Source organism: Somniosus microcephalus, chromosome 29 (assembly GCF_052327205.1).
Source record: "Somniosus microcephalus isolate GS21.2 chromosome 29, FLI_Smic_1.0, whole genome shotgun sequence".
NCBI lineage: Eukaryota > Metazoa > Chordata > Chondrichthyes > Squaliformes > Somniosidae > Somniosus > Somniosus microcephalus.
In genome coordinates, this window is record NC_141015.1 from 6,055,541 (window position 1) to 6,127,629 (window position 72,089).

The following is a 72,089-nucleotide window of genomic DNA, read 5'->3' on the forward strand; positions in this document are numbered from 1 at the left end:
ATCATATTAAAGAAACTGACAGATATATAAGACTGTAGTGATTCGTGTGCATCGCCACTAAATAATCGAGTTCAACTTCGACGAACTACAAACAAGTTGTTTATTTACAGGAACAGGTTAAATACAACAGGTAAGGTAGCAGGTAAGATGGCTGACTGTAGGAGCACTGTGGTGTAGGTCTTTCCCCAGCAGGGACGACACGAGGACTAACTAGAAGTTTCCTAGCTCAACTGCCAGCAGGTTCCAAGCTCTACTGTTGTAAGGTTCCGAGCTATGACGTCATGACGCAGAGTACAGGAGAGAAGCCTGACTAAAGTAACAGACACATACAGTAAAGTAAGTTAAAGGGAATTATGTATCTCAATGTAAGAGACAAGCAATGGTACCGCCACATAGGCCCCCCCAGAATTCGCTTTAACGAAAGTCCAAGGATGAGATGGTCTGACGAGCTGGTGGTCACGGCGGTCGTGCTGTCTCAACTTGGTAGGCGAGCTCTGAAGATGATGCTCATGAGCGGATCCTTATGCGCGTTGTGGCGAATAAAGTGTATCCGTCAGGCGAAGGACCGTGGAGACGTGCGAAACAGCAGGCCTTGTCAGAGTGACGGGCAGGTCAGGCGGACGCAGGCGATGACTCTGTTGATGTTGGAACAAGTCCTTGATCTGACAAGATCTGCAGGAATGCCAAACGAGCGATCCAAAGGACTTGACAGGTGAGGTGAGTGAGCTCGCCGACAGGTGAGTGAAACCTTCAGGAGGCTGGAACACGCGGAACGGTGCATGCCATAGTGCTACGAAGTTAACACAACAGAGGGTGAAGAATTACTGCATTGACCAGTGATCGGTGAGGCCAGCAACTTTCACGTGGCTGATCGCGGCCGCAGGATGCCCGTTGGACCCATCCTCGATGTGTGCAGCTTCAGTAGACGTTTGCTTTTGTTAAAGGGAAAACTAGAGAAAGGGCGGCTATGTTGTTGCTTTCGGGAGGGGTAAACTCTCCCTGGAGGGCGGCAACACTTTTAGTTATTGCAGATTTAGGAGAAAACAGCCGTGAGGGCGGCAACGCTTTTCGTTCACGCTGAAATGTGTCATAGGTAACACAACCAGCAGGCTGACGAGCTGGTGCATCGTCGGTGGGGAACGAGTCTTCGTGTTTCACGAGGGCAGGGTCCTCGTGGTTTGCGAGGGATGGGTCCTCATGGTACGCAAGGGATGGGTCGTCGTGGTTCATGGGGGTGAGTCCTCGTGGTATCCCCGCAGGGCGTGCTCCGATTTTGTGGGCCCGAACATGCTGTACCCCGCGGTTGGAGAGATGTATACTTGCTGTTGCTTTGGATGTAGAGGCGGACGATCCATGTGGCGGTAGGAAAGACGAGTACGGGGACCGTAAGCAAGTGCGTGGTCGGCGCCGCATCGATGTTCTCGTCGAACGGGGCTTTTACCTTTATAAAGCACGAGGGAGACTGTGGCTCCCTGGATTGCGGTAGCGACAGCAAACCGGCTGGTGCTTCCATGGCGTGCTTCTTTTGTGAAAATTGCTCACGAAAAAATGGGGTCCGGTTGAGTTTTGTCCGTGTCAAATGGGATCTGCTCCAGAATGCGCTTATCTTGTGAATACATTCGCAAAGACGGGGTCGCCTTTGGAGAATTCGGTGTTAGGCGGTTGCTGCTCCGTGGTTGTTCGTCGGTTGTACGTCAGTCGTCTTGTGGGAAGACGAGGTTCAGGCACGCGTTGCTACCGTGAAAGTCGTTCACGGATACGGGTTCACCAATTGTAGTGTTGGAATTGATGAGCTCCCGTTCTCACGTCGTTGGGTCACCAATGTAGTGATTCGCGTTCATCGCCACTAAATAATCGAGTTCGACTTCGACGAACTATAAATAAGTTGTTTATTTACAGGAACAGGTTAAATACAACAGGTAAGGTAGCAGGTAAGATGGCTGACTGTAGGCGCACCGTGGTGTAGGTCTTTCCCCAGCGGGGACACCAGAAGGACTAACTAGAAGTTTCCCAGCTCAACTGCCAGCAGGTTCCGAGCGCTACTGTTGGAAGGTTCCGAGCTCTGACGTCATGACGCAGAGTACAGGAAAGAAGCCTGAGTATAGTAACAGACACATACAGTAAGCTAAGTTAAAGGGAATTATGTATCTCAATATAAGGGACAACCGGTGGTACCGCCACAATACCACACAATCACACATACCAGAAAACACAGGTACAAAATAAAGCCCATATTTACATACCATACTCTGACTGGTACAAAGGAAAACCCACACTCACATCCCAGAGACAATGAGGTAAAGAATAAAACACACACACTCGTTGCAGAAACTTAATAGTACAGTCAAAAACCCACACTCACATGCGAGAGATATAAAAATTAGAAGCAGGAGGAGGCCATACAGCTCCTCGAACCTCACAGATACATAATAAAGCCACTCTCACACACCAGAGACTGTCAGGCACAGAATGACCACGCACGCTTCCATGCCAGAAACTGACAGGTAAAGATTAAAACCTGGCACTCTGAAGCAGAAAGTGACAGGTATAGATTAAAACTCACACACACACACACCAAAGACTAACATATACAGAGTAAAAACTGCACACACATCCCAGAGTATGACAGATACAGAGTAAAACCCCCACATACATCCCAGATTATGGCATTTACAGAGTAAAACCCCCACACACATCCCAGAGTATAACATTTACAGAGTAAAACCCACACTCACATCCCAGAGACAGACAGATACAGAATAAAGTGCTCACTCATACACCAAAGACTGACATACAAAGTAGGTCCCACATTCACATACCAGAGACTAACAGATACAGAGTAAAACTCACACTCACATCCCAGAAACTAACAGGTACTGATTGAAATCCACACATACAACAAAAACTAAAAAGTACATAATAGAACCCACTGGCACATACAAGAAACCAAAATGTACAGAATAAATCTGATCCTCACGAACCAGACACTGACAGATACAAAGAAAAACACACACTCTGCTACCAGAAACTGACAGAGACAGAATAATCTCACACTCACTTACCTGTGACTGACTGTTACAGAAGAAACCCACACTCACATACCAGAAGCTGAGAGGTAAATAAAAAAACACAGCTTTGCATAACAGAAAAAGAAGATAGTGAAAAAGACACTCAGATAGCAGAGACTGACAGATAAAGATGAAAACCCACACTCATGAACCAGAAACTGACTGGCACTGAATAAAACCAGTACTAGCATACTAGATATCGATGGGTACAGATTATAACCCACACTCACATATCAGAGACTGACATGTAGAGTAAAACCTAAAATTCACACAGCAGAAACTGACAGGCACAGGGTAAAACCCACACTCACGTACCAGGGACTGACAGGTATAGGTTGATTCAAACACTGACACAAAGTATCGGAGGATGACAGAATCAGAATGAATCCCACACACACATGCAGAACCAGAAAGTGATAGAGACACAATGAATCCCTCACTGACACCGATTATTAAAGACTGATTGCTACAGAATTATTCTCACTCTCACACACAGTACTAGAGACTGAAAGACACAGAATTAAACTAATTCCAAGACAGACCACAAGAGACTAACATATATAGCATAAATCCCACTCATACATACAGTGTCAGAGAATGACACATACATAGAATCATAGAAATTTACAGCACGGAAGGAGGCCACTTTGGCCCATTGTGTCCGCGCTGGCCAACAAAGAGCTATCCAGCCTAATCCCACGTCCCAGCTCTTGGTCCGTAGCCCTGCAGGTTAGAGTATCCCAATTGCGCATCCAAGTACTTTTTAAATGTGGTTAGGATTCCTGCCTCTACCACCATTTCAGGCAGTGAGTTCCAGACCACAATAACCCTCTGGGTGAAGAAATTTCCACTCAAATCCCGTCTAAACCTTCCCCTAAATACTTTAAATCCGTGCCCCTGGTTTTTGACCCCACTGATAAGGGAAATTGGTCCTTTCTATCCACTTTATCTATGTACCTCATAATTTTACACACCTCAATAAGGACTCCCCTCAATGTCCTCTGTTCCAAGGAAAACAGACCAAGCCTATTCAGTCTATCCACATAGCTAAGATGCTCTACTCCTGGCAAGATCCTTGTAAATCTCCTCTGTACCCTCTCTAGTGCAATCACATCTTTCCTGTAATGTGGTGACCAGAATTGCACGCAGTACTCTAGCTGAGGCCTAACTAGTGTTTTATACAGTTGAAGCATAACCCCCCTGCTCTTGTGTTCTATGCCACGGCTAATAAAGGCAAACATTTCTTATGCCTTCTTAACCACCTTATATACTTGGCCTGCTACCTTCAGGGATCTGCAGACATGCATTCCAAGGTCCCTTTGCTTCTCTGCACTGCTCAGTGTCCTACCATTTAACGTGTATTCCCTTTCCTTTTTACCCATCCCTAAATGCATTACCTCACACTTCTCCTGATTGAATTCCATTTGCCACTGTTCTGCCCACCTGACCAATTTATTGATGTCTTCCTGCAGTCTACAGCTTCTTTCTTCAGTATCAACCACACAGCCGATTTTAGTATCAACTGCATACTTCTTAATCATACCCCCTATATTCAAGACAAGATCGTTGATATATACCACAAAAAGCAAGGGACCTAGTGCTGAGCCCTGCAGTATGACTCCCACACAGTACCAGAGACTGACAGATACAGAATTAATTTAACTCTCACACACAGTATCAGGGACTGACATATACAAAATAAATCCCACACTTTCATACAACACCAGAGACTGACAGATACTGAATTAATCTAACTCTCGCATAGAGAATCATAGACTGACAAAGAGAAAATGAATCACACACTAACTCAGAGAGTCAGAGACAGACAGGCACATAATGAATCCCACACTCTTATACAGTACCAGAAAATGATAGGGACAAAATGAATCCCAATCTGATACAGAGTATTAAAGACTGACTGATACAGAATGAATCTCACTCTCAAACATAATACGAGAGACTGACAGACACAGAATGTACCTCACTGTCACATAGAATATTTGACACTGAGTAATACAGAATCAATCCACACTGACACAGATTATCAGGGACTGACAGGTACAGATAAATCTCACGCTCCCATACTGTATCAGAGACGGTCAGATACACAGAAATAATCTCACACTCACTTACATTGCCAGATAGTGAGAGACAGAATTAAACTGACACTCACATGCAGTATCAGAGATGACCGATACACAGAATGAATCTCACACTCTGAAACAGTACCAAAAATTGAGAGAGACAACATTAATCTAATTCACATACAGTATAAGAGACTGAAAGGTACAGAATAAATCCTAAACTCACATGCAATAGCAGGAACTAACAGATATAGAATAAATCTCAGTCTCACATACAGTATTAGAGATTGTCAGAGAAAGAGAATTAATCTCACACTGACACAGCGTATCAGACGGTGACAGACCCAGGATTAATACACACTCGTACAGTACCAGTAAATGAGACACAGTTAACCCCACATTAAATACTGATTGGTGCAGAATGAATCTCACAGTAACACAGTGCATCAGAGGGCCTGGCAGATACAGAATGAGTACACAATCACAGGCAGTACAATTAATTTGCAGAGAGGTTCATTCCCACACTCACATACAGTACAAGATACTAGCAGAGATTGAAAGAATCTCAAACTAACATCAAGTACCAGAGACCGATAGATGCAGTACGAATCCTACTTTCATAAACCGAGTGAGTAGCATATTCATGCGGAAACCTTCGCTGAAATACAGTACGAGAGACAGACTGATTCAGAGCTAATTCGACACTAATGTACATTACCAGAGACTAACAGTTACAGAATGAATCTCAGACTCGCACACCGTCCCAGTGACTGACAGATACAGAATGAAACACAGACTCGCACGTCTCAATGACTAAAAGATGCAGAATGAATCTCAGACTCGCACATCCCAGTGACAGACAGATACAGAATTAATATCACACACACGTACACTACCAGAGAATGAAAGATTCCGAATGAATCCCAACACTGACACATGTAACAGAGACTGAGATTGAGAATGATTCCAACAGTTACATAAATAACCAGAGACTGATACAGAACTATTCACACACACACACACAGTACTAGGGACTGGCATTACTGAACCCGCAGACCACCCCGCAAGGCTTGAATATAGAGCATTTAAATTGCAGACCCGTGCAGCAGAAGTGCTTGGGACCTCTTTAATGGTCTGGGAAATGGAGAATGGGAAGATGATAATTCCTCTGCGCTTGCAATGACCTTTCTGACTGCAGGAGGCGTGCTTGTGACAGAGGTTTAATCTGATTGGATACATAAAGCAGCCAATCAGAGAAATGCAGAACAATGGAAAATAACATCATTCAGCAGCCAATCACAACCATTGCCTTCACCCATCCCTATTAAAGCCGGGCACGGAGCGGGATTGCGTTATTTTGTGTCTGAAATCGAGTTTGAGAATGGTTGATGAAAAGAAAACAGTGGCCAAGAAGGGTGCCAAAAAAACGGTCACTAAACCGGCAGCGAAGGGCGGCAAGAAGCACAGAAAGTCGAGGAAGGAGAGTTACTCCATCTACATCTACAAAGTGATGAAGCAGGTTCACCCCGACACCGGCATCTCTTCCAAGGCCATGAGCATCATGAACTCGTTTGTGAACGATATTTTCGAGCGCATCGCGGGTGAGGCTTCCCGCCTGGCCCATTACAACAAGCGGCGCACCATCAGTTCCCGGGAGATCCAGACCGCCGTGCGCCTGCTGCTGCCCGGGGAGCTGGCCAAGCACGCCGTGTCGGAAGGGACAAAGGCGGTGACCAAATACACCAGCTACAAGTAAAACTCCACGCTGTCCTGAAAGAACAAAACCAAAACACAACGGCTCTTTTAAGAGCCACCCACAATCTCTCTGAAAGAGCTACACAATCGCGAGTCCCTTACGACGCAATTTGCTGTGTTTATTCTCAGTTTACTTGTAATATTTTATTTCCTAATCAAGTGTTTTTGAGAACATTTTTTAGTTCCAGCTGCAGATTTAGTTTGGAATTCTAAGAAGCAGTTTAAGTCCGTATCGACCTGAATGTCGCTGTTGAATTTCTCTTCCAGTAAAATACAAACACGGTCCCTGTTCGCTCTTTTCCTTTGCTCTCAGACCGGATGAATTAAAAGCTTGTTTTAGGGATGAGACTCGGATTTCAGTCACCTCGTTCTCTCGAGACCTTTTCAAAAAAAAATTATATAGCCAGTTGGGAGTCAATCCGTTTGTTAACCCGAGACTTCCTGCAGTGTAGCAGCCCAGAATGATAGTTCGAAGTATATACATCCTGAACCATACAAACATTTCCCCTTTTAATTGGCAGACAGGATCGAACCAGAATTACAACTCTGGTTAATTTTTAAATATTCCAAATAGTAACTAAAACCAACTCTTCATGCGGGGACAGGTGGGAACTTTAAAGGTGAGACTCAGACTTCAGGCACCTCGTTCTCTCTCTCGGATCTATCCCGGTATGTGGAGTTGGATCAATTTAATATCAGAACTCCCACTTAGTTTCCGACTCACACTGAGCGAGTTTATTCAATCTCCTGGCAGCTCACTCACATTTCAACCTAAATTAGAAACGCACCCTCAAATATTCACTGTCCACACTTTATAAACTCCCAGTTACATTAACAGTGCGTGCAGGGACCAATTTGCCTTGCGCCGATCGCAGCTCTTTCCTTTGCTGATTTGGTGGCTCTTAAAAGAGCCGTTGTTGTATTTGGTGTTAAAGTCTGGAGCCGGGCAGGGTGAGTTTAGGCGCGCTCCCCGCGGATGCGGCGGGCCAGCTGGATGTCTGGGCATGATGGTGACTCGCTTGGCGTGGATGGCGCACAGATTGGTGTCCTCAAAGAGCCCCACCAGGTAAGCCTCGCTGGCCTCCTGCAGGGCCATGACGGCCGAACTCTGGAAGCGCAGGTCGGTCTTGAAGTCCTGAGCGATCTCCCGCACCAGGCGCTGCAAGGGCAGTTTGCGGATCAGCAGCTCGGTGGATTTCTGGTAGCGGCGGATCTCCCGCAGAGCCACAGTGCCGGGTCTGTAGCGATGGGGTTTCTTCACTCCGCCCGTGGCTGGAGCGCTCTTCCGGGCCGCTTTGGTTGCCAGCTGTTTGCGAGGAGCTTCCCTCCGGTCGATTTGCGCGCAGTCTGCTTGGTCCTGGCCATTTTCTGAACAGATCACAGCAGACTCTGGAACACAGGAACTGTTAATGCGGAACTTACTGTGTGTCCGCCTTGTTATACTCAGCGAGGGACCGCCCCGAGCACTGATTGGCTGGAGACCGGCGCCCAGCTACTTTAAACCCAACTCTTACCAATCAATGAAACGCTGGAAAGCCAGGCCCCGATTGGCTGAGCTGGGATTAATCGCACATTTCAAAAAGCCGTTTTTTGAAACAAATCGATTTTATTCTGCACGTATTGAAAGGACCATTGCGAGAATCATTTAATGTTTTAAATGTAACTTCCTGGGCTTGGTGCTTTAGGGCCCTTCCCATTGCCCGCAGTCTGGGCAGTTGATGCTGACAGGAGCGGGGAAAGGGACCCGCGCCAATCTCCCGCTCTTCCACTCGATTCCTCTCACCTCTCCTCTCCAGCCCATTCAGAATTTCCCTCCCCCGTCCCATTGTGACGATAGCCGCCGCTTTCAGGGGAGAGGATCAGAATTCAGTCGCTTCTCTCTGTCCCCGTGGAGCCTGTGCGAATCTGTCATTCGGGAACTGTGCAGTGAGCGATCTGATACTCGGCACATTTTAGATTGCTGAATGGAGACTTATTGTCGCCGGTTACAGATAAGAGGCTGACAAATTAAACCTGTCCGTAGAACAGCGCCAGGAATTACTGACGGTGAACGCAGAATAACAGAACAAAAGGACCGAGATTTTAAAATCGTTCCCTTGAAATTAGACTTTAGATTAATTCGCTTCTTTCCGGCACTGGAATTGGCGGGCTTTTTCTAAAACAAAAAAATTCAAACTATTCGGCTGGTCGACAATATCAACCAATGACGTGCTTACTTTCTAATCTGTGGCTCTGTGATTGGTTAAGAAATGGGATTGTGGAGCGGAACCCCAATCAGAAATAAGGTCGGGTTAGAGCGGCTCAAACTGCGGGAATTTCAGGTCCCCGAATGACTGAACTGAAATTTCACAATTTCACAAACCCTGTCAGTATCAGTGCCGGACACCACCGTCTGGCTGCAAATAATTCACAAGTTGGACTCTTTTCAGTAACCCATTCAACGGCTTGTGCCCGACCAGCCGGCTAATTATTCAAATTAGAATCATTACAGTATAACTGCACAAGGAACAAATGTGTAGACGCGATGTGGCTTTACACCGAGTGGGAATGTTCTGTCTGAGGAAATAACTCTCTCCATAAACCTGGTGCAACCGAAAGCGAAATTCAAAGATTACAGAACACATCACATATCTGTTAATAATATTTCTGACCCCAATCTATTTTTGAGAACAATCTACCCCAGCTCCCGTTCCCAGGTCACTGCTCTCTCTGTGAGGTGGTGGGGGGCTCTGAAAAGAGCCTTTGTGTTGTGTTTGGTTGAAAGAGTGGAGTTGTTCAGCCGCCGAATCCATAGAGAGTGCGGCCCTGCCGTTTCAGAGCGTACACCACATCCATGGCAGTGACCGTCTTGCGCTTGGCGTGCTCAGTGTAGGTGACCGCATCCCTGATCACATTCTCCAGGAAAACCTTCAGCAACCCGCGGGTCTCCTCGTAGATCAGACCCGAGATCCGCTTGACACCGCCACGGCGAGCCAGGCGGCGGATGGCTGGTTTGGTGATGCCCTGGATGTTGTCACGGAGCACTTTACGGTGGCGCTTGGCTCCGCCTTTGCCAAGTCCTTTGCCACCTTTACCTCGTCCAGTCATGATGATTGTTCAGTCAAAGTTTCTGCTGAATGAAAAACAAACTGCTTCTTGCTGCTCTTATATACAGCCGACTCCGATCTGACTGAGAAAGCGCAGAGTAAGAGAGGAGGGGAGGGGAGGAGACAGAGTGAGAGATTAAACCGAGAGAGCGGGAGGGTAGGAGACAATTTCAAGAGTGACAGACAGAGCAGAGAGCGGCCTCTGATCTTCCAGCTCCACCTCCAGCTTCCTGCAATCGCCATATTCAAACCGTTTATCGACAGTAGAACCGAAACACAGCGCTCCGCACAAACCCTTACAGACTTGGACTTCATATTCAAGGGTTCCCTGAAACCAGAATCTTTTATATAAGGTCCTGTTACAATTAACAATCAGTAATATTCCCGCCTATATACAGTCCCTTCGATCACAAGTCGACCCGTCTCCTTCCATGTCAATCTCAGACCTTATTCCTTCTCCCCACACAGACGGGTTCAGCAGTTTACAAACACCTTATTCCAGGTGATTTGGAGAATCTCATGTGTTTGGGTTCGAGTTGTGACGCGGGGTATCTCTGCCAGTGTCTCCGTCTCACAGAGACTCTCACCCTGAACCTGTGAACTGAAAATGACCATGAACTGAGCCTGGAGCCGAACACCCCCCCCAGTTAGAGTGAGGCGGGCCCGGGACATCCCATTCTCTGTGTTTTATTGCAGACACTGGGGGAGGGGTGGGTGCAGCGAATGTCAGCGAGTCACCAGGGAGCCGGGGTTCATTTGAAAAAATTCCAATCGGGAATCTGAGCGCGGCCTCGGGATATGGATCATTTGATTCCGTGATCAGCTCTTTTTGGAAAGACGTGGGTGGCTCTGAAAAGAGCCTTTGGTTTCAGATGTTTACAAGTTGTCCTTTTTACTTTCTTTTGCTCGCTGCTTTCTGAGACTTTGCTGATTTGGGCTTGGCCTTCGGTTTTTCCACCTTCTTGGCTGCCTTCACCTTTCCGCCTGTGGCCTTCTTGGGGCTCTTGGGCTTCTTCACCGGCGCCTTTTTCCCAGACGCCGCTATCGCTGTCTTTTTTGACTTTGATGCCTTCTTGATGATCGTTTTCTTGGCTTCTGGTTTCTTGGCTGGAGATTTCTTGGCTGCTGGTTTCTTGGCTGGAGATTTCTTGGCTGCTGGTTTCTTGGCTGGAGATTTCTTGGCTGCTGGTTTCTTGGCTGGAGATTTCTTGGCTGCCGGTTTCTTCACCTTATTTCCCTCTTTGCGCTGCGATTCCTTCTTAGCGAGCCTGAAGGAACCCGCGGCGCCCGTGCCCTTTGTCTGCTCCAGGGAGCCGTTTCCCACTTGCCTCTTGATACTTAACCTGATCTGGGAACTTAACTTCAGCACATCCACGCCGTTGGCAGCCAGAGCCTTCTTTATCGCGGCCAGCGATATCCCCTTGCGATCGCTGCAACTCGCCACAACCTTGAGGATCTGCTCGCCCAACGTGGGTCCGGCTGGCTTGGAGCGGGGAGCCGCCTTCTTCTTCTTCCTGGGAGACTGGGTTTGAACAACGGCGGCAGGTGGAGCCGTTTCGGCGGCTGCAGTCTCAGTCATGTCCGCGACTCTGTAGAAAATCTCTCTGACAGTCAGAGCTGGGTCAGAAATGAAACGAGAGGCGGCGGCACAGAGCAACTTAAAGGCAGCGAGCGGACGGGGCGGAGACATCCTGCTGTCAGCTCCCGGCCCCTCCAGCCTCCCTGTGTTTCTATCTCCTAATAACTCTCCGATTCCAATTAAACTCGGGCACTCCACATTCCCAGACTGGTCTCTTTCTGTCTCGAAGACCGGGCTGTTTGCTGTTGAGAAAGTTTCATCAGAATTCAAGGCAGCAATTTCGATTTAAAGCCGTTTCATTGCTGCACTGACCGCGCTCTCTCACCCGATCGCCGACATGTTCTCTGTTTTTTGATTGAAATTTGAAATCAACTCAAACTTCACGTTTAATTCACACTCCAGGGCTGAGCAGGGGGGCAGGGCGATCCTATGACAGGGAAATCTTTGAATTTTACACAAGAGGGTCTCTGAAATCCGGCGATGAGTGCGGACACACAGACACAGTGACATTAGTCTAACCCGCCCGCCCATTTAACACACTCTCGCTGACACAGTGTTCACTCTGCTCATTCACAGCACAATCTGCTCCCAGATTTACAGTTCACAGGACAGGTTTTCCTCTCCGCTCGGCCTGTGCTGCCGATTCTCGGGATTAGTTGGAGTTTCCCAGCTCAGTCAATGTTAAACACTCTGAGGCCGACGCTCCTCACAGTGTCTGTTCCCCAGATTCAGGGGCAGGAGCCAATCACAGCTCTGGCTGTGTTCACCCATATCTGGATTGAAGGTATTAAATTGTTCGCAGGCAGGAATATGTTTGATTTATGATCTCACCAACCATCTAGCCTCTGTCCATCTCTCTCTCCGAAACTGAGGAACAGAACTGAGGAGCTGGTGTCCGATTAATTCCATTCTCAACACCCAGAGACAGCAACCAGAGAGAGAGACAGAGAGAGAGACTGTATCAGTCTGAATGTTCGTACTCTGAGCCAGGCGGCCCACGCACTCACTGTTACCTAGATTTAGGGGCAGGAACGTGTCACACTTTGGCTGTGTGGATCCTAGCCTGCTTTTAGATGATAGCATTTTTCACAGAAATAGTGAGACGTTCTGTTCACCACACATGCCTTGAACTCGGTTTCAATAGACCGAAAACTGAGAGGTTCAGCATCGTTCCAGGTATAACAGGCAGTGCTGGGGGATAGTGGGACTGGGGATTGATCCTGTACACAAGGCACAGAGACAGACACAGGGCGTGACAGTCACACAGGCCCGGGATCTTGTCTCGTATCTGTCGGCGACTCACCCAGCGGAGACAGGCAGAGACTGATTAAACTCCCCACTCACCAGCAGTTCAGTGTCAGAGATTGACAGAGCCTGTTCCTCTCCATTGTTCCATACAGAATTGGGGAGACAAATCGCTTAAGGGACAGGATTGGAGAGTGTCTCACACTCACTGGCAGCAACTGACGTGTGTCCAGAGTCGCGTTCTCCTCTCCTAATATCTCCTTGTCAGTCTCGATGTCAATGTTTCTTTGATAAGGCTCATGAGAAGCTCATTGGGATTATTTATTCCGTTTAATGCGCTATATATATTCAAGTTGTTGTTGTTGTTGCTATATTTAATTTCAGTGTCAGGAAGACAGGTCTGAGCATGCGTGATAAACACTTGCATGCTCCTCCCCCCTCTCCCCGCACCGTGTTTAAAGCGACAGGAAGGGCCCATGCGAGCTCTCCTCCCCCAGCTCTGCCAGCGGGGGCCGTTTCCTCTGTGCTCGGCTGATGATCGCTGAACACATCAGGGAGCGGAGATATCACGGGCCCGAGTAAGGGAGCAAACAGCAGCCTCCTCACAGCAGCACATCGCATTGGGACTGTGTCCGCAGATGGGCTTTGAGTCGGGGTATGTTCAGCGGCAGTCGGGGACATTTTGTACGAGACAGCGTGGAGCAGCAACTCGCTCCGGAACGTGGAGTGAGTGGGGGAAGGGAGAGGCCATTCTCGGGCTGTGTGTGTACAGTGTAAGGTAACATAGAAAGTAAATCACCTCGCACTTTCAAATCATTGCTGCTTTCTTCCCCCAAAGCAGGAGTGGATATTCCTGATTCAGATCCAGTCACACGGTGTCTGCTGTTATTGAACAGTGAACATTGGATCGGAGCCTGAGAGTGAGGATGTGAGGAGCTTCACAAAGTGCATCTATTGCAGGCACCAGGTGAGAAGTGGGAAAGAACACATTTCAAAAATCGGTGATTTTGTTTCGGTGCGTTGAGTTCTCCAAAACCGTGTTGCTGGTGATTGGGAGATACATAGTCGCTACATCAGGTACATCAGGATCCGTGCTCTGAGACATTCTGTTAATTACACAGGCCCTCAACTCGGTTTCAATGGAATGATAGAGCCATAATCATAGAGTCATAACGGCACAGAAGGAAGCCATCGAGTCTCTGCCATCTCTCTGCAGAGCAATCCAGTCAGTCCCATTCCCCCGCTCTATCCCCGTAGCCCTGCAAGCTTATTTCCCTCAAGTGCCTATCCAGTCTCCCCTTGAAAAAATTAAGTGTGTCTGCTCCACCACTTCCGTCGGCAGCGAGTTCCAGGTCCTCAACACCCGCCCTCCCCCCCCGCCCCATCTCTTGCCCAAAACCTCAAATCTGTGTCCCCTAGTCCTGGTACCGTCAACCAGTGGGAACAGCCTTTCCCCGTCTAGCCGATCCAAACCTGTCATAATCTTGTACACCTCTATCAAATCACCCCTCAACCTCCTTTGCTCTAATGAAAAAAATCCAGCATCTCCAACCTTTGCTTGTAGCTAAGATCCCCAATCCGCAGAACTTTTTGATAAATCTCCTCTGCACCCTCTCAAGGGCTTCACATCCTTCCTAAAGTGTGGTGACCAGAACTGGACGCAATTCTCCAGTTGTGGCCTAACCAGCGCTTTATAATGATTCTCTACATTTGTACTCAATACCTCTATTTATGAAACCCAAGATCCCATATCCTTTGCTAACCACTATCTCAATATGTCCTGCCACCTTCAGGGACCTATGCCCATTAACTCCCAGGTCCCTCTGTCCCTGCACACTCTTTACAATTGTGCCAATACGTGTATATTGCCTCTCCCTGTTTCCTCTGCCAAAATGCATCACCTCACACTTCTCTGTTTAAATTCCATCTGCCACTTGTCTGTCAATTCTGCCAATCTTTCTATGTCCTCTTGCAGTCGATTGCTATCATCCTCACTCTATGGCACATCCCCAAATGATGTGTCAATTGCAAATTTGGAAATTCTACTTTGTATTCCAATTTCCAGGTCATTAATAAATATAAAGAATGCAGTGGCCCAAGCACTGACAGTTGGTGAACACTGCTGTCTACCAACCTTCTCTATGAATAACTGCCATTTACCACAACTCGCTGTTTTCTGTCCATAGACTGAAAACAATTGCTTGTACAGACCAGGTACCTGTGGTTATATTTCAGGAAGCCTTGCGGAATTTGATAGGTAGTCCAATGGGACTGGGAGATATAAACCTGGACTGTGGCAATAGGGTCGTCCCATTCATGGTCCAATGCTGGGGTTGGTTTGTGTCTGGATGCTGTGGAGAATCTGGGACCTGATGTATTGCAGTGAGATCAGACCACGACACAATTTGTATCGCAGTTTCCTCTCCCCAGATACTTTACTTTGTTATTATAAACAAACACATTAATTATTCATTTATTTTTATATTCTACCCACAACTGTCCACGTTGTATAACTAATTCTGTTCTCATATTATAACTCTCGGAGCAAAATACTTCACTGAGCCAGAATAAATGTGATCTTTCCTCCACACGGAACAGGAGGAGCAGTGCAGGCAGCTCCTTCTCACACACAGTAAGTACATTATCACTCACAGAATGACAGATTGAGATTGAATCACAATCACTTACTGTAACTGAGATTGACTGACAGATACAGATGAAGGCCTACACTCAAATACCAGAGATAGACAGTTACTGAGTAAAATCCACACTCCGATACTAGGCACAGACAAATAGTCAGAAACTGAAGCTCACATAGCAGATACAGACAGGTAGAGAGTGAAATCCACAGTCATTCTCCAGAAACTGACAGGTACAGGTAACATCCAATGAGAAGCTGACGGCTACAGGACAAAATTCCACTCACATACCAGAAACTGACTGGTACTGGTCAAAAACCCCCTCACATAACAATAACTGACAAGTACAGGACAAATTACCCCTCACACACCAGAAACTGACAGGTACTGGACAAAAACCCCCTCATAACAAAAACTGACAGGTACAGGACAAAATCCCCCTCACATAACAAAAACTGACAGGTACAGTGGAAAATTCACTCACATACCAGAAACTGACCGGTACTGGTCAAAAACCCATGCACATACCAGAAACTGACAGACACAGGACAAATCCCCCTCACATAACAAAAACTGACAGGTACAGTGGAAAATTCACTCACTAACCAGAAACTGACAGGTACTGGACAAAAACCCATGCACATACCAGAAACTGACTGGTACAGGAAAAAACCCCACTCACATATCAGAAATGGACAGGTATAGTACAAAATCCCACTCAGATACAAGATAATGGCAGCTACATTACTAAATCTCACCCACATATCAGAAACTGTCAGATACAGAACAAAACCCCAATCATATATCAGAAACTGATATTTACAGGACAAATCCTCCCTCACATTTCAAAATCTGGCAGGTACAGGACAAAACCACACTCGCATATCAGAGGTTGTCAGGAACAGGTCAAAACCACACTCACAGATGAGAAACTGACAGGAAGAGGTCAAAACCACACTCACATATCAGAAACTGCCATATACAGGACAAAACATCACTCACATACCGGAAACTGACAGGTACAGGACAATATCCCACTCACAGATCAGAAACTGACAGCTACAGGAAAAAAGAACAATAACATAAAGAAACTGCCATATACAGGACAAAACCCCACTCACGTACCAGAAGCTTACAGGTACAGGACAAAACCCACTCACATACCAGAAACTGACAGGTACTGGACAAAAACCCACTCACATACCAGAACCTGACAGGTACAGGGCCAATTCAGACGCACATATCAGATACTGACAGGTACAGGACAGAATCCCACACACATTGCAGAAACTGAGAGGCACAGGACAACAACCACACTCACATATCAGAAACTGAGAGATACAGCACAAAACCCACTCACAAACCTGAAACTGACTGGCACAGTACAAAACCCCACTCTCAAACCTGAAAGACAGGTACAGGACAAAACCCGACTCACATGTCAGATACTGACATTTACAGGACAAAGACCGACTCACATGTCAGAAACTGAGAGGTACAGGATATAACCCCACTCGCATAACCGAAACTGACAATACATGAGAAAACCCAATTCATATACCAGAAACTGACAGGAACAGGAAAAAACCTAATTCACATAACTGAAACTGACAGGCAAATGCATATCCACACTCATGTAACAGAAACTGACACATACAGGACAAAACCCCACTCACAGATCAGAAAATGACAGCTATAGTACAAAACCCCACTCACATGACAGAAGTTGACAAGTACAGGGTAAAATTCCTCTCACATACCTGAAGCTAAGAGGTACAGGACAAAACCCCACACACAGATGAGAAAATGACAGCTATAGCACAAAACCCCACTCACATGACAGAAGCTGACTGGTACAGGATAACATTCCTCTCACATACCTGAAGCTGAGAGGTAAAGGAAAAAACACCACTCACATACCAGAAACTGACAGGTACAGGGAAAAAACACACTTACTTACCAGAAACTAACAGAAAGGAAGCATTAACAGGACATTTGGATAAGCATAATTTAATCGGACCGAGTCAGCATGGTTTTATGAAGGGGAAGTCATGTTTGACAAATTTGCTCGAATTCTTTGAGGACGTAACAAACAGGATGGATAAAGGGGAACCAGTGGATGTAGTGTATTTGGACTTCCAAAAGGCATTTGACAAGATGCCACACAAAAGGTTACTGCACAAGATATAAAATCACGGGATTGCGGGTAACATACTGGCATGGGTGGAAGATTGGCTATCTAACAGAAAACAGAGAGTGCGGATAAATGGTTCATTCTCGGGTTGGCAATCAGTAACTAGTGGTGTTCCGCAGGGGTCAGTGCTGGGACCCCAACTCTTTACAATCTATATTAACGATTTGGAGGAGGGGACCAAGTGCAACGTATCCAAGTTTGCTGACGATACAAAGATTGGAGGGAAAGCAGTGAGTGAGGAGGACATAAAAAACCTGCAAAGGGACATAGACAGGCTAAGTGAGTGGGCAGAAATTTGGCAGATGGAATATAATGTTGGAAAGTGTGAGGTTATGAACTTTGGCAGAAAAAATCAAAGAGCAAGTTATTATCTAAATGGAAAGAAACTGCAAAGAGCTACAGTACAAAGGGATCTGGGGGTCCTGGTGCATGAAACACAGAAGGTACAGCAGGTGATCAGGAAGGCCAATGGAATTTTGGCTTTTATTGCAAGGGGGATGGAGTATAATAACAGGGAAGCCTTGCTTCATTTATACAGGGTACTGGTGAGGCCACACCTGGACTGCATACAGTTTTGGTTTCCATATTTAAGAAAAGATATACTTGCTCTCGAGGCAGTTCAGAGAAGGTTCACTCGGTTGATTCTGGAGATGAGGGGGTTGACGTATGAGGAAAGGTTGAGTAGGTTGGGCCTCTACTCATTGGAATTCAGAAGAATGAGAGGCGATCTTATCGAAACATATAAGATTGTGAGGGGGCTTGATCGGGTGGATGCGGGGAAGATGTTTCCACTGATGGATGAGACTAGAACTAGGGGGCATAATCTTAGAATAATGGGCTGCTGTTTCAAAACTGAGATGAGGAGAAACTTCTTCACTCAGAAGGTAGTAAATCTGTGGAATTTGCTACCTCAGAGAGCTGTGGAAACTGCGACATTAAATAAATTTAAAACGGAGATAGACAGTTTCCTAGCTGATAAGGGAATTAGGGGTTACGGGGAGCAGGAGTCTAGGTTCGGATCAGCCATGATCCTATTGAATGGCGGAGCAGGCCCGAGGGGCCGTATGGCCTACTCCTGCTCCTACTTCTTATGTTCTTATGAACAGGACAAAATCCAACTCATGTTCCAGAAACTGGCAGGTACAGGAAAAAACACCACTCACATAACAGAAACCGACAGGTACATCACAGAAATCACAGAAACCCCACAGTGCAGATAGAGGCCATTTTGGCCCATCGAGCCTGCACCGACACATATCCCACCCGATCCCCGTAACCCCTACACCAACACATATCCCACCCTATCCCCGTAACCCCACGTATTTAATCCCCTAACACTAAGGGCCAATTTATCATAGCCAATCAACCTAACCCGCACATCTTTGGACTGTGGGAGGAAACCGGAGCACCCGGAGGAAACCCACGCAAACACGGGGAGAATGTGCAAACTCCACACATGAGAAAGCCCAATTCATACACGAGAAACTGAGGGTAACAGGAAAAAAACTGACAGGCAAATGCATATCCACACTCACGTACCAGAAACTGACAGGTACAGGACAAAACTCCACTCACATACCAGAAACTGACAGGTACAGGACAAAACCCGACTCACATATCAGATACTGGCATTTACTGGACAAAGACCCACTCACATATCAGAAACTGAGAGGTACAGGACAAAAGCCCTCTCAAATACCAGAAACTGACAGGTATAGGATATAACCCCATTCACATACCAGAGACTGATAGGTACATAAGAACATAAGAAATAGGAGCAGGAGTAGGCCAATCGGCCCCTCGAGCCTGCTCCGCCATTCAATAAGATCATGGCTGATCTGATCCTAACCGCCAATCTACTATTACAGAACCATCTCCTGAATCTAACAATTAGACACACGAAATAGGATCAGGATCAGGCTACACGGCCCCTGGGCCCACTCCGCTACCCAGAGGGCCATGTCCGATCCGAACCTAGACTCATGTCCAAATTCCTGCCCGCTCCCCGCAACCCTTAATTCCCTTTACTTCTAGGAAACTGTCTATTTCTGTTTTAAATTTATGTAATGATGTAGCTTCTACAGCTTTTTGGGGCAGCATATTCCATAGACCTACCACCCTCTGAGTGAAGTAGTTCCTCCTCATCTCAGTTTTGAAAGAGCAGCCCCTTATTCTAAGACTATGCCCCCTAGTTCCAGTTTCACCCATCATCAGGAACATCCTCCCCGCATCCACCCGATCCAACCCCTTCACAATCTTATATGTTTCAATAAGATCGCCTCTCATTCTTCTGAACTCCAATGAGTAGAGTCCCAATCTACTCAACCTCTCCTCATATGTCCATCCCCTCATCCCCGGGATAAACCGAGTGAACCTTCTTTGTACTGACTCGAGAGCAAGTATGTCTTTACTTAAGTATGGACACCAAAACTGTATGCAGTATTCCAGGTGCGCTCTCACCAATACCTTGTACAACTGAAGCAATACCTCCCTATTTTTATATTCTATCCCCCTAGCAATGAAAGCCAACATTCCATTGGCCTTCTTAATCACTTGCTGCACCTGCATACTAACCTTTTGAGTTTCGTGCACCAGGACCCCCAGATCCCTTTGTACTTCAGTACTTTCCAGTTTCTTGCCATTAAGGTAATAACTTGCTCTACGATTTTTCCTGCCAAAGTGCATAACCTCACACTTTCCAGTATTGTATTCCATCTGCCAAATCTCTGCCCACTTACTTAGCCTGTCTAGGTCCCCTTGCAGGTTTTTTATGTCCTCCTCACTCACTACTTTCCCTCCCATCTTAGTATCATCTGCAAACTTTGATATGTTACACTCGGTCTCCTCCTCCAAATCATTAATATAGATTGTAAAGATTTGGGGACCCAGCACTGATCCCTGCAGAACACCACTAGTTACTGATTGCCAGTCTGAGAATGAACCATTTATCCCAACTCTCTGCCTTCTGTTAGATAGCCAATCCTCTATCCATGCCAGAATATTAGCCCCAATCCCGTGATTTTTTATCTTAAGCAATAATCTTTTGTGTGGCACCTTGTCAAATGTCTTTTGGAAGTCTAAATACACTACATCCACTGGTTCCCTTTTATCCACCCTATATGTTACTTCCTCAAAGAACTCCAGCAAATTTGTCAAACATTTGTCAAACTTCATAAAACCATGCTGACTTTGTCCTATTAAATTATGATATAAGAAATCCCAACTCATATACCAGAAACTGACAGGTACAGGATAAAACCCCACTCACAGATCAGAAAATGGCAACTATAGTACAAAACCCCACTCACATAACAGAACCTGACAGGTACAGGATAAAATTCCTCTCACATACCAGAAGCTGACAGCTAAGGGACAAAACACCACTCACATACCAGAAACTGACCTAATTCACATAATTGAAACTGACAGACAAATGCATATCCACACTCACGTAACAGAAACTGACAGGTCCAGTATAAAACCCCACTCACATACCAGAAGCTGACAGGTCCAGTACAAACCCCACTCACATACCAGAAGCTGACAGGTACAGGACAAAAGCCCACTAACATACCAGAAACAGACAGGTACAGGACAAAACCCAAATCACAGATCAGAAACTGACAAGTAAAGGACAAAATCCCACTCACGTATCAGAATCTGACAGCTCATAGAGTCATAGAGTAATACAGCACAGATAGAGGCCCTTCGGCCCATCGTGTCCATGCCGGCCATCAAGCCCTGTCTAATCTAATCCCATATTCCAGCATTTGGCCCGTAGCCTTGTATGCTATGGCATTTCAAATGCTCATCCAAATGCTTCTTAAATGTTGTGAGGGTTTCTGCCTCCACAACCCTTTCAGGCAGTGAGTTCCAGACTCCAACCACCCTCTGGGTGAAAAAGTTCTTTCTCAAATCCCCTCTAAACCTCCCTCCCTTTACCTTGAATCTATGCCCCCTAGTTATTGACCCCTCTACTAAGGGGAAAAGCTCCTCAGCATCCATCCTATCTATGCCCCTCACAATTTTGTACACCTCAATCATGTCCCCCCTCAGCCTCCTCTGCTCCAAGGAAAACAAACCCAATCTGCCCAGTCTCTCTTCATAGCTGAAGCGCTCCAGCCCTGGTAACATCCTGGTGAACCTCCTCTGCACCCTCTCTAACGCGATCACATCTTTCCTGTAGTGTGGCGACCAGAACTGCACACAGTATTCCAGCTGTGGCCTAACCAGTGTTTTATACAGCTCCATCATAACCTCCTTGCTCTTATATTCTATGCCTCGGCTAATGAAGGCAAGTATCCCATATGCCTTTTTTACCACCTTATCCACCTGTTCCGCCGCCTTCAGGGATCTGTGTACCTGCACACCCAGATCCCTCTGACCCTCCGTCTTGCCTAGGGTCTTACCATTCATTGTGTATTCCCTTGCCTTGTTAGACCCCCCAAAGTGCATCACCTCGCACTTTTCCGGGTTAAATTCCATTTGCCACTGTTCCGCCCATCTGACCAACCCATCTATATCGTTCTGCAGACTGAGGCTACCCTCCTCGCTATTTACCACCCTACCAATTTTAGTATCATCCGCGAATTTACTGATCATACCCTTTACATTCATATCCAAGTCATTAATGTAGACCACAAACAGCAAGGGACCCAGCACCGATCCCTGTGGTACCCCACTGGCCACAGGTTTCCAGTCACAAAAACAACCTTCGACCATCACCCTCTGCCTTCTGCCACTAAGCCAGTTTTGTATCCAATGTGCCAAGGCACCCTGGATTCCATGGGCTCTTACCTTCTTGACCAGTCTCCTGTGCGGGACTTTATCGAAGGCCTTACTGAAATCCATGTATACCACATCCACTGCGTTACCCTCATCCACACACCTAGTCACCCCCTCAAAAAATTCAATCAAATTAGTCAGACATGATCTTCCCTTGACAAAGCCATGTTGACTATCCCTGATTAATCCTTGCCTCTCCAAGTGGAGACAAATTTTGTCCCTCAGGATTTTTTCCAGTAATTTTCCTACCACTGATGTTAGGCTCACTGGCCTGTAGTTCCCCGGTTTTTCCCTACTACCCTTCTTGAATAATGGTACTACATTAGCGGTTCTCCAGTCCTCTGGCACATCCCCTGTGGCCAGAGAGGTCCTGAATATATGTGTTAGAGCCCCCGCAATCTCCTCCTTTGCCTCACACAGCAGCCTGGGGTACATTTCATCGGGGCCTGGGGATTTATCCATTTTTAGGCCAGCTAAAACCGCCAATACCTCCTCCCTCTCGATGTTAATATGTTCGAGCATATCACAGTCCCCCCGCCCTATTTCTATGTCTACATCGTCCTTCTCCATAGTGAAAACAGATGCAAAAAATTCATTTAGAACCCCTCCTACATCTTCCGGCTCCACACACAGATTGCCACTTTTGTCCCTAATGGGCCCTATTTTTTCCCTAGTTATCCTTTTACCCTTAATATACTTATAAAACATCTTCGGATTTTCCTTTATTTTGCTCGCCAGTGTTATTTCATGGCCCCTCCTTGATCTCCTAATTTCTTTTTTAAGTATCCCCCTGCACTTTTTGTACTCCTCTAGGGCTTCCTCCGTCTTTAGCCTTTTGTATCTACCAAAAGCCCTCCTTTTTTTCCTAATCCATTCCCGTATATCCCCTGACATCCACGGTTCCCTGTGGTTTTTGGAACCACTCTTGACCTTTATGGGAACATGTTGCCCTTGTATGATCTCAATCTCCCTTCTGAAAGCCTCCCATTGCTCCGATGCGGATTTTCCTACAAGTAGCTGATCCCAGTCCATTTTGGCCAGATCCTGCCTTATCCTATTAAAATCGGCCTTCCCCCAATTTAGAACCTTTATTTCCGGCCCATCCCTGTCCTTTTCCATGACCACCTTAAATCTTACCATATTATGGTCACTATCACCAAAGTGCTCACCTACTAGCACTTTTTCCACTTGGCCGGCCACATTCCCTAGAATTAGGTCCAGTACCGCCCCCTCTCTTGTAGGACTTTCTACATGCTGGCTCAAAAAGCTCTCCTGGATGCACTTTAAGAATTCTACACCCTCTGAGCCTTTCACACTCTGACTATCCCAGTTAATATTGGGGAAGTTGAAATCCCCCATTATTATTACCCTATTATTTGCACATTTCTCTGAGATTTGCCTACATATCTGTTCCTCTATCTCCCCCTGACTGTTTGGAGGCCTATAGTACACTCCCAGCAAAGTGCTTGCCCCCTTTTTGTTTTTAAGCTCCACCCATATGGCCTCATTAGAGGACCCAGCTAATATATCATCCCTCCTTACTGCAGTAATTGACTCCTTAATTAATATTGCGACACCCCCTCCTCTTATACCTCCCCCTCTGTCTCGCCTGAAGATTCTGTACCCCGGAATATTGAGCTGCCAGTCTTGCCCCTCCCTCAACCATGTCTCAGTGATAGCAACAATATCATACTCCCATGTGTTTATCAACACCTTCAGTTCATCCACCTTATTTGCAAGGCTCCTTGCATTAAAATAGATGCCATCCAGCCTTGCCCTTATATATTTGCCCTGCCTACCAAGCTGACTTGTTTTTTCCTCCATAATTGGCAGCACATCCCCCCCTACTTCAGCTCCCCCCTGTATCCCATCCCCCTGCCAAGTTAGTTTAAACCCCCGCCGACAGTGCTAGCAAACCTCCCCGCAAGGATATTTGTCCCGCTCTGGTTCAGGTGCAACCCGTCCGACTTGTACAAGTCCCACCTTTCCCAGAAGCAGGCCCAGTGATCCAGGAAAGTAAAACCCTCCCCCCTACACCAACTCTTTAGCCACGCATTCATCTGCTCTATCCTCCCATTCCTATACTTACTAGCACGTGGCACTGGGAGTAATCCAGAGATTACACCCTTTGAGGTCCTGCCCTTTAATCTGTTACCTAGCTCCCTAAATTCTTGATGCAGGACCTCATCCCTCTTTTTACCTATGTCGTTGGTACCAATGTGGACCACGACCACTGGCTGTTCACCCTCCCCCTCCAGAATGCCCTGCAGCCGCTCAGTGACATCCTTGACCCTGGCACCAGGGAGGCAACAAACCATCCTGGAGTCACGTTTGCGGCCACAGAACCGCCTATCTGTTCCCCTTACTATAGAATCCCCTACCACTATTGCTCTCCCACTCTTTTTCCCCCCCTCCTGGGCAGCAGGAGCACCCCCAGTGCCAGGAAGTTGGCTGCTGCTGCCTTCCCCTGGTGAGTCATCCCCCTCAACAGTATCCAAAGCGGTATACCTGTTTGAAAGGGGGATGTCCGCAGGGGTTCCCTGCACTACCTGCCTGCCTTTGTTGCTCCGCTATAGGAAAAATGAGCACTAACACAAAGAAACTGACAGGTACTGGACAAAACCCCACTCACGTACCAGAAACTGACAGGTACAGGACAAAACCCCACTCACATACCAGAAACTGACAGGTACAGTACAAAACCCCACTCACAAAACAGAAACAGACAGGGACAGGACAAAACCCGACTCACATATCAGATGCTGACATTTACTGGACAAAGACCCACTCACATATCAGAAACTGACAGGTACAGGATATAACCCCACCCACATACCAGAGACTGATAGGTCCATGAGAAATCCCAAATCATATGCCAGAAACTGACAGGTACAGGACAAAACCTCACTCACATCACAGAAACTGACAGGTACAAGAAAAAAACACACTTACAGACACCACTTACAGACAAGGTAGTGACACCAATTATAGACAAGAAAATGACAGGTACAGGGCAAAATCACACTCACATCCCAGAAGCTGACAGGTACAGGAGAAAACCTCACTCACATAACAGAAATTGACAGGTCCAGGAAAAAAAACCAATCATATATCAGAAACTGAGAGCTGCAGGAAAAAAAAACACCACCAACAGACCAGAGAATGACAGGTAGAGGACAAAGCCCCACTCACATACCTGCGGGGTGCTGAAGGTTTTCCTGGAGAATGTGATCAGGGATGCGGTCACCTACACTGAGCACGCCAAGCGCAAGACGGTCACTGCCATGGATGTGGTGTACGCTCTGAAACGGCACGGCCGCACTCTCTATGGATTCGGCGTCTGAACAACTCGACCCTTTCCACCAAACACAACACAAAGGCTCTTTTAAGAGCCACCCACCACCTCACAGAGAGAGCAGTGACCTGGGAGCAAGGGTAGACAGTTGATTTACATTGTGAGCGGTGTGGATCTATATTTTACTCCAAGTTCTATATCTTGGTGTGTGGATGTTTTAAATCAACATAGGCACGATGGGCTGAATGATCTTTATTCACAGAATCATAGACATTTACGGTACAGAAGGATTCAGCACAAAAAATATCTATGCTGCCGAATCCCACTTTCCAGATCTTGGTCCCTAGCTTTTCAGTTTATGACACTTCAAGGGCGCAACATATAGTTTTTAAATATGATAAGGGTTTCTGCCTCTACCTCACTTTCAGGCAAAACGTTCCAGACCCCCAAAAACCTATGGGTGAAAAAAGTTCTGCTCAACTCTCCTCTACTTCTTCTACCAATTATTTTAATTCTTTACCCACTGGTGATTGATCTCTCTGCTAAGGGAAATAGGTCTTTCCTGTCCACTCTATGTAGGCCCTTCATATACACTCCTCTCGGCCTGCTGATGTGCGGAATCGTTCTGTGATTCTATAAAAGGACGATATCCCGAATGAATAATTCGACTATATTAATGCTGCGACTTCCTCTTAAAAGAGCCGTTGCTTTGTTTTGTGCTTTTACAGTGCGTTGTGAAATTTATTTGCTATTGTCCCTTCCGACATCCCGTGCTTGGCCAGCTCCCGGGCAGCACCAGGCTCACGGCGGTCTGGATGTGTGGACACAATCCGCACTCTCCAAACTATTGGAGTTTGGTGCCATCTCCTGGCCGCCAGCCAGTGATGCAACAGGAAAACCATTCCTCAGAAGCTATTTTAAACTGGAGAGAAATAACCTGAACATCTTGTTGCCGTTCAGTCTAAGATGATTGCAAAGTGTTTTACACGTCCTGACTGAAGCTCCAAAGACGTTTGGCGAATGATCTGTAAATACAGCGTCAAAAAAATTTAATATTAGGGCGATGAATTTATCGTGGTGTGGCTCGCTGCCCTCCCTCGCAAGTTCATTGAAGTTCGATTCGAGGCATCGCAACCAGGCTCCTGTTAATACAGTTTAGGTCACCCTATCGCAGTTTATAGTAGATGCATTGCTGGTCATCTTCCAAAATTCTATAGGCTCTGGAACAGTTCCCATGGATTGGAGGATAGCTAATGTATCCCCACTATTTAAAAAAGGTGGTAGGGAGAAAATGGGGAATTACAGCCTGACATCGGTAGTGGGGAAATGCTAGAATCCATTATAAAAGATGTAAAAGCAGAGCACATAGAAAACAGTGACAGGATCGGATAAAGTCAACATGGATTTACAAAAGGTAAATCGTGCTTGACTAATCTACTGGAATTTTTTGAGGATGTAACTGCTAGAATAGATAAATGAGAACCAGTGAATGTGGTGTATTTGGACTTTCAGAAGGCTTTCGATAAGGTCCCGCATAAGAGATTAGCGTGCATAGTTAAAGCACATGGGATTGGGGGGTAAGGTACTGTCTTGGATAGAGAACTGGTTGGCAGAGAGTTGGAATCAACGGGTCTTTTTCCGAGTGGCAGGCAGTGACTAGTGGGGTACTGCAGGGATCGGTGCTATGACCCCAGCGAATCACAATATATATAAATGATCTAGACGAGGGAACTAGATGTAATATCTCCAAGTTTGCAGAAGACAGAAAGCTGGGTGGGCGCGTGTGCTGTGAGGAGGATGCAGAGAAACTCCAGTATGAATTGGACAGGTTGGGTGAATGGGCAGATGCATGGCAAATGCAGTATAATGTGGATAAATGCGAGGTTATCCCTTTTGGTATCAAAAACAGGAAGGCAGATTATTAACTGAATGGCAATAGATTGGGAGATGGGGAAGTGCAACGAGACCTGCGTGTACCAGTCGCTGAAGGTAAGCATGCAGGTGCAGCAGGCGGTTAAGAAGGCAAATGGTATGTTGGCTTTCATAGCGAGAGCATTCGAGTACATGAGCATGGATGTCTTGCTGCAGTTGTACAGGGCCTTGGTGAGACCACACTCTGAGTATTGTGTGCAGTTTTGGTCGCCTTATCTGAGGAAGGATGTTCTTGCCATGGAGAGAGTGCAGTGGAGATTCACCAGATTGATACCAGGGATGGCAGGAATGACGTATAAAGAGAGATTGGGTCGATTAGGTTTATACTCGCTAGAGTTTAGAAGAATGAGAGGGGATCTCATTGGAACTTATAAAATTCTAACAGGACTAGGCAGACTAGATGCAGGAAGGATGATCCCGATGGCGGGGAAGTCCAGAACCAGGGTTCACAATCTAAGGATAAGTGGTAAGCCACTTAGGACTGAGATGAGGAGGAATTTCTTCACCCAGAGACTGGTGAACCTGTGGAATTCTCTACCACAGGAGGCAGTTGAGGCCAATTTATTAAATATAATCAAGAAGGAGTTAGATATATTTCTTAAGGTTAAAGGGATCAAGGGATATGGGGAGAAAGCAGGGACAGGGTACTGAATTTGGATGATCAGCCATGCTATCATTAAATGGCGGAACAGGCTCGAGGGGCCGAATGGCCTACTCCTGCTCCTATCTTCTATGTTTCTATGTTTCCCTTTGTTCTCAGACCCGTTCATTTACAGCGCCGGCCGACGAATTAAGAGCTTGTTCTACGGGTAAGACTCAGATTCCAGTCACATCATTCTCTCTCAAGGCATTTTCAGGTTTTTAAAATAACTGTTGGGGGTTTATTAACCCGAGACTTCTTGCAGTGTAACAGCCCAGAATGGGAGTTCTAACAGAGACCGGAACAGGGGGCAGACTGAACACTGTCCCTCTTCTCTTTTCACAGGACTCCCGGTTCTGTTTTCACTCCTGGCTGTGCAAAGGATCCATCGACAATTATCAGCTTACATCGACCGCTTACAGAACCAATGGGGGTTGATTCCCGCCCGTTACATTCTGAAATTGAACAGGCTGATTGTCACAGCCCGGACTGTGCAAGGGAAATATGGAATAAGACAAACGGGAATAAAACGTGCTTGGAAATCTTTGGCTAATGGTGAATTTATTAACATAATAATCCTCAATTTAAAAATTATTGGCGGGGCTTTTGAAATTTCAAAAATCGTTGGCGGTCTGACTGTTGAGGCAGTTATTTCCGCCCTCTTTTCATTGGTGGGAAAAGCAGACTGTGATTGGTCACAGGAAAACACCAATGAAATTCACCACAGTGTGACCAATCACAAGTACGCTGTCTGCATTCCTCCAGAAGGTATAAGATGCGCAGATGTGGGAGGAGATTGTCATTCTTTCTCTGACTGTGTTGATTGTGGAAATGTCTGGAAGAGGAAAAACCAGCGGTAAAGCTCGGGCCAAGGCCAAGTCTCGCTCATCCCGGGCCGGACTGCAGTTCCCTGTGGGCCGTGTTCACAGGCACCTGCGAAAGGGCAACTATGCTGAGCGTGTGGGTGCCGGAGCCCCGGTCTACATGGCTGCTGTGCTCGAGTATCTGACCGCTGAAATCCTGGAGCTGGCCGGCAACGCAGCCCGCGACAACAAGAAGACCCGCATCATCCCCAGACACCTGCAGCTGGCCGTCCGCAACGACGAGGAGCTCAACAAGCTGTTGGGAGGGGTGACCATCGCTCAGGGCGGGGTGTTGCCTAATATCCAGGCGGTGCTGCTGCCCAAGAAAACCAGCACTGCCAGCTCCAAGAGCAAGTAAAGCGAACAAGATTCAATCTAATAACACAAAGGCTCTTTTCAGAGCCACCTACATTATCTTTGAAAGGGCTGGTTACTGTTCTGTGCTATGGGTCTCAATTATACCAGGTCTGATTTAACATGTTAAATATTAAAATCTGCTTTGAAATTCATTTGTCACAGTTTTGCCCATTAAGTTATCTATCCACCACTCACCTGACAATCAAACGCTGCCACATAGTAACAGAGTGACAGATACAATTGCTATCCTGTATGAACGAATACTCGATCACTCACATGCAGTACCAGTGAGTGAGTGGTAGTGCTTTTCCTATACTCACCCATCAATCCCACACTGACAGTACCAGAGAGTGACAGATACAGTATCTATCCCATATTTAGCAGTAAATCCCACATTGTCACATAGTACCAGAATGACAGGAAGTGTCTATCCCACACTCAATGATCAACCACATTGTTCACACTAGAATCGGGTGAGCGCGACCATCTGCATTTAATGGTTCGATAGCAAAATACTGCGGATGGCAGCTGTCTCCCATTCTGCCAGCGCATTTCACACCTAATCTAGAGCTGGCTTTTGTCTCCACTAGTCCTATCACCATCTCGTCTCGTTTTGAATACCTCTTAATGTCTCTTCGCTTTTGTTGTCTCCCAGCCCTTTAATCTATTTCATTCCCTGTGCCTCTTTAGCCTTGATAAAGGGTTTTGACCCGATACGTTGACTCTAATTTCTTTCCACGGATGTTGCCTGGCCTGCTCAGTTTTTCCAGCATTTAATGGTTGTTTGGAGTTTTCAGCTGGACCAATAAACTACTTAGCAATGGTTTTAAGCGGAACATAAACAGGGTACTGAAGCATCTGTTGAAATCAAAATGGTTTCTGCTGAATCATTGTCTCTTGTTGCAGCACTCGCTGTCGGCACCAACCTCTAATAGTTTGGAGAGTGCGGATTGTGTCCACACATCCAGACCGCCGTGAGTCTGGTGCTGTCCGGGGAGCTGGCCAAGAACGCCAGCTCCAAGTAAAACTCCACAATTTACTGACAAAAAACCCCACAACGGCTCGTTTAAAAGCCACCACAGCCTCTCTGAAGGAGCGCCTGTTTAATGCACTGATTTCGTCAGTTTATTCATTCCGTCTAATGCCCTATCAATCTGGTGATGACATTATCAGACAAATACGGAAATTGCCGCATTTTAAAATCTGTCTCTGTCGAATTTATTTAATTATAAATAAAAGTATTTATTTTTTTGAATTTAGCGGATTTTTTCAAGATTAATTTATAAATTCTTTAATTGAGGCCAATAGTTATTTTTGTTAAGGTAATGAGATTTCAATCAAGCGACCAATCCGAAGTAGCCAAAGGTTCCAGTGGGCTCCGAGAGTTAGAACTGGAGACATTACAGTCCATCCAATGACTTTACTTAAACCCTTGAATTTCACAATCCCCGACAGTATCTGTGCAGGAAGCAAACTTCAGAAGGAGAATAATCTCACAAGTTGGCCTCTTGTCACAGCAGCTCGGTTTAACCTATTGTGAGGTGGAAAGCGCTGGTCCCCCGTCACACCATCTGTCTGATATATAAAAGCTGAATGGAAACAGAACACTGAGCGCATGGACACCCAGGAAGACTAAAAGAGCTTTTCACTGTGAGGGGAGAACACAGAAAAAGCAAATCACCTCGCTCGTTCAAATCATTGCTGCTTTCTTTCCTCAAATCAGCAGTGAATATTCCTGATTCAGTTCCAATCTCAACGTGTCTGTTGTTCTAGGACAGTGAACAGTGGAAACACAGCCTGACAGTGAAGATGTGAGCAGTTTCACAAAGTGCATCTATTGCAGGCAGCAGGAGAAAGATCACATTTCAAAAATCGGTTATTTACTTTCGATGCTTTGAGTTCTCCAGAACAGTGCTGCTGGTGATTGAGAGATACATTGCAGCTCTCTCAGATACATCAGGATCCGGGCACTGAGATATTCTGTTAACTGCACAGGCCCTCAACTCCGTTTCTATAGATTGAAAAGAATTCTTTGTACAGCCCAGGTACCTGTGGTTATGTTCCAGAAAGCCATTCTGATTTTTATAGGTAGCCCTATTGGAATGGGAAATGAAACCCTGGACTGTGCAATCGGGTGGTCCAATTCCTGGTCCAGTGCTGGGTTTGGGTTGTGTCTGGATGCTGATAACTTACTGTAGAACCGTCCTACACACCTGGTGTGGAGAATCTGAGTGCCGCTGTGCTGCAGTGAGGTCACACAATGGCACTGTTTGTATCGCGGTTTCCCCTCGCCAGATAATTTACCTTATTGCAAACAAACACATTAATTATAACTCTATTTTTATATTCTCCTGGAACCTGTCGTTATCTTATAACTAATAGTAATCTCGTATTATTATTCTCATAGCAAAATACTTCAATGCGCCCGCATGAATAGGATCTTTCCTCCACCCGGAATGCAAGGAACAGTGCAGGCAGGTCCTTCTCACACAGAGTAAGTACATTATCACTCACAGAGCGCAGAGACACAGAACTGGCCTCAGTCCTATTATCACAGGCAGCAGGAACAGTCCCACTTTGATCCGAATTTCCAGAGTTACATTATGAATCTCACAGTCGTTATCTGAGGAATGTTGTCCTTATCTGAGGAAGGATGGCCTTATCTGAGGAAGGATGTTCTTGCCATGGAGGGAGTGCAGTGAAGATTCACCAGACTGATACCTGGGTTGGCAGGAATGACGTATGATGAGAGATTGGGTCGATTAGTCATATATTCGCTAGAATTTAGATGAATGAGAGGGGATCCCATTGAAACTCATAAAATTCTAACAGGACTAGACAGAATAGATGCAGGAAGGATGTTCCCGATGGCAGGGGAGTCCAGAACCAAGGGTAAGCCATTTAGGACTGAGTTGAGGAGGAATTTCTTCACCCAGAGTGTGGTGAACCTATGGAATTCACTACCACAGAAGACAGTTGAGGCGAATACATTAAATATATTCAAGAAGGAGTTAGATATATTTCTTAAGGCTAAGGGGATCAAGGGATGTGGGGAGAAAGCAGGGACAGGGTACTTAATTTGGATGATCAGCCATGATCACATTGAATGGCAGAGCACGCTTGAGGGGCTGAATGGCCTAATCCTGCTCCTATCTTCTATGTTTCTATGTCACTTGCAGCAGCAGAATAAGATGTTATTTCAAAGCCCAAACACATTGCAATGATTGGCAGATCCATTTTCACTCCCTTACTCACACACACGAACAGATAGACACTGATATGGAGTCAATGCTCGCTGCTGGCAGTACACGGACTATCAAACCCAACAACTACCATACAAGACCAGAGAATCGGAGATAATGGACTGAACCAAATCCTGAGACAGTCACTTATGATCACAAACTAGCATTAGCTTACACAGGTGGAGAATGATTGCAATCCAACATTCACACAGAGCAAGAATAGTACAGTACAATAGACTGTCAATTACATAATAATTCTCAAACTCACATACATTACCAGTCTGACAGATACAGAATCAATCACACACTCTCAAACAGTAGCAAAAACTGACAGCAACATAATAAAGCAGACATTCTGAAAGCAGAGACAGACAGGTACATAGTAAATTACAGAATCACGCCAGAAACTGACAGACAAAACAGTACATCAATATACTGGAAACTGAGTTAGAGGATAATCCACACACACATCCTAGAGATGGATACTGCTAGGCAAAATCCCACATTCATATACCAGGTTGACAGCTATAGATAAATTCAATGCACATTTAAAAGAGACTGACAGATACAAAGTGAAACTCGCACTCACATCCCAGAGAGTGACAGGTACAGGGGGAAATTTGCACTCACATCCCAGAGACTGTCACCCACACCCACAAGCAAAGATTGGCAGAGCTCCACACTTCCATAACAGAAACAGGCAGTAACTGATTAAAACCCTTACTCATATAACAGAAACTGACAGGTGCAGCATAAAACCCCACTCACGTACTAGAAACTGACATTTACAGATATAATACCACAATCACATACCAGAGACTGTCAGATACAGAGTGAAACTCACACTCACATACCAGAGACTGTAAGATGCAGAGTGAAAGACACACTCCCATACCAGAGACTGTCAGATACAGAGTGAAACTCACACTCACATACCAGAGACTGTCAGATACAGAGTGAAACTCATACTCACATGCCAGAGACTGTCAGATACAAAGTGAAACACACACTCCCATACCAGAGACTGTCAGATACAGAGTGAAACTCACACTCACTTACCAGAAGATCACAGGTGCATAATAAATCCAAGACTTGCATACCAGAAACAGAAGATAGTGAAATAAAACAACACTCACATTCCAGAGACTGACAGATACACAATAAAATCCACACTCGCATCCAAGAGACTGTCAGCTATAAGAAAATAAGAAATAGTAGCAGGAATCTATATATATCTATATCTATATATATAAAGCGGTTCATCTGTCTGTCTGTCTGTCTGTATGTATGTCCTCTATACACTCAAAAGTTATAGAGCGTACCTACACATATGTTATATCAAAAGAAAGCTTATGATTATGGACGTGTATTTACTTTTTGGTCAGACAAAAATTGTTCGGACAGTATACAAAAAACTTTCAAAAAATTGACAACTCCACTCATTAGCGTTGAATGACGTGATGGTTGACCAATCGGTGCATCCCGGGGGGGTTTCTTTGTGTATGTGGGTGGGCCATCCTACAGGGGATAGCATTGAGTGATGTGATGGTTGGCCAATCCTACAGTTGAGTGACCTGTTGGTTGACCAATCGGTGCATCACGGGGGGCATTTCATTGCGTGTGTGGGCGAGCCTAATCCTTCTGAGCTGAGGTGATTGGCCGCCATCTTGATTCCTAACTATTGATTTATTTTTCCCACTTTCTGTGTGTTTATTTCTCCCACTTTCAAAACAATTAAATCGTTTTTTGAAAAAGTTTTTTCTAAGCTCATTAATTTTCCTGGCTTTCACCCTCTTTTTTTGCTCTTGACTTGCTCCCTCCGCCGGGTGCTGCAACCTTGGAGGGTTACCCCGGCAACCAGGCCCGGGCCTCTCTCACAGCCTGTAGCCGCTTAGGAGGGCGGGGGTGGGGGAAGAAGGTTTTCCCCGGCAACCGGGCCCGGGCATCTTTTACAGCCTGTGGCCGCTCAGGAGGGTGGAGAGGGGGGGAGGAGGGTTACCCCGGCAACCAGGCCCGGGCCGCTCTCACAGCCTGTAGCTGCTCAGGAAGGCAGGGAAGAATGTTTTCCTGGCAACTGGGCCCGGTCCTCTCTCACAGCCTGTAGCCGCTCAGGAGCGGGGGAGGGGAGGAGGGTTACCCCGGCAACCGGGCCCGGGCCTCTCTCAACGTCAACCGCGCAGCCCGAGAGCCCGACCGAAACCGCGCAGGTTAGCGGCGGCGTCGCACGCATGGGGGCTCCAGGCCACCAAGGCCTCTCCCTCTCTCCTCCCACCCACTCCCTCTCTCTCCTCCCACCACCCCTTCTCTCTCCTCCCGCACGCCTCCCCCCTCTCTCTCCTCCCCCCTCACTCTCCTCCCCCCCTCTCTCCTCCACACCGTCGCTCCTCCCCCTCTCTCCTCCCCCATCCCCCCTCTCCTCTCTCCTCCCCCTCTCTCCTCCCCCTCTCCTCCCCCCCTCTCTCCTCCTCTCCCCCATCCTCCTCCCCTCTCCTCCCCCCTCCCCTCCTCCTTCCCCCCTCTTTCTCCCCCCTTCCCCCCTCTTTCTCCCCCTCTCCCCCCCTCTCTCTCCTCCCCCCTCTCTCCTCCCCCTCCTCTCTCTCCTCCCCCTCCTCTCTCTCCTCTGCTTTTTTCATAACAACATGCCCTCAAAAAACCCTCGGCACCACCCGGCACTCCAGCTAGTAGATTATAAAGCCCCTCAAGCCTGCTCTGACATTCAATAAGATCATGGCTGAACTTTGACCACAACTCCAATATCCCACCATATCCCTATATCCCTTGATTCCCTTAGTGCCCAAAAATCTATGATCTCAGTCTTGAATACACTCATCGACTGAGCATCCACAGCCCCATGCAGTAGAGAATTCCAAAGATTCACAACACTCTGAGTGGATACATTTATCATCCACCAGTCCTAATTTTCCGACGCCTTATCGTGAGACTATGAACCCTAGTTCTAGACTCTCCTGCCAGGGGAAACAGCCTCGCAGCATCTACCCCTGTCAAGCCCGCTAAGAATTTGAAATTTTTCAATGAAATCACCTCTCATTCTTCTAAACTCCAGAGAATATCAGCCCATTATACTCAATCTCTCCTCATAGGACAGCCCTCTCATCCCAGGAATCAATCTCTTGAACATTTGATGCACCCCATGTAAAGCATGTATATCCTGCCTTAGCTAAGGAGTCCAAAATGTGCAAAGTACTCCAGTTATGGTATAACCAAAGGCCTATATGTTTGCAGCAACACATACTTACACTTTACTGCAACCCCTTTGCAATAAATGCTAACATACGTTACCTTCCTAATTGATTACTTTACCTGCATGACAACATTCTGCGTTTCGTGTAAACGGACACTCAAATCGCTCTGAATATTGACAGAAGTAAACCCACATTCACATACCAAAGACGGTCAGGGGAAGAGTAAAATCCTCAATCATATTAAAGGAACTGACAGTTATATAAGACTGTAGTGATTCATGTGCATCGTGATGCGCCATCAATTACTCAAAAGACTGAGGTTGAGCGAGTAACAATCAGGCTTTTATTAACTAAAGAATGAAGGTCTAGTCTCGAGTGGTCGACCCGTCCAGAATACTAAGGGACTGGGAGGTAGTCACTTATTTACCTGGAATAGTGGGAGGAGTCAGCCGAGGCATGTCCAGACCTGTACCTAGTGGAATACACATACAGACACAGACAGGTATGACAGTGGTTTACCACATTCACCCCTTGTTTAAAAATGAGTCCGGCGGGGTTTAGTGTATTTAAAAGTTCGTGTATTGGAGTCTCTCCGGAGGTCTTGTCTGCCGCTGTGATCGACGTGGCGACGGCAGGGGTGGTGGAGCTTCCGGCGTCGCGTCCCGTGTAGGCTGGGGCCCTGGAGTGTAGTCCTCATGGGTGATGGTCCAAGGCGAGCCGGCTGCTGGGGTTGGATATCGGGTCGTGGGGGGGGGTGGTAATGGGTAGTGGGTTACAGCGGTCCCCGAGAGTGCGAGGTCTCGTATGGAGACTGTGTGCTCCCGCCCGTCTGGGTACGCAATGTAAGCGTACTGGGGGTTGGCGTGGAGGAGGTCGACCCTCTCGACCAGGGGGTCCATTTTATTGGCCCTCACGTGTCTTCTCAGTAGTACCGGCCCTGGGGACGTCAGCCATGGCGGTAACGATGTCCCCGATGTGGACTTCCTTGGGAAGACAAACATTTTCTCATGAGGGGTGGCATTGGTGGCAGTGCAGAGAAGTGACCGAATCGAGTGGAGCACATCGGGGAGCACCTCCTGCCAGCGGGAGGTCGGAAGGCCCCTAGACTTTAAGGCTAGTAGGGCGGCCTTCCAAACAGTTGCATTCTCTCTTTCCACCTGTCCGTTCCCCCGGGGGTTGTAACTGGTGGTCCTGCTTGTGGCTATACCCCTAGCGAGCAGGTACTGGTGGAGTTCATCGCTCATAAACGATGAGCCCCGGTCGCTATGGATATAGCTGGGGAAACCGAACAGGGTGAAGAGGCTGTTCAGAGATTTAATGACCGTGGCACTGGTCATGTCCGGGCAGGGGATAGCGAACGGGAACCGGGAGTACTCGTCAATGATGTTGAGGAAGTACACATTGCGGTCGGAGGAGGGGAGAGGCCCTTTGAAATCGACGCTCAGGCGTTCGAAAGGGCGAGTAGCTTTTATCAGGTGGGCTCTGTCTGGTCTATAAAAGTGCGGTTTGCACTCAGCGCAGACTTGGCAGTTCTTGGTCATGGTCCTGACCTCCTCGATGGAGTAAGGCAGGTTGCGGGCCTTGATGAAGTGGAAGAACCTGGTGGCCCCCGGGTGGCAGAGGTCATTGTGGAGGGCCCTCAGCCTATCGATCTGCGCGCTGGCGCAGGTGCCACGCGATAGGGCATCTGGGGGTTCATTGAGCTTCCCAGGCTGGTACAAGGTCTCGTAATTGTAGGTGGAAAGTTCGATTCTCCACCTCAAGATCTTGTCATTTTTGATTTTGCCCCTCTGCTTGTTGTTGAACATAAAAGCAACTAAACGCTGGTCAGTGAGCAGGGTAAATCGTTTTCCGGCCAGGTAGTGCCTCCAATGACGCAGAGCCTCCACGATAGCCTGGGCCTCCTTCTCGACCGCGGAGTGTCTGGTCTCCGGGCCCTGGAGGGTTCATGAGAAGAATGCCACAGGTCTCCCCGCCTGATTAAGGGTGGCGGCCAGAGCGAAGTCAGATGCATCGCTTTCCACCTGGAAGGGAATGGATTCGTCCACTGCGTGCATGGTGGCTTTGGCAATGTCTTCCTTGATATGGTGGAAGGCTAAGCGGGCCTCTGCCGTCACGGGAAATGAGGTGGACTTGATCAGCGGACGGGCTTTGTCTGCATAGTAGGGGACCCACTGAGCGTAGTAGGAAAAAAACCCTAGGCACCTTTTCAGAGCTTTTAGGCAGTGGGGCAGTGGGAGTTCCATAAGGGGATGCATCCGGTCCGGGTCGGGACCGATGACCCCGTGTTCTACAACAGAGCCAAGGATGGCGAGGTGGTCTGTGCGGAATATGCACTTCTCCTTGTTATATGTCAGGTTCAGGAGTTGGGCGGTGCGGAGGAATTTCTCGAGGTTTGCGTCATGGTCCTGCAAGTCATGGCCGCAGATGGTCACATTATCTAGGTAAGGGAAAGTGGCCTGCAGCTCGTTTTGATCGACCATCCGGTCCATCTCCCTTTGGAAGACGGAGACCCCGTTGGTAACGCCGAAGGGAACCCTAAGGAAGTGATAGAGGCGGCCGTTTGCCTCAAAAGCAGTATACTGGCGGTCTTCAGGGCTGATGGGGAGCTGGTGGTATGCTGATTTCAGGTCAATGGTCGAAAAGACGCGGTACTGCGCGATCTGGTTGACCATGTCAGCTATGCGGGGGAGTGGGTAGGTGTCCAGCAGGGTGTAGCGGTTTATTGTTTGGCTGTAGTCGATGACCAGGCGTTGTTTCTCGCCGGTCTTAACGACCACAACCTGGGCTCGCCAGGGGCTGGAGCTGCCCTCAATAATCCCCTCCTTCAGGAGCCGTTCCACTTCGGTTTTGATGAAAACCCTGTCCCCGGCACTGTATCGCCTGCTCTTTGTGGCGATGGGCTTACAGTCGGGGGTGAGGTTAGCAAACAGTGGGGGGGGTGGAACTCTGAGTGTGGAGAGGCTGCATCTGGTGCGCGGCGGGCAATTTGGAGGCTGCTGGCTGCGGACTGTGAGTGGGGGGAGGGGGCCACCGTATGCCATCGTAACGCTTTTGAGGTGGCACTGGAAATCCAACCCCAGTAGAACGGCAGTGCAGAGGTCGGGCAGGACCAGGAGTTTAAAATTATTGAACACAGTCCCGTCTACTACTAGTGTCACCACGCAGTAGCCGCCAATGTCCGCTGACTGGGACTCGGAGGCCATAGAAATCCGCTGGTGCGCAGGCAGGACTGGGAGAGAGCAACGCCGCACCGTGTCGGGGTGGATGAAGCTCTCTGTGCTCCCGGAGTCAAAAAGGCAGTTTATTGCATGGCCGTTTACCTTAACGTCCATTTTGGACCGAGCTAGCTGGTGCGGTCTCGTTTGGTCCAGCGTCACAGAGGCCAGCGTAGGGGTCGGTGTGTCGCTGCGAGTATCAGATGGGGGGGGGTTGGCGGTCTGCTGTGTCCCGGCTGGTGTCCAAGATGGCGGCGTCCATGATTCCCATGTGGCTGGAGTCGTCCAAGATGGCTGCTGCTGCGGTGGTTCGCACATGGCTGGGGAGGCCCAAGGTGGCGGCTCGCACGGCCCACACGCAGCGCTGCTGGCGTTCGGGGTGGCTTTGGCCTTGCAGACGCTGGCGTAGTGTCCCTTTTTCCCGCAGCCCGAGCAGGTCGCATTCTTCGCCGGGCAGCGCGCTCTGGGGTGTTTGGCCTGGCCACAGAAGTAGCATTTCTGGCCTTGGGATACTGCTGTCTGGCTTTGGAACACTGCTGCGGTAGTTGGGCCATTGTTGGGCTGTGGCTGGGGTGGCACGGTGCTATGGGGCTGTCCTACCGTGTCCCAGGTTGTCGTTCCCCGTGGCGTCCACGGTGCAGAGGAGTAGGCATCCATGCCCCGGAAGGCTGCGTCCAGCGTTAGTGCGATGTCGGAGGCTTTGTCGAGGGTGAGGTCACTCTGCTCCAGCAGTCGCTGTCGGGTGTAGTTGGACCTGTGGCCCGCTACGAAAGCATCCCGGATCAGTTCCTCCGTGTACTTAGTGGGCGTTACCGCCTTACACCCACAGGCCCGGCCAAGCACGGACAGTGCTTGGAGGTATTTCTCAGTCGATTCCCCAGGTTGTTGCTTGCGACTCCCCAGAAGGTGCCTCGCGTATACTTCATTCACAGGGCGCGTGTACTGGGTCTTGAGGAGCTGGAGGGCGGCTGTGTACGGGGTCGCGTCCCGGATGACTGAGTACACTCGGTGGTTCACCTTGGAGAACAGGACAGACAGTTTGTCCGCATCCGTTTCGACCGCAGTGGAGGCAGTCAGGAATGTCTCGAAGCACGTGAGCCAGTGAGCAAACTTGGTGGAAGCGTCCGCTTCCCGACTGTCCAGGTCCAGGCATGCTGGTGTGAGGATCTTCTCCATTATAAAAAATTTAGTTAATAAAATTGATGCGCCATCAATTACTCAAAAGACTGATGTTGAGCGAGTAACAATCAGGCTTTTATTAACTAAAGAATGAAGGTCTAGTCTCGAGTGGTCGACCCGTCCAGAATACTAAGGGACTGGGAGGTAGTCACTTATATACCTGGAATAGTGGGAGGAGTCAGCCGAGGCATGTCCAGACCTGTACCTAGTGGAATACACATACAGACACAGACAGGTATGACAGTGGTTTACCACACATCGCCACTAAATAATCGAGTTCAACTTCGACGAACTACAAACAAGTTGTTTATTTACAGGAACAGGTTAAATACAACAGGTAAGGTAGCAGGTAAGATGGCTGACTGTAGGAGCACCGTTGTGTAGGTCTTTCCCCAGCGGGGACGACACGAGGACGAACTAGAAGTTTCCTAGCTCAACTGCCAGCAGGTTCCAAGCTCTACTGTTGTAAGGTTCCGAGCTCTGACGTCATGACGTCATGACGCAGAGTACAGGAGAGAAGCCTGAGTAAAGTAACAGCCACATACAGTAAAGTAAGTTAAAGCGAATTATGTATCTCAATGTAAGGGACAACCAGTGGTACCGCCACATAGGCCCCCCCAGAATTCGCTTTAACGAAAGTCCAAGGATGAGATGGTCTGACGAGCTGGTGGTCACGGCGGTCGTGCTGTCTCAACTTGGTAGGCGAGCTCTGAAGATGCTGCTCGTGAGCGGATCCTTATGCGCGTTGTGGCGAATAAAGTGTATCCGTCAGGCGAAGGACCGTGGAGACGTGCGAAACAGCAGGCCTTGTCAGAGTGACGGGCAGGTCGGGCGGACGCGGGCGATGACTCTGTTGATGTTGGAACAAGTCCTTGATCTGACAAGATCTGCAGGAACGCCAAACGAGCGATCCAAAGGACTTGACAGGTGAGGTGAGTGAACTCGCCGACAGGTGAGTGAAACCTTCAGGAGGCTGGAACATGCGGAACGGTGCGTGCCATAGTGCTACGATGTTAACACAACAGAGGGTGAAGAATTACTGAATTGACCAGTGATCGGTGAGGCCAGCAACTTTCACGTGGCTGATCGCGGCCGCAGGATGCCCGTTGGACCCATCCTCTGTGTGCAGCTTCAGTAGACGTTTGCTTTTGTTAAAGGGAAAACTAGAGAAAGGGTGGCTACGGTCCAGGTTGTTGTTGCTTTCGGGAGGGGTAAACTCTGCCTGGAGGGCGGCAACAGTTTTAGTTATTGCAGATTTAGGAGAAAACAGCTGTGAGGGCGGCAACGCTTTTCGTTCACGCTGAAACGTATAGTAGGTAACACAACCAGCAGGCTGACGGGCTGGTGCATCGTCGGCAGGGAACGAGTCTTCGTGTTTCACGAGGGCAGGGTCCTCGTGGTTTGCGAGGGATGGGTCCTCGTGGTTCGCGGGGGTGAGTCCTCGTGGTATCCCCGCAGGGCATGCTCCGATTTTGTGGGCCCGAACATGCTGTACCCCGCGGTTGGAGAGATGTATACTTGCTGTTGCTTTGGACGTAGAGGCGGACGATCCGTGTGGCGGTAGGAAAAACGAGTACGGGGACCGTAAGCAAGTGGGTGGTCGGCGCCGCATCGATGTTCTCGTCGAACGGGGCTTTTACCTTTATAAAGCAAGGGGGAGACTGTGGCTCCCTGGATTGCGGTAGCGACAGCAAAACGGCTGGTGCTTCCATGGCGTGCTTCTTTTGTGAAAATTGCTCGCGAAAAAATGGGGTCCGGTTGAGTTTTGTCCGTGTCAAATGGGATCTGCTCCAGAATGCGCTTACCTTGCGAATACATTCGCAAAGACGGGGTCGCCTTTGGAGAATTCGGTGTTAGGCGGTTGCTGTTCCGTGGTTGTTCGTCGGTTGTGCGTCAGTCGTCTTGTGGGAAGACGAGGTTCAGGCGCGCGTTGCTACCGTGAAAATCGTTCACGGATACGGGTTCACCAATTGTAGTGTTGGAATTGATGAGCTCCCGTTCTCACGTCGTTGGGTCACCAATGTAGCGATTCGCATTCATCGCCACTAAATAATCGAGTTCGATTTCGACGAATTATAAATAAGTTGTTTATTTACAGGAACTGGTTAAATACAACAGGTAAGGTAGCAGGTAAGATGGCTGAATGTAGGCGCACCGTGGTGTAGGTCTTTCCCCAGCGGGGACGCCAGAAGGACTAACTAGAAGTTTCCCAGCTCAACTGCCAGCAGGTTCCGAGCTCTACTGTTGGAAGGTTCCGAGCTCTGACGTCATGACGCAGAGTACAGGAAAGAAGCCTGAGTATAGTAACAGACACATACAGTAAGCTAAGTTAAAGGGAATTATGTATCTCAATACAAGGGACAACCGGTGGTACCGCCACAACACCACACAATCACACATACCAGAAAACACAGGTACAAAATAAAGCCCATATTTACATACCATACTCTGACTGGTACAAAGGAAAACCCACACTCACATCCCAGAGACAATGAGGTAAAGAATAAAACACACACTCATGGCAGAAACTTAATATTACAGTCAAAAACCCACACTCACATCCGAGAGATATAAAAATTAGAAGCAGGAGGAGGCCATACAGCTCCTCGGACCTCACAGATACATAATAAAGCCACTCTCACACACCAGAGACTGTCAGGCACAGAATGACCACGCACGCTTCCATGCCAGAAACTGACAGGTAAAGATTAAAACCTGGCACTCTGAAGCAGAAAGTGACAGGTATAGATTAAAACTCACACACACACACCAAGGACTAACATATACAGAGTAAAAACTGCACACACATCCCAGAGTATGACAGATACAGAGTAAAACCCCCACATACATCCCAGATTATGGCATTTACAGAGTAAAACCCCCACACACATCCCAGAGTATAACATTTACAGAGTAAAACCCACACTCACATCCCAGAGACAGACAGATACAGAATAAAGTGCTCACTCATACACCAAAGACTGACATACAAAGTAGGTCCCACATTCACATACCAGAGACTAACAGATACAGAGTAAAACTCACACTCACATCCCAGAAACTAACAGGTACTGATTGAAATCCACACATACAACAAAAACTAAAAAGTACATAATAGAACCCACTGGCACATACAAGAAACTAAAATGTACATAATAAATCTGATGCTCACAAACCAGACACTGACAGGTACAAAGGAAAACACACACTCTGCTACCAGAAACTGACAGAGACAGAATAATCTCACACTCACTTACCTGTGACTGACTGATACAGAAGAAACCCAAACTCACATACCAGAAGCTGACAGGTAAATAAAAAAACACAGCTTTGCATAACAGAAAAAGAAGATAGTGAAAAAGACACTCACATAGCAGAGACTGACAGATAAAGACGAAAACCCACACTCACGAACCAGAAACTTTCACATTCAGAGTGAACCCTTTCTTCCAGTGTGGAAATTGACAGGTAGAATGGAAAACACACACTCATGAATCAGAAACTGACTGGCACTGAATAAAACCAGTACTAGCATACCAGATGTCGATGGGTACAGATTATAACCCACACTCACATATCAGAGACTGACTTGTAGAGTAAAATCTAAAATTCACACAGCAGAAACTGACAGGCACAGGGTAAAACCCACACTCACGTACCAGGGACTGACAGGTATAGGTTGATTCAAACACTGACACAAAGTATCGGAGGATGACAGAATCAGAATGAATCTCACACACACATGCAGAACCAGAAAGTGATAGAGTCACAATGAATCCCTCACTGACACCAATTATTAAAGACTGATTGCTACAGAATTATTCTCACTCTCACACAAAGTACTAGAGACTGAAAGACACAGAATTAATCTAATTCCAAGACAGACCACAAGAGACTAACATATATAGCATAAATCCCACTCATACATACAGTATCAGAGAATGACACATACATAGAATCATAGAAATTTACAGCACGGAAGGAGGCCATTTTGGCCCATTGTGTCCGCGCTGGCCAACAAAGAGCTATCCAGCCTAATCCCACTTCCCAGCTCTTGGTCCGTAGCCCTGCAGGTTAGAGTATCCCAATTGCGCATCCAAGTACTTTTTAAATGTGGTTAGGATTCCTGCCTCTACCACCCTTTCAGGCAATGAGTTCCAGACCACAATAACCCTCTGGGTGAAGAAATTTCCCCTCAAATCCCGTCTAAACCTTCCCCTAAATACTTTAAATCTGTGCCCCTGGTTTTTGACCCCACTGCTAAGGGAAATTGGTCCTTTCTATCCACTTTATCTATGCACCTCATAATTTTACACACCTCAATAAGGACTCCCCTCAATGTCCTCTGTTCCAAGGAAAACAGACCAAGCCTTTCCAGTCTATCCACATAGCTAAGATGCTCTACTCCTGGCAAGATCCTTGTAAATCTCCTCTGTACCCTCTGTAGTGCAATCACATCTTTCCTGTAATGTGGTGACCAGAATTGCACGCAGTACTCTAGCTGAGGCCTAACTAGTGTTTTATACAGTTGAAGCATAACCCCCCTGCTCTTGTGTTCTATGCCACGGCTAATAAAGGCAACCATTTCTTATGCCTTCTTAACCACCTTATATACTTGGCCTGCTACCTTCAGTGATCTGCGGACATGCATTCCAAGGTCCCTTTGTTTCTCTACGCTGCTCAGTGTCCTACCATTTAACGTGTATTCCCTTTCCTTTTTATCCATCCCTAAATGCATTACCTCACACTTCTCCAGATTGAATTCCATTTGCCACTGTTCTGCCCACCTGACCAATTTATTGATGTCTTCCTGCAGTCTACAGCTTCTTTCTTCAGTATCAACCACACAGCCGATTTTAATATCAACTGCATACTTCTTAATCATACCCCCTATATTCAAGACAAGATCGTTGATATATACCACAAAAAGCAAGGGACCTAGTGCTGAGCCCTGCAGTATGACTCCCACACAGTACCAGAGACTGACAGATACAGAATTAATTTAACTCTCACACACAGTATCAGGGACTGACATATACAGAATGAATCCCACACTTTCATACAACACCAGAGACTGACAGATACTGAATTAATCTAACTCTCACATAGAGAATCATAGACTGACGTGGAGAAAATGAATCACACACTAACTCAGAGAATCAGAGACAGACAGGCACATAATGAATCCCACACTCATATACAGTACCAGAAAATGATAGGGACAAAATGAATCCCAATCTGATACAGAGTATTAAAGACTGACTGATACAGAATGAATCTCACTCTCAAACATAATACCAGAGACTGACAGACACAGAATGTACCTCACTGTCACATAGAGTATTTGACACTGACTAATACAGAATCAATCCACACTAACACAGATTATCAGAGACTGACAGGTACAGATAAATCTCACGCTCACATACTGTATCAGAGACGGTCAGATACACAGAAATAATCTCACACTCACTTACATTACCAGATAGTGAGAGACAGAGTTAAAGTGACATTCACATGCAGTATCAGAGATGACAGATACACAAAATTAATCTCACACTCACTTTCATTACCAGATAGTGAGAGACAGAATTAAACTGACACTCACATGCAGTATCAGAGATGACAGATACACAGAATGAATCTCACACTCTGAAACAGTACCAAAAATTGACAGAGACAACATTAATCTAACTCACACATACAGTAGAAGAGACTGAAAGGTACAGAATAAATCCTAAACTCACATGCCATAGCAGGAACTAACAGATATAGAATAAATCTCAGTCTCACATACAGTATTAGAGATTGTCAGAGAAAGAGAATTAATCTCACACTGACACAGCGTATCAGACGGTGACAGACCCAGGATTAATACACACTCGTACAGTACCAGTAAATGAGACACAGTTAGCCCCACATTAAATACTGATTGGTGCAGAATGAATCTCACAGTAACACAGTGCATCAGAGGGCCTGGCAGATACAGAATGAGTACACAATCACAGGCAGTACAATTAATTTGCAGAGAGGTTCATTCCCACACTCACATACAGTACCAGATACTAGCAGAGATTGAAAGAATCTCAAACTAACATCAAGTACCAGAGACCGATAGATGCAGTACGAATCCTACTTTCATAAACCGAGTGAGTAGCATATTCATGCGGAAACCTTCGCTGAAATACAGTACGAGAGACAGACTGATTCAGAGCTAATTCGACACTAATGTACAGTACCAGAGACTAACAGTTACAGAATGAATCTCAGACTTGCACACCGTCCCAGTGACTGACAGATACAGAATGAAACACAGACTCGCACGTCTCAATGACTAAAAGATGCAGAATGAATCTCAGACTCGCACATCCCAGTGACAGACAGATACTGAATTAATATCACACACACGTACACTACCAGAGAATGAAAGATTCAGAATGAATCCCAACACTGACACATGGTACCAGAGCCTGACGGATACAGATGGAATCCCACCCTGACACATGTAACAGAGACTGAGATTGAGAATGATTCCAACAGTTACATAAATAACCAGAGACTGAGACAGAACTATTCACACACACACACACAGTACTAGGGACTGGCATTACTGAACCCGCAGACCACCCCGCAAGGCTTGAATATCGAGCACAGGTTGGACATTTAAATTGCAGACCCGTGCAGCAGAAGTGCTTGGTACCTCTTTAATGGCCTGGGAAATGGAGAATGGGAAGATGATGATTCCTCTGCGCTTGCAATGACCTTTCTGACTGCAGGGGGCGTGCTTGTGACAGAGGTTCAATCTGATTGGCTGCTTTATGTATCCAATCAGAGAAATGCAGAACAATGGAAAATAACATCATTCAGCAGCCAATCACAACCACTGCCTTCACCCATCCCTCATTAGCATAGGGCGGTGAGGGCAGCCTATTAAAGCCGGGCACGGAGCGGGATTGTTATTTTGTGTCTGAAATCGAGTTTGAGAATGGTTGATGAAAAGAAAACAGTGGCCAAGAAGGGTGCCAAAAAAACCGTCACTAAACCGGCAGCGAAGGGCGGCAAGAAGCGCAGAAAGTCGAGGAAGGAGAGTTACTCCATCTACATCTACAAAGTGATGAAGCAGGTTCACCCCGACACCGGCATCTCTTCCAAGGCCATGGGCATCATGAACTCGTTTGTGAACGATATTTTCGAGCGCATCGCGGGTGAGGCTTCCCGCCTGGCCCATTACAACAAGCGGCACACCATCAGCTCCCGGGAGATCCAGACCGCCGTGCGCCTGCTGCTGCCTGGGGAGCTGGCCAAGCACGCCGTGTCGGAAGGGACAAAGGCGGTGACCAAATACACCAGCTCCAAGTAAAACTCCACGCTGTCCTGAAAGAACAAAACCAAAACACAACGGCTCTTTTAAGAGCCACCCACAATCTCTCTGAAAGAGCTACACAATCGTGAGTCCCTTTCGACGCAATTTGCTGTGTTTATTCTGTTTACTTCTATTATATTTCCTGATCAAGTGTTTGAGAACATTTTTTAGTTCCAGCTGCAGATTTAGTTTGGAATTCTCAGAAGCAGTTTAAGTCCGTTTCGACCTGAATGTCGCTGTTGAATTTCTCTTCCAGTAAAATACAAACACGGTCCCTGCTCGCTCTTTCCCTTTGCTCTCAGACCGGATGAATTAAAAGCTTGTTTTCGGGATGAGACTCGGATTTCAGTCACCTCGTTCTCTCGAGACCTTTTAAAAAGAAAATTATATAGCCAGTTGGGAGTCAATCCGTTTGTTAACCCGAGACTTCCTGCAGTGTAGCAGCCCAGAATGATAGTTCGAAGTATATACATCCTGAACCATACAAACATTTCCCCTTTTAATTGGCAGACAGGATCGAACCAGAATTACAACTCTGGTTAATTTTTCATTATTCCAAAAAGTAACTAAAACCAACTCTTAATGCGGGGACAGGTGGGAACTTTAAAGGTGAGATTCAGACTTCAGGCACCTCGTTCTCTCTCTCGGATCTATCCCGGTATGTGGAGTTGGATCAATTTAATATCAGAACTCCCACTTAGTTTCCGACTCACACTGAGCGAGTTTATTCAATCTCCTGGCAGCTCACTCACATTTCAACCTAAATTAGAAACGCACCCTCAGATATTCACTGTCCACACTTTATAAATTCCCAGTTACATTAACAGTACAAGACCTGCACGGTGCGTGCAGGGACCAATTTGCCTTGCGCCGATCGCAGCTCTTTCCTTTGCTGATTTGGTGACTCTTAAAAGAGCCGTTGTTGTATTTGGTGCTAAAGTCTGGAGCCGGGCAGGGTGAGTTGAGGCGCGCTCCCCGCGGATGCGGCGGGCCAGCTGGATGTCTTTGGGCATGATGGTGACTCGCTTGGCGTGGATGGCGCACAGGTTGGTGTCCTCAAAGAGCCTCACCAGGTAAGCCGCGCTGGCCTCCTGCAAGGCCATGACGGCCGAACTCTGGAAGCGGATCAGCAGCTCGGTGGATTTCTGGTAGCGGCGGATCTCCCACAGAGCCACAGTGCCGGGTCTGTAGCGATGGGGTTTCTTCACTCCGCCCGTGGCTGGAGCGCTCTTCCGGGCCGCTTTGGATGCCAGCTGTTTGCGAGGAGCTTACCCTCCGGTCGATTTGCGCGCAGTCTATTTGGTCCTGGCCATTTACTGAGCAGACCTCCGCACACTCTGGAACACAGGAACTGTTAATGCGGAGCCTGCTGTGTGTCCGCACTGATTGGCTGGAGGCCGGCCCCAGCTACTTTAAACCCAATTCTAACCAATCAATGAAACGCTGGAAAGCCAGGCCCCGATTGGCTGAGCTGGGATTAATCGCACATTTCAAAAAGCCAGCTTGCTTTCGTGCAGGAAATAACCGTTTTGAAACAAATCGATTTTATTCTGCACGTATTGAAAGGACCATTGCGAGAATCATTTAATGTTTTGAATGTAACTTCCTGGGCTTGGTGCTTTAGGGCCCTTCCCATTTCCCGCAGTCTGGGCTGTTGATGCTGACAGGAGCGGGGAAAGGGACCCGCGCCAATCTCCCGCTCTTCCACTCGATTCCTCTCACCTCTCCTCTCCAGCCCATTCAGAATTTCCCTCCGTCCGTCCCATTGTGACGTTAGCTGCCGCTTTCAGGGGAGAGGGTCAGAATTCAGTCGCTTCTCTCTGTCCCCGTGGAGCCTGTGAGAAGGGCCTTGGCCAATAATCTGTCATTCGGGAACTGTGCAGTGAGCGATCTGATACTCGGCACATTTTAGATTGCTGAATTGTCGCCGGTTACAGATAAGAGGCTGACAAATTAAACCTGTCCGTAGAACAGCGCCAGGAATTAATGACGGTAAACGCAGAATAACAGAACAAAAGGACCGAGATTTTGAAATCGTTCCCTTGAAATTAGACTTTAGATTAATTCGCTTCTTTCCGGCACTGGAATTGGCGGGCTTTTTCTAAAACAAAAAAATTCAAACTATTCGGCTGGTCGACAATTTCAACCAATGACGTGCTTACTTTCTAATCTGTGGCTCTGTGATTGGTTAAGAAATGGGATTGTGGAGCGGACCGCCAATCAGAAATAAGGTCGGGTTAGAGCGGCTCAAACTGCGGGAATTTCAGGTCCCCGAATGACTGAACTGAAATTTCACAATTTCACAAACCCTGTCAGTATCAGTGCCGGACACCACCGTCTGGCTGCAAATAATTCACAAGTTGGACTCTTTTCAGTAACCCATTCAACGGCTTGTGCCCGACCAGCCGGCTAATTATTAAAATTAGAATCGTTACAGTATAACTGCACAATGAACAAATGTGTAGACGCGATGTGGCTTTACACCGAGTGGGAAGGTTCCGTCTGAGGAAATAACTCTCTCCATAAACCTGGTGCAACCGAAAGCGAAATTCAAAGATTAAAGAACACTCCACATATGTTAATAATATTTCTGACCCCAATCTATTTTTGAGAACAATCTACCCCAGCTCCCGTTCCCAGGTCACTGCTCTCTCTGTGAGGTGGTGGGTGGCTCTGAAAAGAGCCTTTGTGTTGTGTTTGGTTGAAAGAGTCGAGATGTTCAGCCGCCGAATCCATAGAGTGCGGCCCTGCCGTTTCAGAGCGTACACCACATCCATGGCAGTGACCGTCTTGCGCTTGGCGTGCTCAGTGTAGGTGACCGCATCCCTGATCACATTCTCCAGGAAAACCTTCAGCACCCCGCGGGTCTCCTCGTAGATAAGACCCGAGATCCGCTTGACACCGCCACGGCGAGCCAGGCGGCGGATGGCTGGTTTGGTGATGCCCTGGATGTTATCACGGAGCACTTTACGGTGCCGCTTGGCTCCGCCTTTGCCCAGTCCTTTGCCACCTTTACCTCGTCCAGTCATGATGATTGTTCAGTCAAAGTTTCTGCTGAATGAAAAACAAACTGCTTCTTGCTGCTCTTATATACAGCCGACTCCGACCTGACTGAGAAAGCGCAGAGTAAGAGAGGAGGGGAGGGGAGGAGACAGAGTGAGAGATTGAACCGAGAGAACGGGAGCGGAGGAGACAATTTCAAGAGTGACAGACAGAGCAGAGAGCGGCCTCTGATCTTCCAGCTCCACCTCCAGCTTCCTGCAATCGCCATATTCAAACCGTTTATCGACAGTAGAACCGAAACACAGCGCTCCGCACAAACCCTTACAGACTTGGACTTCATATTCAAGGGTTCCCTGAAACCAGAATCTTTTAAATAAGCTCCTGTTACAATTAACAATCAGTAATATTCCCGCCTATATACAGTCCCTTCGATCACAAGTCGACCCGTCTCCTTCCATGTCAATCTCAGACCTTATTCCTTCTACCCACACAGACGGGTTCAGCAGTTTACAAACACCTTATTCCAGGTGATTTGGAGAATCTCATGTGTTGCGGTTTGAGTTGTGACGCGGGGTATCTCTGCCAGTGTCTCCGTCTCACAGAGACTCTCACACTGAACCTGTGAACTGAAAATGACCATGAACTGAGCCTGGAGCCGAACACCCCCCCAGTTAGAGTGAGGCGGGCCCGGGACATCCCATTCTGTGTTTTATTGCAGACACTGGGGGAGGGGTGGGTGCAGCGAATGACCAGGGAGCCGGGGTTCATTTGAAAAAATTCCAATCGGGAATCTGAGCGTGGCCCCGGGACATGGATCATTCGATTCCGCGATCAGCTCTTTTTGGAAAGACGTGGGTGGCTCTGAAAAGAGCCTTTGGTTTCAGATGTTTACAAGTTGTCCTGTTTACTTTCTTTTGCTCACTGCTTTCTGAGACTTTGCTGATTTGGGCTTGGCCTTCGGTTTTTCCACCTTCTTGGCTGCCTTCACCTTTCCGCCTGTGGCCTTCTTGGGGCTCTTGGGCTTCTTCACCGGCGCCTTTTTCCCAGACGCCGCTATCGCTGTCTTTTTTGAATTTGATGCCTTCTTGATGATCGTTTTCTTGGCTGGAGATTTCTTGGCTGCTGGTTTCTTGGCTGGAGATTTCTTGGCTGCCGGTTTCTTCACCTTATTTCCCTCTTTCGGCTGCGATTCCTTCTTAGCGAGCCTGAAGGAACCCGCGGCGCCCGTGCCCTTTGTCTGCTCCAGGGAGCCGTTTTTCACTTTTCTCTTGATACTTAACCTGATCTGGGAACTTAACTTCAGCACATCGACGCCGTTGGCAGCCAGAGCCTTCTTTATCGCGGCCAGCGATATCCCCTGGCGATCGCTGCCACTCGCCACAACCTTGAGGATCTGCGCGCCCAACGTGGGACCGGCTGGCTTGGAGCGGGGAGCCGCCTTCTTCTTCTTACTGGGAGACTGGGTTTGAGCGGCGGCGGCAGTTGGAGCTGTTTCGGCGGCTGCAGTCTCAGTCATGTCCGTGACTCTGTAGAAAATCTCTCTGACACTCAGAGCTGGGTGAGAAATGAAACGAGAGGCGGCGGCACAGAGCAACTTAAAGGCAGCGAGCGGACGGGGCGGAGACATCCTGTTGTCAGCTCCCGGCCCCTCCAGCCTCTCTGTGTTTCTCTCTCCTCATTAACTCTCCGATTCCAATTAAACTCGGGCACTCCACATTCCCAGACTGGCCTCTTTCTGTCTCGAAGACCGGGATGTTTGCTGTCGAGAAAATTTCATCAGAATTCTAGGCAGCAATTTCAATTTAAAGCCGTTTCATTGCTGCACTGACCGCACTCTCTCACCCGATCGCCGACATGTTCTCTGTTTTTTGACTGAAATTTGAAATCAACTAAAACTTCACGTTTAATTCCCACTTCAGGGCTGAGCAGGGGGGCAGGGCGATCCTATGACAGGGAAATCTTTGAATTTTACACCAGAGGGTCTCTGAAATCCGGCGATGAGTGCGGACACACAAACACAGTGACATTAATCTAACCCGCCCGCCCATTTAACACACTCTCGCTGACACAGTGTTCACTCTGCTCATTAACAGCACAATCTGTTCCCAGATTTACAGTTCCCAGGACAGGTTTTCCTCTCCGCTCGGCCTGTGCTGCCGATTCTGGGGGTTAGTTGGGGTTTCCCAGCTCAGTCAGTGTTAAACACTCTGAGGCCAGCGCTCCTCACAGTGTCTGTTCCCCAGATTCAGGGGCAGGAGCCAATCACAGCTCTGGCTGTGTTCACCCGAATCTGGATTGAAGGTATTAAATTGTTCGCAGGCAGGAATATGTTTGATTTATGATCTCTCTCTCAGAAACTGAGGAACAGAACTGAGGAACAGGTGTCCGATGCATTCCATTCTCAACACCCAGAGACAGCAACCAGAGAGAGAGAGAGAGAGAGAGAGAGAGACGAAGCCTTGAAATGCCAAGAGAGGACCATAAAGAAGAATACCCTCAGTCAACTAGTCCTGGGACTCAGTGAAGCAACCACTAACACTACTAACAATAACCAGCCCCAGGACAGTGACATCGTAGCACAGAGAATTCGACCCAACACAATTGTCACTAAGCAAAAGGAAAAATACCTGTCATACTGGGCAGAAACAACAAAAACCCAAAACAGACTCAATTGCTACTTGGCCCTAAACAGACAATACAACATGGCTGAATACCTGACCATGGTAAAGGATAGCAAACTGAGAAAAACCTTGACAAGGTACAGACTTAGTGAACATAGCCTGGCGATCGAAAAAGGCAGACACAGACAGACCCGGCTGCCAAGAGAGGACAGGATATGCTCTCACTGCAGTCAGGGAGTGGTGGAGACAGAGATGCACTTCCTCACAGCTTGTGGAAAATATCAGGGCATCAGCGAGAATTTCTACCAAAAATTCACACAAATATACCCTGAATTCAGAAATTTGAATGACGACCAAAAACTCCCATATCTACTAGGGGAACAGAGAAACTGTGTAACCTTAGCGGCACACTATGTTACAGCTTGCCATAAACAGAGGGGCAACCAGTAAACCTAAGAAAAGGGTATATACAAATTATACGAATGTATATTTATACACTCAGGGATATATCTGTTTATACACTGTATGAATAGATCAGCGTTTATGTGTTCAACCATAAATGTTTTTCGATGCTTTGGCAACATAAGATGTACCTTAACATGCCAATAAAGCGATTTGAGTTGAATTGACTGTATCAGTCTGAATGTTCGTACTCTGAGCCAGGCGACCCACGCACTCTCTGTTACCTAGATTTAGGGGCAGGAACGTGTCACACTTTGGCTGTGTGGATCCTAGCCTGCTTTTAGATTACAGTATTATTCACAGAAATAGTGAGACGTTCTGTTCACCGCACATGCCTTGAACTCGGTTTCAATAGACCGAAGACTGAGAGGTTCAGCATCGTTCCAGGTATAACAGGCAGGGCTGGGGGATAATGGGAGTGGGGATTGATCCTGTGCACCAGGCACAGAGACAGACACAGGGGTTGACAGTCACACAGGCCCGGGATCTTGTCTCGTATCTGTCGGCGACTCACCCAGCGGAGACAGGCAGAGACTGATTAAAATCCCCACTCACCAGCAGTTCAGTGTCAGAGATTGACAGAGCCTGTTCCTCTCCATTGTTCCATACAGTATTAAGGAGACAAATCGCTTAAGGGACAGGATTCGAGTCGCTCTCACACTCACCGGCAGCAACTGACGTGCATCCAGAGTCGCTTTCTCCTCTCCTAATATCTCCTTATCAGTCTCGATGTCAATGTTTCTTTGATTAGGCTCATGAGAAGTTCATTGCGATTATGTATTCCGTTTAAAGCGCTATATATATTCAAGTTGTTGTTGTTGTTGCTATATTTAATTTGAGTGTCAGGAAGACAGGTCTGAGCATGCGTGATAAACACTTGCCTGCTCCTACCCCGCTCGCAACACAGTGTTTAAACCAACAGGAAGGGCCCATGCGAGCTTCCCTCCCCCAGCTCTGCCAGCGGGGGCCGTTTCCTCTGTGCTCGGCTGATGATCGCTGAACACATCAGGGAGCGGAGATATCACGGGCCCAAGTAAGGGAGCAAACAGCAGCCTCCTCACAGCAGCACATCGCATTGGGACTGTGTCCGCAGATGGGCTTTGAGTCGGGTTAAGTTCAGCGGCAGTCGGGGACATTCTCGCTCCGGCAACTCGCTCCGGAACGTGGAGTGAGTGGGGGAAGGGAGAGGCCATTCTCGGGCTGTGTGTGTACAGTGTAAGGTAACATAGAAAGTAAATCACCTCGCACTTTCAAATCATTGCTGCTTTCTTCCCCCAAAGCAGGAGTGGATATTCCTGATTCAGATCCAGTCACACGGTGTCTGCTGTTATTGAACAGTGAACATTGGATTGGAGCCTGAGAGTGAGGATGTGAGGAGTTTCACAAAGTGCATCTATTGCAGGCACCAGGTGAGAAGTGTGAAAGAACACATTTCAAGAATCGGTGATTTTGTTTCGGTGCGTTGAGTTCTCCAAAACCGTGTTGCTGGTGATTGGGAGATACATAGTCGCTGCATCAGGTACATCAGGATCCGTGCTCTGAGACATTCTGTTAATTACACAGGCCCTCAACTCGGTTTCAATGGAATGATAGAGCCATAATCATAGAGTCACAACGGCACAGAAGGAAGCCATTCGGCCCATCGAGTCTGTGCCATCTCTCTGCAGAGCAATCCAGTCAGTCCCATCCCCCCGCTCTATCCCCGTAGCCCTGCAAGTTTATTTCCCTCAAGTGCCTATCCAGTCTCCCCTTGAAAACATTGAGTGTGTCCGCTTCCACCACTTCCGTCGGCAGCGAGTTCCAGGTCCTCAACTCTCGCTGCGTAAAAATGCTTTTCCTCACACCACCGCCCCAGCCCCCCCACCCCTTCTCTTGCCCAAAACCTCAAATCTGTGTCCCCTAGTCCTGGTACCATCAACCAGTGGGAACAGCCTTTCCCCGTCTAGCCGATCCAAACCTGTCATAATCTTGTACACCTCTATCAAATCACCCTCAACCTCCTTTGCTCTAATGAAAAAAATCCAGCATCTCCAACATTTGCTTGTAGTTAAGATCCCCAATCCGCAGAACTTTTTGATAAAGCTCCTCTGCACCCTCTCAAGGGCCTTCACATCCTTCCTAAAGTGTGCTGACCAGAACTGGATGCAATTCTCCAGTTGTGCCCTAACCAGCGCTTTATAATGATTCAGCATAACTTCTCTACATTTGTACTCAATACCTCTATTTATGAATCCCAAGATCTCATATCCTTTGCTAACCATTATCTCAATATGTCCTGCCACCTTCAGGGACCTATGCCCATTAACTCCCAGGTCCCTCTGTCCCTGCACATTCTTTACAATTGTACCAATACGTGTATATTGCCTCTCCCTGTTTCCTCTGCCAAAATGCATCACCTCACTCTTCTCTGTTTAAATTCCATCTGCTACTTGTCTGTCCATTCTGCCAATCTTTCTATGTCCTCTTGCAGTTGATTGGTATCATCCTCACTCTATGGCACCCCCCCAAATGAGGTGTGAATTGGAAATTTAGAAATTCTACTTTGTATTCCAATTTCCAGGTCATTTATACATATAATAAAGAATGCAGTGGCCCCAGCACTGACAGTTGGTGAACACTACTGTCTACCATCCTTCTCTCTGAATAACAGCCATTTACCACAACTCGCTGTTTTCTGTCCATAGACTGAAACAATTGCTTGTACAGACCAGGTACCTGTGGATATATTCCAGGAAGCCTTGCAGAATTTGATAGGTAGTCCAATGGGACTGGGAGATATAAACCTGGACTGTGGAAATAAGGTCGTCCCATTCATGGTCCAATGCTGGGGTTGGTTTGTGTCTGGATGCTGATAACTTACTATAGAACCACCCTACACACCTGCTGTGGAGAATCTGGGACCCGATCTATTGCAGTGAGATCAGACCACGACACAATTTGTATCGCAGTTTCCTCTCCCCAGATACTTTACTTTGTTATTATAAACAAACACATTAATTATTAATTTATTTTTATATTCTACCCACAACTGTCCATATTGTATAACTAATTCTGTTCTCATATTATAATTCTCAGAGCAAAATACTTCACTGAGCCAGAATAAATGTGATCTTTCCTCCACACGGAACAGGAGGATCAGTGCAGGCAGCTCCTTCTCACAAACAGTAAGTACATTATCACTCACAGAATGACAGATTGAGATTGAATCACAATCACTTACTGTAACTGATATTGACTGACAGATACAGATGAAGACCTACACTCAAATACCAGAGATAGACAGTTACTGAGTAAAATCCACACTCCCATACTAGACACAGACAGATTAGACAGAAACTGAAGCTCACATAGCAGATACAGACAGGTAGAGAGTGAAATCCACAGTCATTCTCCAGAAACTGACAGGTACAGATAACATCCAATGAGAAGCTGACGGGTACAGGACAAAATTCCACTCACATACCAGAAACTGACAGGTACAGGACAAATTCCCCCTCACATACCAGAAACTGACAGGTACAGGACAAAATCCCCCTCACATAACAAAAACTGACAGATACAGTGGAAAATTCACTCACATACCAGAAACTGACAGGTACTGGTCAAAAACCCATGCACATACCAGAAACTGACTGGTACAGGATAAAACCCCATTCACATATCAGAAATGGACAGGTACAGTACAAAATCCCACTCACATACAAGATAATGGCAGCTACATTACTAAATCTCACCCACATATCAGAAACTGTCAGATACAGAACAAAACCCCAATCATATATCAGAAACTGATATTTACAGGACAAATCCTCCCTCACATTTCAAAATCTGGCAGGTACAGGACAAAACCACACTCGCATATCAGAAGTTGTCAGGAACAGGTCAAAACCAAACTCACAGATGAGAAACTGACAGGAAGAGGTCAAAACCCCACTCACATATCAGAAACTGCCATATACAGGACAAAACATCACTCACATACCGGAAACTGACAGATACAGGACAATACCCCTCTCACAGATCAGAAACTGACAGCTACAGGAAAAAAGAACAATAACATAAAGAAACTGCCATATACAGGACAAAACCCCACTCACGTACCAGAAGCTGACAGGTACAGGACAAAACCCACTCACATACCAGAAACTGACAGGTACAGGACAAAAACCCACTCACATACCAGAAACTGACAGGTACAGGGCCAATTCAGGCACACATATCAGACGTATGAGGAGAGATTGTGTCGATTGGGCTTATACTCACTGGAGTTTAGAAGATTGAGAGGGGATCTCATCGAAACCTATAAAATTCTGTCAGGTCTGGACAGACTAGATGCAGGAAGGATGTTTCTGATGGCTGGGGAGTCCAGAACCAGGGGTCATAGTCGAAGGATAAGGGGTGAGCCATTTAGGACTGAAATGAGGAGGAATTTCTTCACCAAGAGAGTGGTGAACCTGTGGAATTCTCTGCCACAGAGGGCGGTGGAGGCCAGTTCATTAAATATATTCAAGAAAGCGTTGGATATATTTCTTGAGGCTAAAGGGATCAAGGGATATGGGGAAAAGGCAGGGACAGGGTACTGAATTTGGATGATCAGCCATGATCACATTGAATGGCGGAGCAGGCTCGAAGGGCCGAATGGCCTACTCCTGCTCCTATCTTCTATGTTTCTATACTGACAGGTACAGGACAGAATCCCACTCACATTGCAGAAACTGAGAGGCACAGGACAACAACCACACTCACATATCAGAAACTGAGAGATACAGCACAAAACCCACTCACAAACCTGAAACTTGACTGGCACAGTACAAAACCCCACTCTCAAACCTGAAAGACAGGTACAGGACAAAACCCGACTCACATCTCAGATACTGACATTTACAGGACAAAGAGAGACTCACATGTCAGAAACAGAGGTACAGGATATAATCCCACTCGCATAACCGAAACTGATAGGTATAGGATATAAACACACTCACATACCAGAAACTGACAGGTGCATGAGAAAATCCAATTCATATACCAGAAACTGACAGGAACAGGAAAAAACCTAATTCACATAACTGAAACTGACAGGCAAATGCATATCCACACTCACGTAGCAGAAACTGACACGTACAGGACAAAACCGCACTCACAGATCAGAAAATGACAGCTATAGTACAAAATCCCACTCACTTGACAGAAGCTGACAGGTACAGGATAACATTCCTCTCACATACCTGAAGCTGAGAGGTAAAGGAAAAAACACCACTCACATACCAGAAACTGACAGGTACAGGGAAAAAAAACACACTTACTTACCAGAAACTAACAGAAAGGAAGCATTAACAGGACATTTGGATAAGCATAATTTAATCGGACGGAGTCAGCATGGTTTTATGAAGGGGAAGTCATGTTTGACAAATTTGCTCGAATTCTTTGAGGACGTAACAAATAGGGTGGATAAAGGGGAACCAGTGGATGTGGTGTATTTGGACTTCCAAAAGGCATTTGACAAGGTGCCACAAAAGATTACTGCACAAGGTATAAAATCACGGGATTTGGGGTAATATATTGGCATGGGTGGAAGATTGGCTACTAATAGAAAACAGAGAGTGGGGATAAATGGTTCATTCTCGGGTTGGCAATCAGTAACTAGTGGTGTTCCACAGGGGTCAGTTCTGGGACCCCAACTCTTTACAATCTATATTAATGATTTGGAGGAGGGGACCAAATGCAACTTATCCAAGTTTGCTGATGATACAAAGATGCGAGGGAAAGCAGTGAGTGAGGAGGACATAAAAAACCTGCAAAGGGACATAGACAGCCTAAGTGAGTGGGCAGAACTTTGGCAGATGGAATCTAATGTTGGAAAGTGTGAGGTTATGCACTTTGGCAGAAAAAATCAAAGAGCAAGTTATTATCTAAATGGAAAGAAACTGCAAAGAGCTACAGTACAAAGGGATCTGGGGGTCCTGGTGCATGAAACACAGAAGGTTAGTATGCAGGTACAGCAGGTGATCAGGAAGGCCAATGGAATCTTGGCTTTTATTGTAAGGGGGATGGAGTATAAAAGCAGGGAAGTCTTGCTTCAGTTATACAGGGTACTGGTGAGGCCACACCTGCAATACTGCATACAGTTTTGGTTTCCATATTTAAGAAAAGATATACTTGCTTTCGAGGCAGTTCAGAGAAGGTTCACTCGGTTGATTCCGGAGATGAGGGGGTTGACTTATGAGGCAAGGTTGAGTAGGTTGGGCCTCTACTCGTTGGAATTCAGAAGAATGAGAGGCGATCTTATCGAAACATATAAGATTGTGAGGGGGCTTGATCGGGTGGATGCGGGGAAGATGTTTCCACTGATGGGTGAGACTAGAACTAGGGGGCATAATCTTTGAATAATGGGCTGCCGTTTCAAAACTGAGATGAGGAGAAACTTATTCACTCAGAGGGTAGTAAATCGATGGAATTTGCTACCTCAGAGAGCTGTGGAAGCTGCGACATTAAATAAATTTAAAATGGAGATAGACAGTTTCCTAGCTGATAAGGGAATTAGGGGTTACGGGGAGCGGGCAGGGAAGTTGACATGAGTCTAGGTTCAGATCAGCCATGATCTTATTGAATGGCGGAGCAGGCCCGAGGGGCCGTATGGCCTACTCCTGCTCCTACTGCTTATATTCTTATGTTCTTATGAACAGGACAAAATCCAACTCAAGTTCCAGAAAGTGACAGTAAAAGGAAAAAACTTAATTCACATATTAGAAACTGACAGGTACAGGAAAAAAACACAACAAACATACCAGAAAATGTCAGGTACAGGACAAAGCCCCACTCACATACCTGGAACTGATAGGCACAGGAAACATCCCCACTCACGTAACAGTAACTGACAGGTACAGGACAAAACCCCACTCACATACCAGAAACTGACAGGTACAGGACAAAACCCCACTCACATCCCAGAAGCTGACAGGCAAATGGATATCCACACTCACATACCAGAAACTGACAGGTTCAGGAAAAAAAACCATTCATGTACCAGAAACTGACAGGTACTGGAAAAAACACCACTAAAATACCAGAAAATGACAGGTACAGAACAAAGCCCCACTCACATACCTGGAACTGATAGGTACAGGAAACAACCCCACTCACATACCAGAAATTGACAGGTACATGATATATCCACTCTCACATACCAGAAACTGACAGGTACAGGACAAAAGCCCACTAACATACCAGAAACAGACAGGTACAGGACAAAACCCAAATCACAAATCAGAAACTGACAAGTAAAGGACAAAATCCCACTCACGTATCAGAATCTGACAGCTACAGGAAAAATGAACACTAACATAAAGAAACTGCCAGGTACAGGATAAACTCCATTCACTTACCAGGTACTGATAGGTACATAACAAAACCCCATTCAGGTACCAGAATCTGACAGCTACAGGAAAAAAAGAACACAAACATTAAGAAACAGACAGGTACTGGACAAAACCCCGCTCACTGATGCACTATCAATTACTCATAAAAGACGGAGAGTTAGGAGGGTAACTAAAGGCTTTTATTAGCAAAGAACAGAGCATGCATCTCGTGGTTGACTGGGTTCCAAGAAGGCAGGGGGCTGCAGGTCAATCACCTTTATACCTGGGCCTGTGGGTGGAGCCAGCCGAGACATGTTGAGGCATGCATAGGTACAGCAGTGTGCAACAACAACAACAACAGTGAATAACAATAACAGTGGTTTACCACATTCACCCCTTGTTTAAAATTGAGTCCGGCGAGGTGAAGTGTACTAAAGGTTCGTGTAAGTAAGTCTATCAGGTGGCCTTGTATGCCGTCCTGATCGTCGTGGTGGCGGCAGTGATGGTGCAGCATCCAATGTTGAATCTGGCGTCTCATTGAGTGGTTGGGTGGTCAATGACGGGTCCTGGGGCTGCGGCATGCCGTCTAGCGGGATTGGGTTGTGGGTAGTGGTGGATGGCAATGGTAGTGTTTCAGGGGCACCCAAAGGTGCGAGATCTCGTGTGGGGGCTGTGTCCTCCCGCCCGTCCGGGTACGCTACGTAAGCGTACTGGGGGTAGGCGTGGGTAGTGGTAGGTGGTGAGGGAGGTGTTTCGGGAGCACCCGAAGGTGCGAGGTCTCGTATGGAGACTGTGTCCTCCCGCCCGTCTGGGTACACCACGTAAGCATACTGAGGGTTGGCATGGAGGAGGCTCACCCTCTCGACCAGGGGGTCCGTCTTATGGGACCTCACGTGCTTCCGCAGTAGGACGGGTCCTGGAGAAGTCAGCCATGTCGGTAACGAGATCCCCGATGTGGACTTCCTGGGGAAGGAGAACATTCTCTCGTGAAGGGTAGCATTGGTGGCTGTACAGAGCAGTGACCGAATGGAATGGAGCGCCGCAGGGAGGACTTCCTGCCAGCGAGAGGTCGGAAGGCCCTTAGATTTCAAGTTTAAAAGGACTGCCTTCCAGACCATCGCATTCTCCCTTTCCACCTGGCCATTCCCCCGGGGGTTGTAGCTGGTGGTCCTGCTTGTAGCGATACCTCTCGAGAGCAGGTATTGCCGGAGTTCATCGCTCATAAAGGATGAGGCCCTGTCGCTATGAATATAGCTAGGGAAACCGAACAAGGCGAAGAGGTCATTCAGACATTTAATGACCGTGGTACTGGTCATGTCTGAGCAAGGGATGGCAAACGGGAAACGGGAGTACTCATCAATTATGTTGAGGAAGTACACATTGCGGTCGGAGGAGGGGAGGGGCCCTTTAAAATCGACGCTCAGCCGTTCAAAGGGGCGCGTGGCTTTGATCAGGCTTGCTCTGTCTGGCCTATAAAAATGCGGTTTGCACTCGGCACAGATTTGGCAGTTCCTGGTCATGGTCCTGACCTCCTCGATGGAGTAGGGCAGGTTACGGGATTTGATGAAGTGAAAAAACCTGGTGACCCCCGGGTGGCAGAGGTCATTGTGGAGGGTCTTCAGTCTATCGACCTGCGCGTTGGCGCATGTACCACGTGATAGGGCATCTGGGGGCTCATTGAGTTTCCCGGGCCGGTACAAGATATCGTAATTGTAGGTGGAGAGTTCGATTCTCCACCTCAAGATCTTGTCGTTCTTGATTTTGCCCCTCTGCTTATTATTAAACATAAAAGCTACTGAACGCTGGTCAGTGAGCAGGGTAAATCGTTTTCTGGCCAGGTAATGCCTCCAATGTCGCACAGCTCCCACAACGGCCTGGGCCTCCTTTTCGACAGAGGAGTGTCGAATCTCGGGGCCCTGGAGGGTCCTTGAGAAAAAGGCCACGGGTCTCCCCGCCTGGTTAAGGGTTGCAGCTAGGGCAAAGTCGGATGCGTCGCTCTCCACTTGGAAAGGGATGGACTCATCCACTGCGTGCATTGTGGCCTTCGCAATATCTCCTTTTATGAGAGTGAAGGCTGCACAGGCCTCTGCTGTCAGGGGGAAGGAGGTGGACTTGATGAGGGGTCTGGCTTTGTCCGCATAGTTGGGCACCCACTGAGCATAGTACGAGAAAAACCCTAGGCATCTCTTCAGTGCTTTTTGGCAGTGGGGGAGGGGGAGCTCCATAAGGGGGCGCATCCTGTCGGGGTCAGGGCCGATGACGCCGTTCTCCACTACACAGCCAAGAATGGCAAGGCGCTTGGTACGAAACATACATTTGTCCTTGTTGTATGTTAGGTTCAGCCGCTGGGCCGTACGGAGGAATTTCTCTAGATTAACATTATGGTCCTGCTGGTTGCGGCCGCAGATGGTGACGTTGTCTAGATAGGGGAAAGTGGCCTGGAGCGCGTTCTGGTCAACCATCCGGTCCATCTCCCGTTGGAAGACTGAAACCCCGTTGGTGACGCCGAAGGGAACTCTGAGGAAGTGGTAGAGACGACCGTCAGCTTCAAAAGCTGTGTACTGGTGGTCCTCAGCCCTGATGGGGAGCTGGTGGTATGCCGACTTCAGATCAATCGTCGAGAACACCCGGTATTGTGCTATCTGATTGACCATGTCAGATATGCGGGGGAGTGGGTATGCATCTAGCTGGGTGTAGCGATTGATCATCTGGCTGTAGTCAATAACTAGGCGTTGTTTTTCGCCAGTCTTCACTACCACCACTTGTGCTCGCCATGAGCTGCTGCTACTTTCAATAATCCCTTCCTTCAGGAGTCTTGCTACCTCGGATTTAAAGAAGCTCCTATCCCCGGCACTGTAACGCCTGCTTTTGGTGGTGATGGGCTTACAGTCGCGGGTGAGGTTAGCGAACAAGGAGCGGGGGGGACTTTAAGGGTGGAGAGGCTGCAAATGGTGCATGGCGGGCGATTTAAAAGCTGCTGGCTGCAGACTGTGAGTGGGGGGAGGGGTCCGTCATACGCTAATGTGACACTCTTAAGGTGGCACTGAAAATCCAACCCCAGTAGAACGGCAGCGCAAAGATGGGGCAGGACCAGGAGTTTAAAATTTTTGTATTCTGTGCCCCTTACTGAAAGGGTCACTACACAGTAGCCACCGACGTCCGCTGACTGGGCTTTGGAAGCCAAAGAGATCCGATGTCGCGTCGGCAGGACCGGGAGAGAGTAACTGCGCACCGTGTCGGGGTGGATAAAGCTTTCCGTGCTCCCGCTGTCAAAAAGGCAGGTAGTGGCGCGGCCGTTTACCGTAATGTCCATCATGGACCTGGACAGTTGATGAGGGAGAGATTGGTCCAGCGTCACGGAGGCCAGCGTATGGTCGAGCGAGTTGATGTGGTCGTCAGATGAGGCGGTGGTTGAGTCCGGGTCCCCCGTGGTTGAAGTTGGAGACGTCCGAGATGGCGGACAAAATGGCGGCACCCATGGTCCCGATCCCCACGCGGCTGGGGGAGCCCAAGATGGTGGACAGGATGGCTGCCCCCACGGTTCGCACGCGGCGCTGCTGGCGTTAGTGGTTTTACCTTTGCAGGCGCTGACATAGTGTCCTTTCTTCCCGCAGCCGGAGCAGGTAGCGTTTCTCGCTGGGCAGCGTGCTCTGGGGTGTTTTGCCTGGCCACAAAAATAACACTTCTGTGCCTTGGACATCGCAGCAGCAGTTGAAGGTGGCGGTCCCATGACCCAAGGTTGTGGCGTCCACGTTGCGGAGCGGTTAGGGGAGAAGGCGTCCATATTCCTGTGGGCCGCATCGAGCGAGAGCGCGAGGGACACTGCCTTTCTCAGGTCCATTTCTCCCTTTTCCAACAGTCTCTGCCAGGAGTAGTCGGACCTTAGACCCGCAACGAAAGCATCTTGGATCAGTCCCTCCGTGTGTGCTGCGGCTGATACTTCTTTGCAATCGCAGTCTCGGCCGAGTATCCGTAGTGCCCGTAGGAAGGCCTCCACCGATTCCCCGGGCTGCTGTCTGCGGGACCTTAAGAGGTGCCTGGCATAGACCGTATTTACCGGGCGTGCGTATTGCCCTTTTAGCAGATCGATAGCCGCCGCGTAGGTCGTCGCGTCCTGGATTATTGTATAAACTTGGTGGCTCACCTTTGAGGCCAGGATTTCCAACTTGTTTTCGTCCAGGGTCACAGTTGAGGCTTGCAGGTAGGCCTCGAAGCAACGCAGCCAATGCGCGAATTTGGTAGCCGAACCCGCTTCTTGGGGGTCTAGGTCCAGGCATGTTGGTCTGAGGGCTCGCAGCAGCTCCTGCTGCTCAGCGTTTGGTGCAGCAGCCTGCTGTTCAGCGTTTGTCGACATTTTGTTGTTGCTAATAAAATTGATGCGCTATCCGGGTTCCAAGAAGGCAGGGGGCTGCAGGTCAATCACCTTTATACCTGGGCCTGTAGGTGGAGCCAGCCGAGACATGTTGAGGCATGCATAGGTACAACAGTGTGCAACAACAACAACAACAGTGAATAACAATAACAGTGGTTTACCACACTCACGTACCAGAAACTGACAGGTACAGGACAGAACCCCACTCATGTAATGTATATACCTTTAAGGGGGGAACTACTTTTTACAGCTCATGTATACTGTAGTACCGGCAGTGACCACACCTGTATATAGCATTGAGTAGTAATCTGTATAGTCAGTTCCAGAGTGAGCCACGTTGAGTAAACATCGGTTGTACCATTCTCCTGCAGTCTGTGTCTTACCACTGAGGGACACAACATTGGTGACGAGGCAAATTCGATCCTACCTGCAACTCTGCAGCACCTCCCAGGGATTCATTCCTGGAGTCCAGTAGATTGGAGGTCAAGGCCAGAGACACGGGCGTCGACCACGGGCAACCGCCCAGTCATCAAGCAGAGACACGAGAATTGCGGGGGAGGCTGTTGAGAGCCAGGCTTGGCTTTCCAGTCGCGGTGTTCCAGTGAAACGGGCTGGCAACAGGTAGTGCGCAGACCCTTCCCAGACAGCGGCGGGCTAGAGCCCGATCGAGCGGCACAGCAAAGGGCCGAGCAGCGTCGACGGAAGAGAGAGAGAGAGGGCAGAGCGCACAGGGCGCAGCCGGTGTTCAGGGGCCGAGCAGTGTCGAGGAGAGGGAGCGAGATGCGCAGAAACCCGTGAGGCGCCGCCATTGCCACGAGGACCGCCGAGAGCGGCGTTGGCAGCAGCGCAGGAGAAGCGCGCAAACCCTACAGGGTGCCGCCATTGCCATGAGGACCGCCGAGAGCGGCGTTGGCAGCAGCGGGGGAGGAAGGAAAGCGCGGGAGATGCCATTTTAAGCCATTGTAAACCACACCCAAAATTCCGAAGAGTGGCAGTATCACCGCATTTGACAATGAAGTCGAAGATTGGACTACATATGTCGAACGAATAGAGGTATACTGCAAGGCAAATGAGGTGTCAGATGACAAGAAAGCGCCGGTATTGTTAAATTTAATGGGTGCAAAGACGTATGGCTTATTACGAAATCTAGTAACCCCAGCGAAGCCAGTGGAAAAGAGTTTTGGAGATATAGTGACGATACTACAGGAACATTTAAACCCCACACCGCTGCTGATAGCAGAAAGATTCAAGTTTCACAAACGGAACCAGCATAAGGATGAAAGCAATGCTGAATATTTAACAGAACTGCGCAAACTATCGAAACACTGCCAGTTTGTAACGGGACTGGCAGATACCTTAAGGGACAAGTTTGTGTGTGGGCTTCAAAGTGAAGGAACCCAGAAATGGCTTTTATCTGAAAAGGACCTTACGCTGGACAAGGCTTTCAGCATTGCGGTATCATATGAAGCAGCAGCACGGGGCGCTGCAGATACAACAGAGACCGCAAGAATATGGCACAAACTAAATGTCATACAGAACAGAGAAGTGCTATCGCTGCGGCAGAACAACACACGACCACGATGATTGCTGGTTCAAAGACAAAGTGTGCAGACAGTGTGGAAAAGTAGGACACATAGCACGAGTCTGCAGGTCGGGAAAGAAAACCAGCAATAAGAAATCTCCAAAAGAAAAGTACAAGAAGGTACATAAGGTGACGGAGAATAGTTCAGACGAACAAAAGAGTGATACGGACTCTGAAAACAAGGAGCTGAGTTGTCTGAAACTACATAATGTGATCAAAACGGATGATCACCGAACCATTTGAGTCACTCTCAAGATAGCAGGAGTCCAGGTAAAAATGGAATTGGACACAGGATCAGCCCTAACAGTCATAAACTGATGGGACTATGAGCGGCTATTCTCACACATACCCTTGAGAGACACAAAAATTATTTTGAAGACGTACACGGGGAAAAAAGTCTACCCCAAAGGAAAAATAAGGGTGACCGTTATATATAACGGTAAGGAAACACCAAAACTAGACCTGTATGTATTGCAAGATGGAGGACCACCATTACTGGGACATGAATGGATCCGGAAAATACAGCTGGATTGGCATTCCATAAAAGCACTGACTGTGGCTGCCAAAAAGGATGACGACATCACACCTGGGTGACTGTCAAAGATCCTAACCGATGCACAAGAAGTGTTCCAGCAAGGACTCGGAACACTAAAAGGCATGACAGCAACAATTAAAATCGAAGAAAACGCAAGGCCAAAATTTTTTAAGGCCAGACCGGTAACTTATGCAATCCGCCCAGCCGTCGAAGCAGAGCTGGAGAGTTTGGAACATTCAGGAGTACTGTCCAAGGTAGACTGGAGCGAGTGGGCTACACCCATCGTCCCTGTGATGAAAAAGTCGTTGAGCAGCACGCCTGGGGAACCAAGGAAGGTTCTCATCTGTGGGGACTTTAAGGTAACAGTGAACCCAGTCCTTCACACCGTGCAATATCCACTTCCGCGGATTGAAGATATTTTCGCCTCGCTATCTGGAGGGAAACGCTTCACTAAGATTGATCTGGCCCAGGCGTATCTGCAAATGGAGGTAGAAGAAGCATCAAAAAAATACCTCACAATCAACACCCATAAAGGTCTCTACCAACACAACCGGCTGGTATTCGGGGTAGCATCAACTCCGGCTATTTGGCAAAAGGCAATGGAACAAGTCCTGCAAGGGATCCCAGGGACCCAGTGTTATTTGGACGACATCCTGGTCACGGGCGAAAATGACAGTGATCACCTCGCCAACCTGGAGCAGGTGCTCACTAGATTGAAGGAATATGGGCTCCGAGCTAACCGCCCCAAATGCGAGTTTTTTAAAAAACAGATCTCGTATTGTGGCCACGTTATCGATAAAGAGGGGTTACATAAGTCCCCAGAAAAGATTGAGGCAGTGGTCAAGGCTCCAGCACCAGAAAACGTGTCACAACTGAGGTCATTCCTCGGGCTGGTAAACTACTACCATAAGTTCTTGCCAATTTTGTCTACAATACTACACCCACTGAACACTCTACTGCAAACTGGAGTGCCATGGAAGTGGAGTGACGAATGTAAACGAGCTTTCCAGAAGAGCAAAACACTAATCACATCGAAAGAGGTATTGGCCCATTTCAACCCAGCACTACTAATTCGGTTGGCGTGTGATGCATCACCGTACGGCATTGGAGCAGTGCTGTCGCACAAATTCTCGGATGACTCAGAGAGGCCAATAGCCTTTGCGTCACGATCACTAACCTCAGCCGAGCGTAACTACACCCAGATTGACAGGGAAGCTCTCAGCCTAGTGTGGGGAGTGAAAAAGTTCAATCACTATCTGCACGGGCAGAAATTCACCTTGCTGACTGACCACCAGCCACTTGTCTCCATTTTTAATCTGAAGAAGGGCATTCCGGTGATGACTGCGCAACAACTACAAAGATGGTCACTCTTTCTAGGGGCGCACCACTATGAGATTGAATATAAGGGCACGAAACAGCATGGAAATGCTGATGGGCTATCACACCTGCCACTGCCTACAGTGGAGGAAGCACCAGCAGTGGATCCTGTCAAAATATTTCATTCGACTATAGTTGAATACCTACCGGTAACTTACGCTCGTATAGAAAAGGAGACCCGAAATGATCCGACACTGTCTCGGGTATATGATTTGACGGTGAAGGGATGGCCAACACATGGCGACTCACTGTTGCCAGCATTCTCATCCAGAAGAGAACAGCTGTCAGTGTGCCGGGGGACCTTGATGTGTGGATCCCGAGTGGTAATTCCACCCAAGTTAAGGGAGAGAGTGCTCAGTGAGCTTCACGAAGGCCATCTGGGAGGGGTGAAAATGAAAAGCCTTGCTAGGGCTTATGTGTGGTGGCCGGGGATCGATCAACAAATCGAGGACCTAACAAAGAGCTGCTCAGGATGCCAGAAGGTCCAAAATGCACCACCACATGCCCCTCTACACCCATGGGAGTGGCCCTCCTCTCCATGGCAATGGGTGCATATTGATTTTGCTGGTCCATTCATGGACTCAATGTTTTTAATAGCCGTGGATGCGTACTCGAAATGGCCTGAGGTCATCAAAATGTCCTTCACCACCACGGAGAAAACTATTGCAGTCCTACGGACAATTTTTTGCCAGGAACGGCTTGCCAGAACAGATTTGCTCTGATAATGGACCACAGTTTGTGTCCGAAGAATTCCGGAGGTTTATGAAGAAGAATGTGGTAAGGCATTACACATCTGCCCCGTATCATCCAGCCACAAATGGATTGGCTGAGAGGTTCGTACAAACCTTTAAGAAGGCAATAAAGGCTATGTACAATGACAACATTCCGCTCCAGCATAAGGTGGACAATTTCCTGTTCGCCTACCGGAATGCGACACATGCAGTCACCAACCAGGCCCCAGCCATGATGTTCTTTAACCGAAGGTTAAGATCTCGCCTGGAATTGCTCAGACCAAACGCACAAAGAGATGTTGAGAGTAAGCAATTCCAGCACATCCATGAGAAGCCAACAAGGAGCTTCAATGTAGGGCAACCAGTCTTGGCCCGCGACTACCGAACAGAAGAATGGCAGCCAGGAACGATATGCACACGGCAGGGCCCACTAATGTACACAGTGGACGTTGGGGAGAACATCATGACACGCCATGCTGATCAGATCCTAGAGTCACAGGAACAAGTCAACCCCATGCTTCGCCCATACGTACCTGGTGAGGAACCCGACGTACAGGTCGCATCTACCCCAGAAAGAGTAGCATCGGAAGCTGATGACCCAACTGACGACAGGGTGCCAGAATCGCCTCCGCACCAAGAGCGAGATACTCGGGAAAGGCACTATCCAGAAAGGATCAGGAAGCCTCCCCAAAGACTGAATATATAAATTGACTATTTTCAGCTAACGTTGTATGTTAAAAGTGTTAATTGTAATTAGTTTGATATTTAATTGTTAAATGAGTGTTATGGTACTGTTAATCTAAAAGGGGAGGAATTGTAATGTATATACCTCTAAGGGGGGGAACTACTTTTTACAGCTCATGTATACTGTAGTACCGGCAGTGACCACACCTGTATATAGCACTGATAGGTAATCTGTACGGTCAGTTCCAGAGTGAGCCATGTTGAGTAAACACCGGTTGTACCATTCTCCTGCAGTCTGTGTCTTACTACTGACGGACACAACAACTCACATACCAGAAACTGACAGGTACACGGCTAATCCGACTCACATATCAGATATGAGACAGTTACAGGACAAAATTTCATGCACATTTCAGAAACTGAGAGGTACAGGGAAGAAACCGAAACACATATCTGAAACTGAGAGATGCAGCACAAAACCCACTCACAAACGAGAAACAGACAGGGAGAGGACAAAACCCGACTCACATATCAGATACTGACATTTACTGGACAAAGACCCACTCACATATCAGGAACTGAGAGGTACAGGACAAAAGCCCTCTCAAATACCAGAAACTGACAGGTACAGGATATAACCCCATTCACATACCAGAGACTGATAGGTACATGAGAAATCCCAACTCATATACCAGAAACTGACAGGTACAGGACAAAACCTCACTCACATCACAGAAACTGAAAGGCAAATGCATATCCGCAATAACATACCACAAACCGACAGGTACAGGACAAAACCGCACTCACAGATTAGAAAATGACAGCTATAGTACAAAACCCCACTCACATACCAGAAGCTGACAGGTACAGGATAAAATTCCTCTCGCATACCAGAAGCTGACAGCTAAGGGACAAAACACCACTCACATACCAGAAACTGACAGGTACAGGAAAAAAACACACTTACATAGCAGAAACTAACAGGAACAGGACAAAATCCAACTCATGTTCTATAAAGTGACAGGTACAGAACAAAACACCACTTACAGACACACTTACAGACAAGGTAGTGACACAAATTATAGACAAGAAAGTCTATACAGGGCAAAAATCACACTCACATCCCACAAGCTGACAGGTACAGGAGAAAACCTCACTCACAAAACAGAAACTGACAGGCAAATGCACTTCCCCACTCACATAACATAAACTGACAGGTACAGGACAAAAACCCCACTGATATACCAGAAACTGACAGGTCCAGGGAGAAAACCCAATCATATATCAGAAACTGACAGGTGCAGGAAAAGAAACACCACCAACATACCAGAGAATGACAGGTAGAGGACAAAGTCCCACTCACATACTCGCGGGTGCTGAAGGTTTTCCTGGAGAATGTGATCACTGATGCGGTCACCTACACTGAGCACGCCAAGCGCAAGACGGTCACTGCCATGGATGTGGTGTACGCTCTGAAAGGGCAGGGCCGTACTCTCTATGGATTCGGCAGCTGAACATCTCGACTCTCCACCAAACACAACACAAAGGCTCTTTTAAGAACCACCCACCACCTCACAGAGAGAGCAGTGACTTGGGAGGAAGGGTAGACAGTTGATTTACATTGTGATCGGTGTAATTCT

The 72,089-nt window shown here is 47.6% G+C and overlaps 5 protein-coding genes across 6 annotated transcripts; 3 read left to right on the forward strand and 2 right to left on the reverse strand.

The window, feature by feature from the left end:
- The first annotated feature begins 5,573 nt into the window (after nucleotides 1-5,573).
- Nucleotides 5,574-6,928, forward strand: LOC147098415 (histone H2B-like). Its single transcript, XM_085969977.1, has 2 exons — nucleotides 5,574-5,585; nucleotides 6,483-6,928. The coding sequence occupies exons 1-2, from the start codon at nucleotides 5,574-5,576 to the stop codon at nucleotides 6,906-6,908; spliced, it is 438 nt and encodes a 145-aa protein (XP_085826103.1). The 3' UTR covers nucleotides 6,909-6,928.
- A 2,754-nt stretch (nucleotides 6,929-9,682) lies between these two features.
- On the reverse strand, nucleotides 9,683-10,005 carry LOC147098416 (histone H4-like). Its single transcript, XM_085970049.1, has one exon. It carries the CDS (start codon nucleotides 9,992-9,994, stop codon nucleotides 9,683-9,685), a length of 312 nt encoding a protein of 103 aa, XP_085826175.1. The 5' UTR covers nucleotides 9,995-10,005.
- Nucleotides 10,006-10,861: 856 nt separating this feature from the next.
- Nucleotides 10,862-11,572, reverse strand: LOC147098417 (histone H1-like). 2 transcript variants are annotated; one of them, XM_085970051.1, is made up of 2 exons: nucleotides 11,222-11,572; nucleotides 10,862-11,170 (listed from the first exon to the last, which is right to left on the reverse strand). In XM_085970051.1, exons 1-2 carry the CDS (start codon nucleotides 11,570-11,572, stop codon nucleotides 10,886-10,888), a joined length of 636 nt encoding a protein of 211 aa, XP_085826177.1. In that variant the 3' UTR covers nucleotides 10,862-10,885. The 2 variants fall into 2 exon arrangements, with proteins under 2 accessions (XP_085826177.1, XP_085826176.1); XM_085970050.1 differs by having other exon boundaries at nucleotides 10,862-11,572.
- A 17,513-nt stretch (nucleotides 11,573-29,085) lies between these two features.
- LOC147098418 (histone H2A-like) lies at nucleotides 29,086-29,612 on the forward strand. Its single transcript, XM_085970053.1, has one exon. It carries the CDS (start codon nucleotides 29,086-29,088, stop codon nucleotides 29,521-29,523), a length of 438 nt encoding a protein of 145 aa, XP_085826179.1. The 3' UTR covers nucleotides 29,524-29,612.
- Nucleotides 29,613-47,325: 17,713 nt separating this feature from the next.
- On the forward strand, nucleotides 47,326-47,753 carry LOC147098419 (histone H2B-like). Its single transcript, XM_085970054.1, has one exon. The coding sequence runs from the start codon at nucleotides 47,350-47,352 to the stop codon at nucleotides 47,722-47,724; it is 375 nt and encodes a 124-aa protein (XP_085826180.1). The 5' UTR covers nucleotides 47,326-47,349; the 3' UTR covers nucleotides 47,725-47,753.
- The last annotated feature ends 24,336 nt before the right edge of the window (nucleotides 47,754-72,089 follow it).

What these genes read in the sequence shown, in the direction of transcription:
- LOC147098416 (XM_085970049.1), bottom strand. Translation starts at nt 9,994, where the DNA reads ATGACTGGACGAGGTAAAGGTGGCAAAGGACTTGGCAAAGGCGGAGCC.
- LOC147098417 (XM_085970050.1), bottom strand. Translation starts at nt 11,572, where the DNA reads ATGACTGAGACTGCAGCCGCCGAAACGGCTCCACCTGCCGCCGTTGTT.
- LOC147098418 (XM_085970053.1), top strand. Translation starts at nt 29,086, where the DNA reads ATGTGGGAGGAGATTGTCATTCTTTCTCTGACTGTGTTGATTGTGGAA.
- LOC147098419 (XM_085970054.1), top strand. Translation starts at nt 47,350, where the DNA reads ATGGTTGATGAAAAGAAAACAGTGGCCAAGAAGGGTGCCAAAAAAACC.